At 42.3% G+C, this 71,772-nt stretch overlaps 3 protein-coding genes across 7 annotated transcripts; all 3 read left to right on the plus strand.

The window, feature by feature from the left end:
• The first annotated feature begins 3,334 nt into the window (after positions 1-3,334).
• Positions 3,335-5,466, plus strand: TCEAL4 (transcription elongation factor A like 4). Of its 2 annotated transcripts, none has more exons than XM_047765430.1 (3): positions 3,335-3,451; positions 4,028-4,100; positions 4,462-5,466. In XM_047765430.1, the coding sequence occupies exon 3, from the start codon at positions 4,488-4,490 to the stop codon at positions 5,166-5,168; it is 681 nt and encodes a 226-aa protein (XP_047621386.1). In that variant the 5' UTR covers positions 3,335-3,451; positions 4,028-4,100; positions 4,462-4,487; the 3' UTR covers positions 5,169-5,466. The 2 variants fall into 2 exon arrangements, with proteins under 2 accessions (XP_047621386.1, XP_047621387.1); XM_047765431.1 differs by having other exon boundaries at positions 4,467-5,466.
• A 10,622-nt stretch (positions 5,467-16,088) lies between these two features.
• TCEAL3 (transcription elongation factor A like 3) lies at positions 16,089-18,079 on the plus strand. 2 transcript variants are annotated; one of them, XM_047764664.1, is made up of 3 exons: positions 16,089-16,211; positions 16,753-16,822; positions 17,194-18,079. In XM_047764664.1, the coding sequence occupies exon 3, from the start codon at positions 17,221-17,223 to the stop codon at positions 17,821-17,823; it is 603 nt and encodes a 200-aa protein (XP_047620620.1). In that variant the 5' UTR covers positions 16,089-16,211; positions 16,753-16,822; positions 17,194-17,220; the 3' UTR covers positions 17,824-18,079. The 2 variants fall into 2 exon arrangements, with proteins under 2 accessions (XP_047620620.1, XP_047620621.1); XM_047764665.1 differs by lacking the exon at positions 16,089-16,211 and adding an exon at positions 16,418-16,643.
• Positions 18,080-47,684: 29,605 nt separating this feature from the next.
• Positions 47,685-49,724, plus strand: TCEAL1 (transcription elongation factor A like 1). Of its 3 annotated transcripts, none has more exons than XM_047765419.1 (3): positions 47,685-47,804; positions 48,238-48,325; positions 48,690-49,724. In XM_047765419.1, exon 3 carries the CDS (start codon positions 48,702-48,704, stop codon positions 49,179-49,181), a length of 480 nt encoding a protein of 159 aa, XP_047621375.1. In that variant the 5' UTR covers positions 47,685-47,804; positions 48,238-48,325; positions 48,690-48,701; the 3' UTR covers positions 49,182-49,724. The 3 variants fall into 3 exon arrangements, with proteins under 3 accessions (XP_047621375.1, XP_047621374.1, XP_047621373.1); XM_047765417.1 differs by having other exon boundaries at positions 47,749-47,804; positions 48,238-48,313; XM_047765418.1 differs by lacking the exon at positions 48,238-48,325 and having other exon boundaries at positions 47,747-47,804.
• The last annotated feature ends 22,048 nt before the right edge of the window (positions 49,725-71,772 follow it).

The following is a 71,772-nucleotide window of genomic DNA, read 5'->3' on the forward strand; positions in this document are numbered from 1 at the left end:
AGCTCTTCATTCCATTTTTATTGAAAAATAATATTCCATTATTATTCATATTTTATTTATACAGTCATCAGATGATGGGCATTTGGGATATTTCCATTTCTTAATTATTATGAACAGTGCTGCCAAGAACATTTGCACACAAGTTTTTATGTGAACATATTTTTTCATTTCTCTTGGATATTTAGCTAGAATTGAAATCGTCAAGTCATACAGCAACTTAATGTTTAACATTTTGAGAAACTGCCAGACTCTTTTCTACAGCGGCTGCACCATTTCACATTCTTACCATCACTATGTGATGGTTCCAGTCTCTGTACGTGTTTGCCAGCACTAGTTATCATCCTTTTTTATTATATCCATCCTTGTGTGTATGAAGTGGTAGCTCACTGCGGGTTTGATTTGCATTTCCCTGACAGCTAATGATGTTGAACATCATGCTTTTTGGCCTTTGTATATCTTGTTTGCTGTACTATCTATTCAAATCCTTTGCCCATTTTTAAATTGGGTTTTTTTTAAAAAATTGAGTTGTAAGTGCTCTTTGTGTATTCTAAATATAAGTCTCTTATCAGACATGTTACTTTCAATATGTTTCTTCTCTTCTGTGGGTTGCTTTTCACTTTTTAATCGTGTCCTTTAAATTAAATTTAATTAATTTTAAAAAGTTTGACATTTTGGTGAAATCCCATTTTCCCATATTTCTTTATTGCTTGAGCTTCTAATGTTATATCTAAGACACCATTGATCAGCCCAAGATCATGAAGAATTACACCTTAATTTTCTTCTGAAAGTTTAATAGTTTTAGCTTTTATATTTAGAACTTGACCTATTTTGAGTTAAATTTTGTATATGATGTGACATGAGGGTCCAAATTCATTTTTTGTTCACCATAATTTGTTTCTTTTCTTTTCTTTCTTTTCTTTTCTTTTTTTTCTTTTTTCTTTTTTTTTTTTTTTTTTGTCTTTTGTCCTTTTTAGGGCCACACCCAGGGCAAATGGAGGTTCCCAGGCTAGGGGTCTAATCGGAGCTACAGCTGCCAGCCTACGCCACAGCAACTTGGGATCTGAGCCACATCTGTGACCTACACCACAGCTCATGGCAATGACAGATCCTTAACCCGCTGAGCAAGGCCAGGGATCAAACCCACAACCTCATGGTTCCTAGTCGGATTCATTTCTGCCGCGACACGATGGGAACTCCTCTCCACCATAATTTGTTGAAAAGACTCTTCTTCCACTACTAAATTTTCTAGGCACTCTGGTTGAAAATCAATTGTCTGTAAATGTGAGGGTTCATTTCTGTACTCTCAATTCTATCCCTTTGGTCTATATGTCCTTATGCCAGTATCACATTGTCTTGATTCCTACAGCTTAATAGTAAGAATTGAAATCTGGAAGTGTAAGGCCTCAAATTTTATCCTTCCTTTTCAAGATTGTTTTGATTATTCTGTGTTCCTTGCATTTCCATATGAATTTTGGGATCAGCTTGTCAATTTCTGCAAGGAAACCATCTGAGATTTTGACAGAGATTCTGTTGAGCCTGCAGATCAGTTTAGGAACTATTGCCCATCTTAACAATATGAAGTCTTCCAATATGAACACAGGCTATTTTTCCATTTCTTTAGGTATTCTTTAATTTCATTCAACAATGTTTTATAGTCTTGGACTTTTAAAATAAATTCATTTGTGGAGTTCCCTGTTGTGGCTTAGTGGGTTAAGAACCCAACTAGTGTCTGTGAGGATGTGAGTTCGATCCCTAGCCTTGCTCAGTGGATTAAGGATCCAGCCTTGTTGCAAGCTGCAGCGTAGGTCACAGATCATAGCTGTGGCTTGGATCCAGTGTTGCTGTGTCTGTGGCATAGCCTTCAGCTGCAGCTCCAATTAGATCCCTAGCCTAGGAACTTCCATTTGCCAGAGGTGCGGCCATAAAAAGAAAAAGAAAAAAAAAGATCGTAGCTTTATAAATCATTCTGCTTCATTAAAGTATGAATTCTTCCTTCCAGTATAAATGAAAACCCTCACAGATCAGACAAGACAGCTAGCAGGGCACCTAGCACAAAGGTGGTATTTTCCAGAGGGCAATACTGCATCCTGAGGTTATCCTTTGTGTCCCACCATCCATATAACCTGGGATTATGGATAGCTAATAATTAGTTTTACCGCTATTGAGCACTCAACATAAAAGGATTATTTTTCTAACCAAACACCCAAAGATAACAATAAAATGTTTTAAAACATAAGATTATATTTTAGCACCTTATTATCTCCATGGGTAAATGTTAGATGTGGAATTGTTGGACCGAAATATCAAATATTTTTATTTTTAAGCAATTTACAAAGTTGCCCTTCAGATGATGTTCACCAACACAATCAACAAGAGCAGGGAAGAATGCATGTCCCCAATCCCTTAACAAATCTGGTACACGTTTTTATGTAATCAAATCCATCAACGCTATCCTTATCTGTTCTTCTCTCTGTTACTACATTTTTAAAGGCCTTCCATACAAAAAGCTTATGTAGAAGCAGAGACTGGTTATTCAAAGCTTGTTATAACAAGGGAGCTAGCCACCATAACTTGTGTTTGGCAGAGACTAAAAGCAAGCAGGGGAATGGGAAAGCTTTGGAGTGAAAAGGGGAAGACCAAGTTTTCACTGATTGGACGTCGTTGGCACGGAAAAACTGGAGGCATGTAGCTAGAAGCAGTCTCATTTAATGTGATTGATTTGGGAAGCATATTTAGATTTCTCTAGTTGGCAAAGCAAAAATAGGGAGTCTGGCAGTCATTGATCAAATCCTGAAGATTGCTGTAGAGACTGGGGTTTGGCTTCTGGGGCTGCTTGCTACAGAGGTTGTGGGTCATAATTCCATTGTCATATATGGTCTGCTCATTGTCCGTTATGTATTCAGTCTCTCCCTTGGGGGGAAGAAAAAGAATCGTTCTTTCATTCTGCTTCAAATATAATTTCATTTTTAGATTTAAATATTTAACTCAGAAAATTTGTGCATGTCAGGAAAAAGGGATAATTTCACTTTAACGGGAACGTTTTTCCTAGTTTTTTCTGAAGTGCAACATTCTACTGTTTGTACCGTCTTTCAATGTAATTTAAGAGGAACGTTTTCAAGACTCCACCCCCGAACCGCCCAACCCATTAAAAAAAAAAAAAAAAAAAGCTCCTGTGGTTTTTATTAAAATTCCTTCCTCGACCATCTTCTCGGGAAGAAGGAAAAGGACAAAAGGGCCAGGAAAGGTTCGGGGGGACCTGCCAGAGGGAGGCGGCGGGCAGCTGGCAGATGCCCGCTGGTGGGCGGGGTGCGGAGGCGGAGCTCAGGTGACGCGACGGTCACGTGACCGCCGGGCGCCGAAGTGGGCACCGGTCCGGGTGCCCGCCCTCCCTCCCTGCGGTCGGACCCGGAGCCGTCTGCGAGCCCCTAATTGTTGCTCCAGGTTTTTTCAGGTCAGTGTGAGAGCTCTCGTCGCTGCCTGCGGGACACCGGGAGAGGAGGAACGAGAAGGGAAAGGAAAAAGATTGGGAATGGGGTCCGGGTCGCGGGGAGCTGGCCCGAGTGTAGATAGAGATGGCGGTGGGAAAACGGCTAAGGGGGATCTAGCGGCCGTTGGGCGGAGGGTGGGGAAGGCAGACACCCCAAGTACTCATTCTCCCTTTTTCCGCACCTCCTCTTCTCTGTCCTCCGTCCATTTTGGAGCGTGAGATCGGGAGTTGGGGGTCGCCCCAGCAGTGAGACAGTGGAAATAACCCCCCTCTGCCACTCCGTCCGTAGAGTAAAAAGTTGACCTCAAGGGTGGAGAGGCGAGTTGCCTCTGGGGTAGAAGGGCGCAGAGATCCAAAATTAGTTTGGAAAACATCCTAGTCTGGCGCCCGAGGCGTGAAAAGAAATGGCGGCTGGGGTGCGGGGGGGCGGAGGAGATGGGGGAGGGAGACGTTGGGCGAGGAGGGCCGGGATTCAGGAAAGGGACCCAAGTCCCTGTGCATCCACCCGACGCCCAGCCGCGGTCTCCTGTCTGTCTGCAGGTCTGTGAGGCTGTTGTTCCCAGCACCGTGCTGGGCTCCATAAAGACAAGGAGCCTGTCCAGAATCCCCGCAGGTCAGTGAAGTAGGGGAGCACTGGACAGCGACCCAGAGGGGTGCAGAGTGCGGAGGGCGCGGCCTGGGCAGAATTGGGGACCCCGCTGTCCACTTTCCAACACATCTTCACACACTCTGCCATGCTGAGCAAACGTTGGGGGAAAATGGCAGGGCCTGCAACAGAAATAATTGGCTCCTGTGTGTGGGAGGAATGGTGGGGTAAAGGGTGGGCAGAAGGCACACTAGGAGGGCTGGGCCAGGTCTGGGGATCCCAGACAGGAGCGAGAAGCAACTCCTACCATCCCGACCTGCAGTCCACCCCCAGCCCTCAGTCTCCCTTGTCTCCTCTTTGTCTTCTCTTCCCCCTGCCCCACCCCCAGGACAGGAGAAGAGGGGACATCTCAACATGGAAAAACTCTGCAATGAAAATGAAGGAAAGCCTGAGAACCATGGAAAGATGGAAGAGGAAGAAGAGCCACTGGATGCGGGAAAGCCAGGAGTAGCTTGTGCCGTGGCAGACAAGGAAAAGTTAGAAAACAAGGGAAGGACAGATCACAGGGGAAAGCCAGAAGATGAGGAAGTTCTAAAGGATAAGGAAAAGCCAGAGAGTGAGGCAAAGCCCAAAGAAGGAAAGCCAGAGAGCCAGGGAAAGCCAGTGGGCGAGGGCAAACCAAAAGAAGGAAAAGCAGAGAGTGAGGCAAAGCCAGAGAGCCAGGGAAAGCCAGTGAGTGAGGGCAAGCCCAAAGAAGAAAAGCCAGCCAGCGAGCCAAGGGCTGCAGGAAAGCGCCCAGCTGGGGATGATATACCCAGGAAGGCCAAAAGAAAAACCAACAAGGGGCTGGCTCAGTGTCTCAAGGAATACAAGGAGGCCATACATGATATGCATTTGAGCAATGAGGAGATGATAAGAGAATTTGACGAGATGGCCAGAGTGGAGGATGAGGTGAAGAAAACCAGACAGAAACTGGGGGGGTTTATGTGGATGCAAAAAAGTTTACAGGACCCCTTCCACCCCAGGGGCCCAAGGGAACTCAGGGGTGGCTGCAGGGCCCCACAGAGGGGTTTTGAAGACATTCCATTTGTGTAGTGCCCCTGGCAGGCACTTGCAAAGCCTTGTGCTTTATTTAACCTTATCCTAATACTATGCTTTAGGTGTCATTATCATTATCCAATCACAGACCTCTGTTTCAGTAGCAGATTTTCATCCATTGCATGGAAAAATGTTTATGGTGCATTGTAAAATTAAAAAAAAAAAAAAACCTAGTTTGCAGAACCATATATATGCTATCAGTCCATTATTGTAAAACTACAAAGATAGTTACCTAGTGATCCATGTACAGAAACAACTCCTAAAGCTGTGTCTACTAAAAGATTAACAGTGGTTATCTGTGGGTGATTTTTTTCTGTTCTGTTTTTTATCTATCTGTCCTCTTAAAAAAACACAGATTACTTTCGTCATGAGAATAATGAAATTAAAAAATAGGAAAGCAATACCAAGCAATCAAAAGTACTGTTCAGTGAGCTCATGCAGGCAGTGGAGACACAACATTTCCGTTGTCAGGACATGAAATGATAAGTAAAACTCACATTAGTTCTGGGACTCAAAGCTGGAAGAATCAACATGGCAACTATTACAGAGCCATTGTCGTAAGGGACAGTCCTGTCATCAGTGAATTGGGGCTAGAACTTGGCTTCCAGGGCTGCGGTGAAGATCCGATGAGACCCTGAGTGTGTGAGCTGTGTTGGGCTGGCTCCTGCACGAGCAGGACCAGAACCCCATCAAATGGGAGAGGGATGTGGGAGGTCTCGCATGTGTCCATAAGTAAGTCCAGACAGCTGAGAGGTGGGGGCCACTCTCCCCTGGGAAATGCCAGGACTTGGGCACCATGCCTCTTCTCCTATGTCCTGTACCTAAGGCCCCCACTGCTGCACATGGGCTGGAGACCATGATAGACTAAAACAACACAGCGACACAACAGAAGGGTGCAGAATTCTCTACCCTGCAATAGAGTTACCCTAACTCAGGTGGGTAGCACCCAGGTGTCACTTGGGCCTTGATACTTACGAAGTTCTTATAAAACACACCCTTCCAAGTATTTTTTGTTGGTTTATGTGTTTGCATACAGCCATTGCCACTGGATTCAGATGCTGGAGATTGATTGAGCCAGGAGAAAAATCTGAGTGACCAGATGCTGTATTATTCTCACCTGTTAATCTCTTTTCTGCTGACACTTTTTTCTTAGGAGTTGTCTCCTAGGAAATTCCTGTTAAGCCCTGCCTTACCATTTACCCACCTGTGATTTTTTTTTTCCCTCTGGATCTTCATTAGCCTTTTATTAGCTTATAGTGTTTCTTTAAATAAACTTTTGTTTTAGGACAGTTGTAGAGTTACAGGATGGTTGCAAAGATAGACATTTTCTGTATACCCCATAGCCAATATCCCCTATCATCAACATCTTAATTTTGTATGAAGTGTTTGTCACAATGCACCAATACTAATACATTATTATCTACTAAAGTACATACTTTATTCAGATATATTCAGTTTTCCTAATGTCCTTTTTCTATCCCAGGATCCCAGCCAAGTTACCACCTTACATTTAGTCATCGTGTTTCCTTAGGCTCCTCTTGGCTCCTCACACTTTCCGTTTCTGATGCCTTGAAACTCTTAAGAAATACTGGTCAGGAGTTCCCTTCTTGGCTCGGTGGAAACGAATCTGACTAGCATCCACAAGGACGCAGGTTCGATCCTTGGCCTTGCTCAGTGGGTTAAGGATCCGGCGTTGCCATGAGCTGTGGTGTAGGTTGCAGACGAGGCTCGGATCCAGCATTGCTGTGGCTGTGGTGTAGGCCAGCGGCTACAGCTCCAATTGGACCCCTAGCCTGGGAACCTCCATATGCCACAGGCATGGCCCTAAAAAGACAAAAAAAAAAAAAGAAAGAAAAGGAAGAAGAAGAAGTAATGGTCAGGTACTTTGTATAGTGTACCACAATTTCAGTTTGCCTGATTTTTTTTCTTGTGGTTAGACAGATGTCAAGGACTTCTGGGGAAGAGGATCACACAGGTGAAGTAGCATCCTACACAGGGTACATAACTGTTGATTTTATCACTGTGGATGTTAACATTAGTCACCTGGCTGAAGCAGTGTTTGTCAGGCTTCTTCATGGTAAAGTTACTCTTTTATTTCTCCCTTTCCAGATGGTACTCTTTGGAAGAAAGTCACTCTGCACAGTCCACACTTAAAGAATGTTCCACCTCCTTGAGGATGGAGTATTTCCAAATTTTATTTGGATTTCTGCATGGGATATTTGTTTTCTCCTGCATATGTAGTCAATTTATGTATATCAGTATGGACTCAATTTTATACTTTGGACTATAATACTACTGTATGTATTTTCTTTTTTGCTTTTTAGGGCCACAGCTGTGGCATCTTTATGTATTTTCATTCCTCAAATTGTTCCAGTTTTGGCCATTGGAATCTCCTTCAGTTGGCTCTTGTATCTATTTGACATACCCCCATCGTTGTGTATGTGTGTGGTTTGTACAACTCTGGCACTGCAAGGTGCTCTAGTCCTGCACATATTGCTGCCCAAGACCTAGAATCAACCATTTCTCCAAGGAGCCCTGGTGCCTTTGGTTGGAGAATGGTATCAAAAACCAAGATTTGAGGAGAGTTCCCTGGTGGTTTTAGTGGTTAGGACTCAGTGCTTTCACCACTACAGCCCAGGTTCAATCCCTGGTCTGGGAACTGAGATCCCACATCAAGGTGCTACACACCTCGGCCAAAATAAACCTTTTGGGGTATTGCTTCTAGGCCCTCTCAGTTGACAGAAAAAGGAGATAAATGGGTATTTTCCCCCCCTTTTTGGCCATCCCTTGGCACATGGAGTTCCCAGGCCAGGGATCAGATCTGAGCAGCAATTTTGACCTAAGCTGCAGCTGCAGCAACAGTGGATCCTTTAACCCACTGTGCCAGGCCGGGGATTGAACCTGTGTTCCAGCACTTCCAAAATGCTGCCGATCCCATTGTGCCATAGTGAGAGCTCCTATGTGGGTATTTAATGGCCCATGCATATATGTGAGTCTCTCCCTCTTCACATATATACAATACATACAAAATACATATATGTATATATATGCATAATACACACAAAATATATGAATATATTATAGGGAAAATTTTGCTTTTAGTTTTACAGACTCCATTCATTTCCAGAGTTACCTATGTCAGTACCTATTCTTCCATCCCTTTCAGTGAAGTTGTTTCATGCATTTGTGATACACTTAGAGTCTTTCATCATGTTCTGTGTGGTGGGAATGCTGTTATAAATGGCATTTTAAAATATCAAACTCAAGGGAGTTCCCGTTGTGGCTCAAAGGGTTAAGAATCCAACTAGTGTCCATGAGGAGGCGGGTTTGATCCCTGGGTTCATGCAGTGGGTTGAGGATCCAGCATTGCCATGAACTGTGGTGTAAGTTGCAGACATGACTTGGATCCCCAGTTGGTGTGGCTGTGGCCAGCAGCTGCAGCTCCAATTCGACCCCTAGCCTGGGAACTTCCATGTGCCACGGGTGTGGCTGCAAAAAAGCAAAAGAAAAAAACTCAAATTCCAATTGTTTATTACTGCTGTATAGGAAAGGAATTTACTTTTTTTTTTTTTGTCTTTTTGCCATTTCTTCGGCTGCTCTCACAGCATATGGAGGTTCCCAGGCTAGGGGTCAAATCAGAGCCACAGCCTCCAGCCTATGCCAGAGCCACAGCAACGCCAGATCCTTAACCCACTGAGCAAGGCCAGGGATCAAACCCAAAACCTCATGGTTCCTAGTTCCCCACTGAGCCATGATGGGAACTCCCAGGAATTTACTTTTATATATTAACTTTACATCCTGTGATCTTGTGACCAGTAGTTCAACAATGCTTTGGCATTTTCTACCTAGGCAATCATGTCATATGCAAATAGTTTTATTTATTCCATTCCAATCTGTAGTTTTTATTTTATTTTATTTTATTTTATTTTATTTATTTTTTGTCTTATTGCAGTAACTAGGACTTCCAGTATGATGTTTATTAGGAGCAACGAGAGGGGACATCCTTTCCCTGTTCCTGACCTTAGGGTAAAGTGTCTACTTTCTCATCATTAACTAAGATGTTAGTTCCTTGTAGATATTTGTTATCAAATTGAGGAAGTTCCCCTCTAATTCTAGTTTCAGAGCTTTTATCATGAATGGGTATTAAATTATGTCAAATGCTTTCTCTGCATCAAATAATAAGATCTTAACGATTTTTCTTCTTTAGTCTGTTTACATGTGGTGGATTATACTTACTGATTTTCAAATGTTGAATCATCTTGGTATACCTAGAATAAATTTCACTTGTTTGATGTGTAACTTTTTATACATTATTGGATTCAAATTCCCAATATTTTGTTGAGGATTTTTTTGTCTGTGCTCATGAGAGATATTGGCCTATAGTTTTCCTTTCTTGTAATATCTTTTATCTGGTTTTGGAATTAGGGTAATAACTGGTTTCGCGGAATGAGTCAAGTATTCTCTGCATCTTGTGGAGAATTGGTATTGTTTCTTCCTTAAATGTTTGGTAGAATTCACTGGTGATTTCTGAAAGTGTACTGGTGATCCTCAAACGTTTGGTAGAATTTGGTCCTAGTGATTTCTGACTTTTAAAGGTTAGTGATTATTGATTCAAATGCTTTGATAGATACAGGGCTATTCAGGTTATCTTTTTTTCCCTTGTGTGAGTTTTAGTTTCTGTCTTTCAAGGAATTTGTCCATTTCATCTAAGTTATCAAATTTGTAGGCATGAAGTTGTTCATAGTATTCCTTCATTATCTTCTTTTTTTTTTTTTTTTTTGTCTTTTTGCCATTTCTTGGGCTGCTCCCGAGGCATATGGAGGTTCCCAGGCTAGGGGTTGAATCAGAGCTGTAGCTGCCGGCCTACGCCAGAGCCACAGCAACACGGGATCCGAGCCTCGTCTGCGACCTACACCACAGCTTGAGGCAACGCTGGATCCTCAACCCACTGAGCGAGGCCAGGGATTGAACCCACAACCTCATGGTTCCTAGTCGGATTTGTTAACCACTGAGCCACTACAGGAACTCCCCTTCGTTATCTTCTTAATGTCCATAGGATCAGGAGTGTTAACCCCACTTTCTGATATTAATTTGAATCTTTTTTCTTGGTTGCCCTTGTAAGAGATTTAACAATTTTATTTATCTTTTCAAAGAACTGGCTTTTGGTTTTGTTGATTTTCTCTATTTTCCTGTTTTCACTTTCCTTGATTTTGTCTCTATTTCTTTTCTCCTGCTTGCTTTAGGTTTAGATAACTCCTCTTTAATTTCCTAAGGAGAAAGCATAGGTTATTGATGTTAGAACTTTCTTCTTTTCTCATATATGCATTTAAAATAGAAATTTCCTTTTAAGCACTGTTTTTGCTTCATCCCAAAGATTTTGACATGTTGTTTTTCACTTAGTTCAAAGCATTTTTACATTTCTCTTGAGAATTCTTCGATTCATGTCATTTAGAAGTGTTTAATTTCCAGGAAGTTCCCATTGTCGTGGCTCAGTGGTTAACGAATCTGACTAGGAACCATAAGGTTGCGGGTTCAATCCCTGGCCTCACTCAGTGGGTTGAGGCTCCGGCGTTGCCTCGAGCTGTGGTGTAGGTTGCAGACGCAGCTTGGATCCCGTGTTGCTGTGGCTCTGGTGTAGGCCGGCAGCAACAGCTCCAATTAGACCCCTAGCCAGGGAACCTCCATGTGCTTCGGGTGCAGCCATAGAAAAGACAAAAGACCAAAAAAAAAAAAAAAGTGTTTAATTTCCAAGTATATGTTTTCCATCTATCTGTCTGTTATTGATTTCTAGTTTAACTCTGTTGAGAGCATACTGTTATGATTTCTATTCTTTTAAATTTGTTAAGGTGTATTTTATGACCCAGAATGTGGACTCTCTTGGTAAATATTCTATATGAGCTTGAAAAAATATATATGTTCCGGTGTTGGATGGAATGTCCTATAAATGTCAATTAAATCAAATTGATTGATAATGCTCTTCAAGTTGACTATATCCTTACTGATATTCTGCCTGATTAATCTGTCAATTACTGAATGGGAGATTTGAAGTCTGCACCTCTAATAATGGATTTCTCTGTTTCTCCTTTCTGTTCTATCAGTTTTTGCGTCATATATTTTGATACTTTAGGATTATTGTGTGTTTTTCTCAGAATTGACCCCTTTATCATTATGTAGTACCTCTGCCTTTTTTTCTACCCAGTTATGTGGAGGGTTTCTTGCCCTTTTTGGAGGTTTAAGGTCTTCTGACAGCATTCAGTAGATGTTCTGTGCAAATTGTTCTACATGTAGATGTTTATTTTTTTATGTTTGTGGGAGAAGGTGAGTGCTGTGTTTCACTCCTCTGCCATCTTGATCACAATATGTAGTACCTCTTTTGATCTCTGAAACAGTCCTTTGTTCCGCTTTGTCTGAAATTATATAACAACTCCAGCTTTCCTTTTCTGTCCAGGTTTCTTTTGATTAGTGCAATATGATAGCTCTTTCTCCATTGCTTTACTTTTAACCTCTCAGTCTTTATATTTTAAGTGGGCTTCTTATACACTCTAGTTGGATTTTTAAAAATTCACTCTGACAATTTCTTTCTTTCTTTCTTTCTTTTTTTTGGGGGGGGGGGGCTTTGTCTCTTTAGGGCTGCATCCGAGGCATATGGAGGTTCCCAGGCTAGGGGTCTAATCAGAAGCTACAGCTGCCAGCCTACACCACAGCCACAGGAACGTGGGATCCATGGGGTCTGTGCCACGTCTGTGACCTACACCACAGCTCACGGCAATGCAGGATCCTTAACCCACTGAGCGAGGCCAGGGATTGAACCCGAAACCTCATGGTTCCTAGTCGGATTTGTTTATGCTGTGCCACGACGGGAACTCCCTAAAATGATTCTTGATGTATTTGGATTCATAACAACCATGTTTACAGCTGTTTCCTATTTGCTGCCAGAGGCTTCTTTTTCTGCTTTCTCTAGTTTTATTGTACATGATTCCATTTGTCTCCTTAGTGTATCAATTATATTTCTTTAAAATTTTTTCAGTGATTTTCCTTGAGTTTACATTTTTAATTCAGATCACTTTTAAATAACACCTTCTTCACTTATACATAGTACAGTACTTTATTACAGAGTGCTCATCTTTCATTTTACTTATCTCTTTACTACAATCACTTAACACATTGTTACTTTATTACTTTAGACAAAAAGTTATCTTTAACATCAGTTAAGAATAATACAAATACAAGATTTCATTTTACTCTTATTTACTGCATTTCCAATGCTCTCCTTTTATGTTAACCTGAGTTTCTGGCCTGTATCGTTTTTCTTCTGCCTGGAGAAAATCTTTTAACATTTCTTGGAGGAAAGATTTGCTGATGCTGAATTCCATCAGTTTTTTTGTTTGTTTGTTTGAGAAAATATTTTATTTCTCCTTCACATTTGAAGGATTATTTCACTGTGATACAGAATTTTAAGTTAGTGTTTTTTCCTTTTAACACTTTAAACATTTACACAGTGGTAGAGATAGGAGTGTTAACACTGAAATGAAGGATTTGTTTATTTCTTATAGTTCTGTCAAATTTCATTTTATTTATTTTGAAGTCAATTTAATAAATGCATAAAAAATTTAAAATATCATGAGGTGACATGGCACTCCTTATGTCTTGTAATACTTTTTGCTTTAAAGTATCTTTTGGTATTAATTTAACCATAATGGCTTTCTTTTGGTTAGTGTTTTGATATATATTTTTTCTATACTTTTACTTTGTCTTTATATATGTTTACATTTCAGAAATTTCTTTTGCAAACAGTATATACAGTTGGTTTTTTCTTAGTCTGAAAATCCTTGTTTTGTAAATATTTCATGTAAGCTATTTACATTTAATGTACTTACTGATATTAACAGTAGATATAATTTATCCATTTACTAAGTTGTTCTTTATGTCTCATCTGATCTATGTTAGTATTCTCTTCTTTAGGATTTAGTATGTTCTTATTTTTGCCCCTCTATTAGCTTAGAAGTTTTCTTCCTTAATAGTTATCTGGCAATTATAGCATACACTCTTGACTTATTAAAAGCTAATATTAATTTATACTTTTACACATTCCCTGGATAATGTGTAACTTTAAATACTTTTACTTCAGCCCTCTTGACTCAAATGTTTTCAATATAAATTAACAAGATAATGTTTTTGTTTTATATAGTTTTTCCTTTGATTCATGTCTGCTGCTGGAAAACTCTCTCTGTTTTTGTTTATTTGTAAAGCTTTTATTTCACCTTCATTTTTGAAGGATATTTTTTGCAGGTTATCACTTTCTTGGTTGGCATTGATTTTTGTCACAAGACACCGAAGATGTCGTTCCACTATCTTCATGCTTTTATCATTGCTATTGTAAAGCCAGTAATTAGCCTAACTTTTGTTCATTTTGAGGCATACTCTTTTTTCTGGCTACTTTTATGATTTTTTTCTCTTTGTTTTTGATTCTCTCTAAGTCCAGTATTATGCATTCCATGTGTGAATTTCTTTTTATTTATCCCGTTTAGGATTTATTGGACTTCTTGGATCTATGGATCAATGTCTTTCATCAGTATTGAAAAATCCACAGCCATTAGCTCTTCAAAGATTGTTGGATTTCCTGCTGTGGCACCGTGGATTAAGGATCCGGTATTGCCACGGCCATGGCATAGGTCACAGTGGCAGCTCAGATTTGTTCCCTGGCCTGGAAACTTCCCTATGCTGTGGGTGCAGCTGAAAAAGAAAAAAAAAATCTTCAAAGTTTGCCGCTGAACAATTCCATTTCTCTTTTCCTTCTGGAACTTCAACTAAACATATATTAGAGGTGTTCCATGGTTGCCTAGCAGTTAAGACTTTGGCTTGGATTCAGTCTCTGGCCAGAGTATTTCTGCATGCTGTGGGCATGGCCAAATAATATTTTAAAAATATTAAAAAGCATATATTAGACACATACCCTGTATGTATTTTCCATATTTTCAACTATCTGTGCATCTTTATGAATAACTTAATCTTAATATAATTTCTAGTTCTTTAACTCTCTCTCTTGAGCTGCATCTAATCTGCTGTTAAGGCCATCCATTGAGTTTCTAATTTCAGCTAAGTTATTTTTTAGTTTTTGAATTTCCTTTTCCCACCTTTTCTGTTTTCTAATTTCCCGTTGAAATTTTCAAGATTGGATGTTATTTATCTGAATACACTAAGCATTGAAGTTTAGTGGTCTGTATCAGATAATTCAAATAGTTCAAAGCTAATGGATCTGTTTGTGTTGCCTATTGTATCTAGTGTGTCTTACCTTTGGTGTCTTTTTTCTTTTTGTTTCTGTTATCTTTGTGTATGGGCATTGTACTTAACAATTGTTTGTTGAAATATTTTGATGCCTAGGATGATGGAATCTTCCTCCAGAGAAGATTTCCTTTGCATTGGTCAGGTCCATAAGGATGCTTCCTGCTAGAACCACCATAATCTATGTTCAAAGCTTAAAGTTTACTAGTCCACCTAGATGTTGCAAAGCCAAGCTAAAAGACTTGTGAGGGCTGGTTTATCTCTAGTTTACACTTACTTTTAAAGTGAAATATTTGAAGTTCCTAGGAAATCCCTCACCTTTCAATAAGCCTTGAGCTTTTTTTTTTTTTTTTTTTTAATCTAGTGCTTTGAGTTTGCTGAAGATTCAACTCATTTTGGCACTGGTTTATTCCTTAACCTTTATTCCTTAACCACAGATGCCCTCAAGACAAATATAGTTAATGACATGAGTACTAAAAGAAAACATGGTAATTCCTCTTTGATCTCATGTAGGAAGAGTTCTTAACTATGAATCAAAATCTAGATGCAACAGAATAAAAGTCTGATAAATTTGACTACTTTTTAAATGCATGGCAGAAACACACCATAAAAAAGTCAAAAAGCAACTAATGAACTGGAAGTAAATATTTGCAACTTATATAACAAATATTTGAAGGCCTAATATAGTTAATGTATGAAGAACACTTGAAATGTGAGAAAGGGGAGTTTCCTGGTGGTCTAGTGGTTGGGACTCTGGTGCTTTCATCACTGCAGCCCAGGTTCTGAGACTTGAGAACCCACATCAAGCTGCAAGCTGTAGCCAAAAAACCAAAAAACAAAAAAGGAATGTGAGAAGCACCAATAACCCAATAGAAAAATGTGGAAAAGACATGAACAGACAATTCCCAATGATATTTAAATTGTGATTAAACAGAAGTGCAAAATAAAATGCCATTGATAAAACTGGTAATATACTACCCCTCACCTATCATATTAGTGAAAATTCAAAAGTATGCCACACATTATTTTGGAAAGGGTGTGAGGAAGAAAGCGCTCATATTGCTGGTGGGAAAGCAAAAATGGGTCTGAGGCTCAGGGGAGGAATAACCCGGATCTGTAGATCTGGGAATCATCTGCCTTTAGAGGGAAATGAACAAAGATCACCCAGGGAGAGAGAACAAACACGTGGGCTGAGAAGAGAGGAGGCCCAGGACACGCTACTCAAGGTGGCAGCGCAGCTTCCTGGTGGACACGACCATTAGGGCTCTTGAGTCAGGCAGAGCTCCTTTTGAAAGCGGACTGTGGGGCTCCGTGTGGAACGCTCTTGGAGAAGTCGGGTACCCTCCCTGCGATCAGCTGTCACAACTGGCGACGATCGGCATCTCGGAGGGATGCTAAGCAAGAACCTGAGATGCGCCAGGTTAAGCACCTGCGGTCAGGAAGCCTCCCCACTCCTGGTCTGTCGGTAACTTCTCCTTCTCCAACCGCCCGTCCCGCCACACCTCGGTCAGCAACTGTCTGGTCCCTTGGGAATGGGGGTGACGGGGCAGAGCGCGGGAGGGGGGGACTGAGCTCGGGTGACGCGGTGCTCACGTGACCGGCCGGGCGCCGATGTGGGCAGCAGCCCCCGCACCCGCCCGCCCTGCGGTCCGGTCCCGCACCGTCCGCTCGCGTCGCCCGCGCAGAACCAGCGGCGGGCGAGGGGCGAGCGGGCTTAGGCGAGCCCGAGGAGGCGCAGGCCTGGCCCGGGCCCCGCAGGTCAGTGTGAAGGTGGGCGCTGCTGGCGGCCTCGGGCGGGGTGGTGGAGGATGGGACTAGGATCCTGGAGAAGCGGTGAGGATGGGGAGAGGGGAAGGGGTCCAGAGATGGGGTGAGGAACGGAACGGTGCGCGGTGTGGGCAGGTGGGGCGGGAGGATCCCGCAATTGGCCCCGCCGCCTCCTCGACGCCGCTCCTCTGCGCCCTCCATCCATTTTCTAGCCTGAAATGGGGGGCGGGGGGGGGCCCGCAGTGCGACAGTGAAACGTAGACAAATTCGGAAAACAACTCCCTTCCACACTCAGCGCCCCGGAGGAAATACTGACCTCCTCGTAAAAAGGTCGCGGTTAGGCGGGTAGCCTGCAGGGGAGGGGAACCCAGAGATCCAAAGTAGTTTGGAAAGCATCCTGGTCTGGTGTCTGAGGCCTGAAAAGTAATGGCAGCTGGGATGGAGGGGAGGTTGGGGAGGAAACGTTGGATGAGGGGGCCTGGATTCAGGAATGAAACCTCAGCCCCTGTCACTGTCTCCTGTCTGTCTGCAGGACTGCGTGTCTGTTCCCAGCACTCTGCAAGACTAGAAAAGGAGAAGGAACCTGTCCAGAATCCCTGCAGGTCTGTTAAGGGGAGGAGGGGGCACTGGAAAGGGGCAGGGCGAGGGGTGTGTGTGTGTGGAGGGCACAGCTTGGGCAGAATTTGAGGGCCCCACTGCTCATCCTCCCACCACATATAATATATACACTCTCCACCATGCCGAAGGATGGTACAGAAGGTTGCAGGGCCTGCCAGCTACATGGTTGGCTCTCATGGGCAGGAGGAATGGTGGGGTAATGGGTGGGCAGAGGGCACACCAGGAGGGTCAGGCCAGGTCAAGGGGATCCTCCCAAGGATGAGATGCCCGTACTATCCAGACCTGCATTTCACCCCAAAGCCCTCAGTCTCCCTTGTCTCCTCTTTGCCTCCTCTCCCCCACCTCCATCCCCCAGGACAAGAAAAGGAGGGAAAATCTCAACATGGAAAAACTCTGCAAGGAAAATGAAGGAAAGCCGGAAAGTGAGGGAAAGCCAGAGGATGAAGTAGAGCCTGACAATGAAGGAAAGTCGGATGAGGAAGAAAAACCAGAAGTGGAGGGGAAGTCAGCACATGAGGGAAAGCTCCAGAACGAGGGGCAACCAGAAGATGAGGGGAAACCAGAAGACGAGGGGAAGCAAGAGAAGCAGGGCAAGTCCGCAGATGAGGGAAAACCACCGGGCGAGGGCACGATGGAGTCCCAGGCAAAGCCAGAGAGTGAGCCACGGGCTGCCGAAAAGCGCCCTGCTGAAGATTACGTACCCCGGAAAGCCAAAAGGAAAACAGACAGGGTGACAGAGGATTCCCCCAAGGACTATGAGGAGGACTTACAGGAAAGGCATTTGGGCAGTGAGGAGATGATGAGAGAAGGTGGAGACCTGTCCAGGGCTCAGGAAGAGCTAAGGAAAAGACAGAAAATGGGTGGTTTTCATTGGATGCAAAGAGATGTACAGGATCCATTCACCCCAAGGGGGCAACGGGGTGTCAGGGGAATGAGGGGCGGAGGTAGGAGCCAAAGGGGCTTACATGATATCCCCTATCTTTAATGCCTTTGGCCTTCAATTCTGATTCTCTGATGAGAATGTCACTGACCCTGCTTTCCCTGGCAGGCATTTGCCAGGCTGTGTGCTTTAACTGTAAGCTGATGCTTTGCTTTAGGTGTCACTTGTTACCAGCAGCCTTTCGGTCCAACTACAGTGCTGTCTGTGTTTCAGTAGGGGTTTTTCACCCGTGTGCATGAAAGAGATGTCCATGGTACACTGTAAGATAACAATAAAGAAAAAAATAGTTTTCAGAACCGAATATATAGTGTCAGCCCTTTTTTGTTAAAATATAAGTCTTTGCAGAGTTCTCTTGTGGCACAACAGGTTAAGGATCTGGCATTGTCACTGCTGTGGCTCAGGTAGCTGCTGTGGTGCAGGTTTGATCCCTGCCCACATGCTACAGGTACAAGCAAAGTGGGGGAATATATATATATATATATATATATATATTTTTGCATAATCCATTTGTGCACAGAGAAAACTCTGAAAATATGTGCACTAAAAAGAAGGAAGTGGTTTTTTTTTCCTGCGTAGTAGCCAGAAAATAGGTCTTGCCTGTACTCAGGAATGAGTCCAATCACCTGATGCTACTTCCGTGTCATTCCTCTGCAGGCGTGCCCATCCCCTCGTTTTAACCAAATTAGTGGGCACTGCAGCACCTTCTCCTGGTCCTCTACCATTCTATGGCTACCACCATGTGTGATTCTCTTTCTTTTCTTTGCTCATTCATCTCTACTTTTTCTTAAAAGATGTGGATTATGTTTGTTGTAATAAAACTGATCTAGGAATCAATACATGATAAACAGCTGAAATGTTCAGTGAGCTTATAAAGGCAATGAAGACACTTAAAATTCCTGTTGTCAGAATGTAAAATGATAAGTCAAACATTACCTCTGGGACTCAGAGCTAGAGGAATCAACCTGACAGTTCTAATAACAGATCCAGTGCTCTAAAGGTCAGTCTTGTCATCTGTGAAATGGGAATAAAACAGTCTGCTGAGCGGATCAGATGAGGTACTGAGTATGTGAGCTGTGTTTGGCTGGCTCCTTTGTAGTGATAGGACCCTGGACCTGGTCAGACACTCAGGGGAGGACAGATTGAAGGTAGGCCTCACCTGTGCCCAGGAACAAATCCAAGCACCTGAGAAGATGGTGCCACTGTTTTCTGGATATTACCATATCTGCTGGGCAGACCTGGTCTGCTGTGCCCTGGACCCAGTCCTGACAGCTATTTGATGTGATGAAGTTCCGATGCTGACAAAAGCCCTCTGATTCCCTATAGTTCCCACAGGGCCAAAGGCCCTATTTAATTCCTGTAGCAGTGTGGGTAAGCCCCCTCTTCCAACTTCAGAGTTGTACCCTCCCAGGTGGTACAATTGGGCTGTAACCCAAGGCCGTTTGGGCTCTACTGTTACATAGTTCTTTACTATGTAGTCATTAACATTTTTAGTTCATTTTATATTTGCTTACAGTAACTGTCTCTTATATCTTCATAGGACTCATATAATTTGGGTCGGGGGTTATCAACCAGAAAATGGATGATGATTTGAACTACACGCCATAGTACCTCATAAGCTGTATCTAAATTGACATAATTTTCTTAGTGTGAATTTTCTAAAAAGTCTCCTGTTCCCACCTTGGCACAATGGGTTAAGGATCTGGTGTTGCCACAGCTGTGGCACAGGACATGGCTATGGCTCAGATTCAATCCCCAGCCCAGGAACTTCCATATGCTGCAAATGTGGCCAATAAAATAAAGATAAAATTCTCCTGGTTAGCTTACTACACAAAATCAAAGGACTTGTTCACACATAATCAGAGAGTGTTACATAACTGAATTTCAAGCTAAAAATATCCCTTCCCACTCCAAACCAGTTCCAACTGAAAAGGGTAACAGTGCTCTTAAAAATATTAAAAACTCCTTTTAATGTGAGGCATTTTTATTTAATCTACTAGTATGTTCCTTTCTCCAAACAAAGGCTTTCTTACTCATCCTAATATCCCTTACACGGTACTTGAAATACATATTTAATAAATTATGTTTAAATCAGGAGCCCCGAGTTAAAAGAGATATACTGCTCATGGATTAGAAGACTCCATAGTGTTAATATGGGTATTTTTTTCCACAATTGACCCCAAAATTCAATGCCGTCCCAACAGAAATCTTAGTGAACAGTGATTCTAAAAGTTATATGGAGACCTGGAGATAATCATATTAAGTGAAGTAAGCCAGAAAAACAAATACCATATGATATTACTTGTATATGGAATCTAAAATATGACACAATTTATTTATAAAAGAGAAACAGGAGTTCCCTTGTAGCACAGCAGGTTAAGGACCTGGCATTGTTACTGAAGTGACTTAGGTCGCTGCTGTGGCATGGGTTTGATCCCTGGCCTGGGAACTTCTACATGCTGTGGGCATGGCCTAAATTAATTAATTAATTAATTAATTAAAGCAGAAGTAGAATCACAGACATAGAAAACAAACATGGTTACCAAAGGAGAAAAGTGGGGGGGGGAGCGGATAAACTAGAAGTTTGGGATTAACAGATACACACTACTATATGTAAAATAGAATTATCAGGAACCTACTATATAGCACAAGGAAGACTATCTTTAATAATCCATATGGAAAAAGAATCTGAAAACAAATGGATATGTGTATATATGTATACCTGAATCACTATGCTGTACACCTGAAACTAACACAACGTTTTAAATCAATTATATTCCAATAGAAAAAAAATTAAATTAAAAAAAAGAATAAAGTTCCCTGGTGGCTCAGCAGGTTAAGGATCTGGTGTTATTACTATGGTGGCTCAGGTTGCTACTATGGTGAAGTTTCCATCCCTGGCTCTGGAACTTCGCATGCTGTGGGTGTGGCCAAAAAAAAAAAAAAAAGAAAAAAGAAAAAAAAGGATACATTCACAGAAATCTCTGAACAAAATTTTATTTTATTTTTTTAGTTTTAATTTTATTTTGTCCTTTTTTTTTTTTGGTCCTTTTTAGGGTCACACCCACGGCATCTGGAGATCCTCAGGCCAGGAGTCCAGTTGAGCTGTTGCTGCCGGCCTACGCCACAGCCACAGCAATGCCAGATCTGAGCCGTGCCTGGGACCTACACTACAGCTCACAGCAAGGCCGGATCCTTAACCCACTGAGCGAGGCCAGGGGTTGAACCCACAACCTCATGGTTCCTAGTCAGATTCATTTCTGCTGCACCACGATGGGAACTCCTCTGAAGCAAAATTTTAAAATAAAAAATGAAAGTTATGTAGAAAAGCAATGGATATAATATAGCCAAAATATTTTGAAAATGAAGAACAAAGTTGGAGGTCTCACTGCTTGGTTTCAGGGCTAACTATAAAGCTACAGTAATCAAGACTGTGTAGTATTGGTATAAGGACAGACATATAGATCAATGAAATAAAACACAGTCCAAAAGCAGACCCACATATACATGGTCAATTTGTTTTTTTAAAAGGTCCCAAAGGAATTCAGTGGAGAAAGACGTTTCAACAAATGATGCTGGAACAACTGGTTGTTGTCTTGGTCAGTTTTGGCCGCTATAACAAAAATAAGCACAGCCTGGAATTTCTCACAGTTCTGGGGTCTGGGAAGTCCATGCTCAAGGTGCTGACAGATTTGCTGTCTGGTGAGGGTCTGATTCCTGGTTCATAAACAGATGTCTTCATGTGAGAAGAGGCAAGTGAGATCTCTGGGGTCTCTTTTATAATGGGACTAACCCCTTTCATGAGGCTCCACTTGCATGACCTAACTGCTTCCCAAAGGCCCCACTTCCAAATACCATCTAATTGGATGAATTTTGGGGTTACATATTCACTCTATAGAAGACATCCATATATAAAACAAGTACACTTACTTCATACCATATACAAAACATGAATTCAAAGTGGTTCTCAGATCAAAATGTAAAACCCCAAATTACAAAAACTTCACTTAAAAATAGAAAAAACAGGGAAGTTCCCATTGTGGCTCAGTGGTAACTAGCCCGACCAATATCCACGAGGATTCGAGTTTGATCCTTGGCCTCACTCAGTGGGTTAAGGATCCGGCATTGCTGTGAGCTGTGGTGTAGGTCGCAGATGTGGCTTGGATCTGGTGTTGCTGTGGCTGTGGTGTAGGTCTGCAGCTGCAGCTCCAATTTGACCCCTAGCCTGGGAACTTCCATATATACCACAAGTGCAGCCCTAAAGAGCAAAAAAATATATAAAATAAAATAAAAAATTTAAAAAGGAAAAATACGGAATAGTTTGTAGTTACAGAGTAAAATATTATTGCTTATTAATTTTGCAGTGGTTCAAAGATATTTAAAATTACTTTGCTGCCACTATCTACTTAATAAATTTCAGAGGCTTCTCCTACTAAGAAAAGGAAAAAGGCAAGTGCTAATCATAAAACATTTACGTGTAGACAATAAAGTTTAAAAAATCACTAGAAAAAGAGGGGGAAAAGGGTAATCTTGGATTAGCATATGCCATGAATCTGTGGCATACTACAATTAAAGATAATTGTACAATGGGGATATTGACAAATTTCTATGAACTTGAAACAATTCTAGAATACCTATATTAGTAATATATACTCATGCGTACATAGCATAAGAAGGCTTAATGCTTCTTATTTGAAAATAATTCTTCCTTCCTCTCTCTTTCTCTTTTCTTTTCCTTTCTTTCTTTCCTACACCCATAGCATACAGAAATTCCCAGGCCAGGGATCTAACTTGCACCTCAGCAGTGACCTGAGCCACAGCAGTGACCTGAGCCACAGCAGTGACAATGCTAGATCCTCAACCCACCAGGCCACCAAGGATCCCGCCCCTCCCCCCTTTTGGGGCCATACCTGTGGCATGAAGAAGTTCCCAGGCCAGGGATCAAACCTGAGCTACAGCAGTGACAGGAAGCTACAGGAGTGACAATGCTGAATCCTTAAGCACTAGGCCACCAGGAAACTCCCACATAATTTAACATACCAAATAAAACTAATTATTTTAACATCTCTCTTTCATAAGGTGAGAGTCAAATCTTTTGAGATTTTCCCAGGACCCTCTGGGAAATCTCAAAAATAGTTTGAGGTTAAAAAGACGACTTCATTTAGAATTTGATTTGGGGAAGTTGTCAAAAATGTCAAAAAGTTTGAATATTTGATAAATAGGATCACAGATCATTATGAAACAATATTTAATTATCAAACTAAAGTGACAATAAAAGATTTTAAGGCAAATCCAGAAGGTTACAAAATTGTGAATAAATGTAGCTCTTTTCATTTGAGAAGACTCAGTTCTCCCACATAATCAAATGCCTGAAAAGACAACATGAGGCATAAAAAATTATTTTGGTAAGACAAAATCTTTACTTTCCAAGCAGATTACCCAAAAGGTAAAGAAAAATATTTCACAATCTCTTATCAAGAGCAGACCAATAGTCCAAATGACTTTTTCTTTTTAACAGAGAGAAAGCCAAACTCTAATTTTGCAGCAGCATACTTCTGACATTAAGGCTCGTTCTTTAAAAACTTATAAATAAATCCATTCTAACCTTAGCCAGCTTGACCACACATAAAATCCTTTCCCAAGATTCTTTTTCCTCAAACTTTCTACCCATTTAGGTTTTTCCCCCCTATATTTTCCTCTTTCTCATTTTGGAATACCCAGTCATTCTACTTTAGGACAAAACTACTCTTTTTCCTTAACAAAAACATGTCTTTCATCTCTTTCTTTATCCAAAACACACATCCTACTTTCCTTACCTACTTTTCATTATACAGTTGTTTCCTTTACTCATTATTTCTAGTAGTTTTAATTACATATATTGATCAGCATTCTCAACCCTTGGAAACCTTAATTTCTACTGAAATTAAAAAGTAAGCAATAGTGGGAGTTCCTGTTGCAGCGCAGTGGAAACGAATCCAACTAGGAACCATGAGGTTGCAGGTTCGATCCCTGGTCTCGCTCAGTGGGGTAAAGTTCCAGTGTTGCCGAGAGCTGTGGTGTAGGTTGCAGATGCGATCGGATCCTCATTGCTGTGGTTCTGGCGTAGGCTGGCAGCTACAGCTCCGATTGAACCCCTAGCCTGGGAACCTCCATATGCCACAGGTTCAGCCCTAGCAAAGACAAAAAAAAAAAAAAAAAGAGTAAGCAATTGTGGACTATTACACAAACATTCTATGGATTGGCATATTTATAAATATATTTCACAATTTCTAACAGTATATTTTTCCTGATAGTAAATTTTTCAATAAGGCACAACATGTTTGCTGATTGATCCAAATATCTTCAGTTCCTTGAAAATAAGAAATCAAAAGTAGATAAACCTATGCTCAGTAGTTTAATGTTTCAGTATTTTGTCTTATTTGAAAATGATCTAGGAGTTCCCTTCGTGGTTCAGCAGTTAACAAACCCGACTAGTACCCATGAGGTTGCAGGTTCGAGTCCTGGCCTCTCTAAGTGGGTTAAGGCTCTGGCATTGAAGTGAACGGTGGTGTAGGTCACAGAAGCGGCTCGGATCCTGCATTGCTGTGGCTGTGGAGTAGGCCGGTGGCTACAGCTCCAATTCTACCCCTAGCCTGGGAACCTCCATATGCCGTGGGTGCGGCCCTAAAATAGCAAAAAAGCAAAAAAAGAAAGAAAGAAAGGAGTTCCTGTCCGTGGCGCAGTGGAAACGAAATGAATCTGACTAGGAACCATGAGGTTGCAGGTTTGATCCCTGGCCTCACTTAGTGAGTTAAGGATCTGGTGTTGCCGTGAACTGTGGTGTAGGTCGAAGATGCGGCCTGGATCCTGCATTGCTGTGGCTGTGGCATAGGCCGGCAGCTGTAGCTCTGATTTGACCCCTAGCCTGAGAACATCGGAGAACATCCGTATGCCTCGGCGTGGGCCTAAAAAGCAAAAAAAGAAAAAAAGAAAAAGAAAATGTGATCTAGATATTCAATGAATATGCATCATTAATTAGCATACCTTTAAAGTTTCAAGTTACCAAAAATATTTTTGGATTTTTTTTTTGCCTTTTGTAGGGCCACTCCCGCGGCATATGGAGGTTCCCAGGCTAGGGGTCTAATTGGAGCTGTAGTCACCGGCCCACACCAGAGCCACAGCAACGCGGGATCTGAACTGTGCCTGTGACCTACACCACAGCTCGAGGCAACACTGGATCCTTAACCCACTGAGCGAGGCCAGGGATCAAACCCGCAACCTCATGGTTCCTAGTTGGATTCGTTAACCACTGCGCCATGACGGGAAATCCATATTTTTGGAAATATTTTTAAGTAGACACGCCATAAAACATAATTACTGTTGAAAAGTCCAGGAGTTCCCTGGTGGCTCGGGGGTTAAGGATCTGGTCTTGTCACTGCTGAGGCATTGGTTACTGCTGTGGTGTGAGTTCAATCACTGGCCTAGGAATTTCTGCATGCTGCAGGTTTGGCCAAAAAAAGTTCACATATAAACTTTTATGTTACTTATATCTACATAATTCATTGTTCTGAAGAATTATGTTTAGATTACTCATGAAAATTTCATAAGACATTAAACAGCTAACCACCATCTTAAGTTATTTTTGTTGCTAATAAATCCTATAACAGAGATAACATGACTTTTAGTAAACCTGGGTAGAATAAAAGTAGTATGTTTACATTATAGTTAGTGTTGGTAACTCTGAAGACATGCTTGTTTTAATTAAACCAACAAAGTTAAACTAGCTTTTATTTACCAAAGATTATCCTAGATCACATGAACCTGAAAAACATTTGGGCTAGTTTTTATATTTCTGAGAGAATACTTAATTTGCATGAGTTTATTTTTCCATAAGGCAATTAAATAAAGCTCTTTACAAACTAATTTTGGCAATACCAGCTGGAGGTTGAAAAATCACACATCTATAACATATGCATAAGACATACATAAACATAGAGACAAAAGAAATAAATTATTTTACGGTTTTCATTTTTACTAATTAATTAATCAATTAATTTTTGGCCATGCCCAGCAGCCTTTGGAAGTTCCTGGACCAGGGATTAAACCTGTACCACAGCAGTAATCAGAGCCACAACAGTGACAATGCTGAATCTTTAACCCACTAAGCCACAAGGGATCTCTCCCACAGTTTTCATTTTTAAATTTAAAATTTTTAAGTTTTTGTTTTTATTTATTTATTTATTTTTTATTTTTTTGTCTTTTTGCTATTTCTTTGGGCCGCTCCCGTGGCATATGGAGGTTCCCAGGCTAGGAGTCGAATCGGAGCTGTAGCCACTGGCCTATGCCAGAGCCACAGCAACGCGGGATTCGAGCCGCGTCTGCAACCTACACCACAGCTCACGGCAACACCGGATCGTTAACCCACTGAGTAAGGGCAGGGACCGAACCCGCAACCTCATGGTTCCTAGTTGGATTCGTTAACCACTGCGCCACGATGGGAACTCCAAGTTTTTGTTTTTAAAATTTTAATTTTGTACCATGAGACAGGTACAGTAATGCAAAACTTACCAGTTTATAAAAGTATAGTTGGATCCAAATTCTTTTTCTGGCCAGTGGAATAAGTCAAGTTTACCTACTCGGATGGCTTAAGATTTTTAGTAATATTTGTGGAGAAACCTTATTTTAATTCAATGAATTTTATTATATTTATAGTAGTACAGCCATCATCACAATGTGGAGAAAACTTAACATTTTTAAATTCACTTAGTTTCCAAATAGCTTTTTAAAATCTCATCTAATAAGGATAGCTGACATTTAATTTTCAAAGAGATGGCTCTTCCTAGAGAAGACTTCAGTACAAAATTTACATCTCAAAAGCACAAGGATGTAAATTTTCTCCAAGAAAGGAGTTTTGTTTCCAATGTCCTGATCTTTTATAATATATGTAAGCATTTTTGAGATGAATAGGGGATGTTTAGGATTTGGTAAAAAAGGACAGGTGAACTTTGAATTACTTATAGAGGCACATTTCTATTCTTTGACACACTCAATTTGTAAGAGAGTACAACTGTTTTTTTTTGTTTTTGTTTTTGATTTTTAGGGAAGTTCCCAGGCTAGGGGTCCAATCAAAGCTGCAGCTGCAGGTCTATGCCATAGCCACAGCAACACTGGATCCTTAACCTACTGAGCAAAGCCAGGGATCAAACCTGCATCCTCATGGATACTAGTCAGGTTCGTAATCCACTGAGCCACAATGGGAACTCCTTGAGTACAATTGTTTTTAATTCCTCAAAGAACTGGGTCGAAACATGAACGACATCTAGGGGCTGACCCACCCATGCATCTCTGATTTTTTTTTGGGGGGGGGCTGCACTTGAGGCATGTGGAAGTTCCCAAGCAAAGGATTGAATCCCAGCTGCAGCTGTGATTTATGCAACAGGTGTAGCAAAGTTGGATTCTTAACCCATTGCACCGGGCTGGGGATGGAACCTGTGCCTCCAAGCCACAACAGTCGAATTCTTAACCCACTGAGCCACAGTGGGAACTCCTACAATGTCTTCAATTTGCTTCTTTATATCAGGGAGAAGATATCCAACTGAGACAGAAATCAAAATATTCCTATGTTCTAGATTTTGAGCTGTGTGTCTTTGGAATGTTTGAGTAAATCTTTTCACAAAGAGTTTAGAATGTTTCATTTTGTCCTCCCCGCCATCCCCCATGTACATAATTCCATTTTAGCTGAGGGGAGAAGGCCTAAAAATGTTCCTATCAGGCTCTGAATATCAGCTTCCAACTTGGCAAACTTCTAACCAGAGTTCCTTTTAAAGAAATTTTCTCTACAGCAGAAATTTTCACAACCTTGTAAATTAACTATACTTCAATAAAACTTAAAAAAATAAAGAAAAATCTTCTCAAATATCTTATAAAGTTTTTAAAAACAGTAAGTATCCCTGGTAGTATTGAACTCTTTTTAGTATTTTTTCCTTTTACTGTTAAGCCAAGATATATACCTATAAAATTACTTCAAACCAAAACCAATAAGCCCTTTATGGCTTAACTGTGGACACAAACAACATCTTCAAAGACAGTGAAAAAATGCAGTTCTCCCATAATCCAGGACCACTTGCAAAGATAACCAAAAGAAAGAAAGATTGGACAATTCTGCTGTGGTGCAGGTTTGATCCCTGGCCCTGGAATTTCCGCATGTCATGGGCACAGCCATTTCTAGAGGTTGTAATAGAGGTTCTAGCCAAGGCAATTAGGCATAAATAAATAGGCATCCAGTTAGGAAAGGAAGAAGTGAAAGGATCTCTATTTAAGATAGCATAATCTTGTATATAGCAAAGCCTAAGGAATCCATTAAAAAATTATGAAAGAAGTTCCCTGGTGGCTCAGCACGCTAAGGATACAGTGTGGTTACTGCTGTGGTTCAGATCACTGCTGAGGTGAGGTTTCCATCCTTGGCTCAACTTCTGCATGCTGCAGGCATGGCCAAAAAATCCCCCCAAAACAAAAAAACAAAAAACCATGAGAATACATGAGTGGAACATTGTGGCAGGATACAATATCAATACACAAAAATCTATTGTATTTCTTTACAATATAAATTAACAATCTGAAAATGAACTGAAGAAAATGATTCCATTTATGATGACATCAACAAGAAAAATATTTTTAGGGATATGTTTAACAAAAGAAATTCCAGGCTTATAAACTGAAAAAAAATTAGAGAAGACCTAAAAATGGAAATAAATCCCATGTTCATGGACTGAAAGATAATATTGTTCTAATGGTAGTATTCCCTAAGTGATCTACAGATCCAGTGTGATCCCTATCAAAATTTCACCTGGCTTTTATGTAGACAATGACAAGATAACTTCAAAATTAAAGGATCTAGAATAGACAATCTTAGAATAACATTAGATATCTCATACTTAGTTCCAAAACTGAATACAAAATAACAGTAATTAGGACAATGTGGGGAGTTCCTGCTGTGGTGCAGCGGGTTAAAGATCTGGTGTTGTCTCTGCAGCAGCTCAGGTCGCTGCTGTGGAGTAGGTTCAGTCTCTGGCCCAGCATCGTCCATATATCATGTGTGTGACCAAAAAAAAAAAAAAGGCAGTGTGTGGTACTTTCATAAGGATAGATATACAGACCAATGGAAAAGAACTAAGAGTCCAGAAGTAAATCTTCATATTTAGGGTGGATGGATTTTTGACAAATGTAACAAGATAATTCAAAGGGACAAAATCATTTTAAAACTAACAGTGATACAACAATTGGATATCCAGATGCCAAAGTCTGAATTTAGACCATATGGTAACACCATACAATAAAATTAGCTCAACATGGGTCGTGAGTTTTTTTCTTAATTTTTAAAAAATTTAAAATTTTTTGCCTTTTTGTCTTTTCTAGGGCTGCACCCACAGCATATGGAGGTTCCCAGACTAGGGGTCGAATAGGAGCCACAGCTGCCGGCCTATGCCACAGCCACAGCAACACAGGATCTGAGTCGCGTCTGCGACCTACACCACAGCTCGCAGCAACGCCGGATCCTTAACCCACTGAGTTAGGCCAGGGATCAAACCCACAACCTCATGGTTCCTAGTCAGATTTGTTAACCACTGAGCCACGACAGGAACTCCTGGGTCATGAATATTAATGCAAGAGCTAATTATAAAAACTCTTAGAAGAAAACATACAAGTAAATCTTCATGACCATGGGTTTCACAATGTTTTTTCTTCCTATGACAACAAAAGCATATGACAAAAGATAAGATGTATTAGAAGTCAGCAAAATAAAATTTTTTTGTGCATCAAACAATACCATTAAGAAAGTGAAAGGAGGAGTTTACGCCGTGGCACAGTAGAAACGAATCCAACTAGGAACCATGAGGTTGCTAGTACGATCCCTGGCCTCACTCAGTGGGTTAATGACCTGGTGTTGCTGTGAGTTGTGGTATAGGTCACAGACATGACTTGGATCTGACATTGCTGAGGCTGTGGTGTAGGCTGGCAACTGTAGCTCTGATTTGACCCCTAGCCTGGGAACCTGCATATGCTGCAGGTGCAGCCCTAAAAAAAAGCAAAAAAAAAAAGAAAGAAAGAAAAGAAAGTGAATGGATAGTTCCTTGGTGGCTCACTAAGTTAAAGATCCCGAGTTGTCATTGCTGTGGCTCTGCTTGTGGGTTTGATCCCTGGCCCAGGAACTTCTGCATGCTGTGGGCATGCCATAAGTAAATAAATTAGGAGTTCCCATGGTAGTGCAGTGGAAGTGAATTGACTAGGAACCATGAGGTTGTGGGTTTGATCCTTAGCTTTGCTCAGTGGGTTAGGGATCTGGCATTGCCGTGGGCTATGGTGTAGGTCACAGATGTGGCTCGGATCCTGGATTGCTGTGGCTGTGGTGTAGGCTGGCAGTTATAGCTCCTATTTAGCCCCTAGCCTGGGAACCTCCATTTGCTGTGGATGTGGCCCTAAAAAGCAAAAATAAATAAATAAATAAATAAATAAATAAATAAATAAAATAATGATAATTAATTAGTTAAATAAAAATTGTCAAATCTGAAAAAAAAGTGAAAAGACAACCCACAGAATGGGAATAATATTTGTAAATCATTTATTCAATAAGGAACTAATTTCCAGAATATATAAAGAACTCTGGAAATTCAACTATAAAAAGACAAATAACACAAAAAGATGGGCAAATGATGTGAACAGATATTTATCCAAAAATATATAGATAACCAATAGGCACATGAAAAGAAGCTCAATATCATTAGCTGTTGGGAAAATGCAAATCAGAACCAAGAGGAGAAAACACTTCATACACAATATGATGGCTAAAATGAAAAGGATGGAAATTAAAATGTTTTGGCAAGGATGATGAGAAACTTAGAGCCCTCAAACACTACTGGTGGGAATGTAAAATACTGCATCCAATTTGGAAAACAGATTGGAAATACTTCAAAATGTTAAACATAGACTTATCATATGACCCAGCAATTCCATTCTTTGGTATATACCCGAGGGAAAATGTTCATAGCAGCATTGTTTATAATAGCCAGTGAAAAAGTGAGAAAGAACCCTCATTGTCTATCAACTGAATAGATAAACAATATGTGGTATGTCATATAATAGAATAAATTTAATAAAAAGAAGTACTGATACATGCTGGAACATGAATGAACCTTGAAAGCAATACATGCTAAGTGAAAGAAGTAACAAAATGCTCCATATTTTATTATTTAATTTATAAGAAATTGCCATGTCAACAAATCTATAGGGACAAAGTGGATCAGTGGTAGCTTGGGGCTGGCAGCAGGGTGGGTATGACTGGTAATGAATACCAGGTTTCTTTTTGAGATGATGAAAATTTTCTAAAATTAGATTGAATGATGGCTGCCCAACCCTGTGAATGTACTAAACATCACTGATTTGTACACTATACATGGGTGAATTATATGGCATATAAATTATAACTCAATAATACTGTTGGAAGTTCCCATTGTGGCTCGGTGGTAACCAGCTCGACTAGTATCCATGAGGATGTGGTTCAAACTCTGGCCTTGCTCAGTGGGTTAAGGACCCGGTGTTGCCCTGAGCTGTGGTGTAGGTCACAGATGTGGCTCAGATCCTGCGTTGCTATGGCTGTGGCATAAGCCAGCAGCTATAGCTCCAATCCAACCTCTAGCCTGGGAACTTCCATATGCTGCATGTGTGGCCCTAAAAAGCAAAGAATAATAACAATAACAATAATACTGTTAAAGAGAAATCATTATATAATAAATATAATAATGCATTGTGGGTTTATAATATACATAGGAGTAAAATTAAAGACAACAATAAAAAAAGGATGAGAGGGAAATACACAGTTGTAAAGTTCTTCCATTATCCACAAAGTCATATGATATTATTTGAAGATATACTGTGATAATATAAAATAAATACTGCAAACTCCAGAGCCATGGCTCAGATATTTTATCTGCAGGGAGAAGCAGGCTGTAAAACAGAGCACTCTAAATCTCTTCAATGACTTCATTTGCAAAAGAGTATGAAGATCAATCCTAAAGGAGCTCTTGAAAACAGTGCAGGTTGTAGTGTGTGGTATAATAAAACATATATATATATATATATATATGCTTTGTCTCCAGTTCCTAGAACAGAGCTTCTAAAACCCTTAGGGTTTCCTAAGTTATGAGTGTCTTTTGTTATTCACAATGAGACCCTTTTGATTCTGAATTTTGTTTTTTGTTTTTTGGGTTTTTTTGCCTTTTTGTCTTTTTAGGGCCACACCTGTCCCGTATGGAGATTCCTGGGCTAGGGGTCCAATTGGAGCTATAGCCACCAGCCTATGTCACTGCCACAACAAACTCAGGATCTGAGCCGCATCTTCGACATACATCACAGCTCATGGCAATGCCGGATCCTTAACCCAGTGAGCGAGGCCATCCCATAGTTCTCGTGGATGCTAGTCGGGTTCGTTAACTGCTGAGTCACGGCGGGAACTCCTGATTCTGAGTTTAATATCTGGATTTATATTCGTAGTGAAGCCCCTAGATAGCTTCAGGATGGGGGCTGGTCACTACAAAAACCAAACAAATTATTGGAGGGATGTGTGAATCAAAAAAAAAAACACTGCCTGCCATTCCAGTAAACAAAAAATGTTGCCTGCCATTATGGTAAACAAGATATTGCCCACCATCAAGCCATTAGCCACTGCAATCACCCCCAGTGGTGTGCCCTGAGGGGAATTCAGGGAAAAAAACCAGGGTACTGGCCCTAATTAAGATGCATATGAAAAGGAATAAATTCAATGAACCCAGACTCTTACATCTTCCCATAAATAGAAAAACACTAAAATCATTAATTCGAGATGTCTGTTTTTGTGCTTAACAGTAACTTTTTTTTATGGCCACTTCTGTGGCATATGGAAGCTGTCAGGCTAGGGGTTGAATCACAGCTGCAGCTGAGGCCTACACCACAGCCACAGCAACCCTAGATCCAAGCAGCATCTGTGACCTTCACCACAGCTTGTGACAACATCAGATCCTTAACCCACTGAGCCAGGCCAGGGATTGAACCTGCATCCTCATGGAGAGTATGTTAGTTCTTAACCCACTGAGCCACAATGGGAACTCCAGAAGTAATTTTTTGATGTTCTAGTACATGAAAACTCCTATATATCCTGGCTCCTCCCTTACCTCTTTAAAACAATAACTCAGAGCTATCTGAGAGGCTGTATCCTGGGCTATAGTCCTCAGTAAGGCCACTGAATAAAACACAATTCTCAACTTTTAGGTTGTGTATTTTTTTGTTCAGTTGACAGCTGAAAATTTCAGTCCTTACAGCCTCTCTTCCCCAGCCTCTGGAGAGGAAAGAAGAGCTGGAGATTGAGTTCAATCACTAATGGCCATGGATTTAAGCAATAATTTCTATGTAACAAAACATCCATAAACCACCCTAAATAACAGGGTTTGGGAGCTTCTGGGTTGGAGAACTCACGAATACGCTGGGAAAGTGGTGTGCCTAGAGAGGGCAAACAAACCCTGCACTTCTCCTTCCCTTCAATACCTAGCCCTATGCCTGTCTTTGATTTAGCTCTTCCTGAGTTCTATCATTTAAAATAAACCAGTACTAGTTAAGTAAAGCATTTTCTTGAGTTCTTTGAGTTTTTCTAGTAAATTATTGAAAGTGAGGAGGTGGGGGAGGGGGGTCTTAGGAATCCCCAAGTTTGTGGTGGGCTGGGTAGCAACACAGGTAGCCAGGGCACCCAATTTGCAGCTAGTGTCTGAAGTAGGGATATTCTTCTAGGACTAAGCCTGTGATCAGTTAGTGTCAGAATTGAATTGAATTGAATTGAACTGCAGCACACCCACTTGGTGTTGAAGAATCAGACAAACTTGTTGGTGTTGAAAAACACACTGTCTGGTGTCAAAAGTGGTGTCAGATAACACCACGCATGGTGAGAAAAGCAATTGAGAGGCCACTGGTGGATTCATTGGAGATACAGACTAAACTGTAGGTCAGCTCATTTAACAGAGAGAAGCTGTGAAAGAGAGAGCTAGGAGAAGACCTAGGAGCAAAACTAACTTCAGTCTGCAGAACAATTTATGCCTTAAGGCACTGTTGAAAATAACAGAGCCACCCATCAGCAGTCCAGCTGGTATTGGAGAATCAGAAAATTGGCTGAAAAATACACTGCCTTTGGCATCAGAAGTGATGGCAGATAACACCACGAATGGTGCAAAGCAATGAGAGGGCACTGAAAGATTCACTGGCGCTACAGACTAAACTGTAGATCAGCTCATTTACCAGAGAAAATCTGGGAAAGAGGGTGCTAGGCAGCCTCGGAGCAGAACTAATCTCAGTCTGCAGAACAATTTATACCTCAGGGCATTGTTGAAAACAGTAGAGCAATCAGCAGGCAATTAGTGGCATTTTACAGCTGTGTATGGTCAGAGACAGAGACAGCCCTGCCAAAACCACTGTCATCCCAGGGTGACTGTGTGCATACCTAGAGCTGTGCCCGCTGAGGAGCAACATAAGAGGTTTCACACCTCTTATGTATGTGGACACAGACATTATTTGTTTTGTGACTAGCTAGATTATAAAAAATAATCTAAATTATCTGAAATTATCTAGGTAGTCACTAAACAAATAAACATGAAAATAACAATAACAAGCCCTAGATGGGGAGGGGGAGCTAATGCCCAGAGTTGTTACAATACATTATCTAAAATGTCCAGTTTCCAACAAAAAATTATGAGATGTGCAAAGAAAGAGGAAGGAAAGTATGACCTATACATTAGAAAAAAACAGGCAAGGAGTTCCTGTCGTGGCGCAGTGGAAACGAATCTGACTAGGAACCATGAGGTTGCGGGTTCAATCCCTGGCCTCGCTCAGTGAGTTAAAGATCCAGTATTGCCGTGAGCTGTGGTGTAGGTCGCAGACGCAGCTTGGATCTGGTGATGCTGTGGCTCTGGCGTAGGCTGGTGGCTACAGCTCTGATTAGACCCCTAGCCTGGGAACCTCCATATGCCGCTGGTGCAGCCCTAACAGGACAAAAATACAAAAATACAAAAAGAAAAAAAAAGAAAAAAACAGGCAACAGAAGCTGCCTGTGAAAATGAACAGATGTCAGATTTAACAGACTTCAAAGTAGCCACTATATATGAGATCACAGAACTAAAAGAAATCATGATTAAAGAAGTAAAGGAAGACAGAATGACAAAGTGAAATCAATCTTTTAAAAAAAAGAACAAACTGGGAGTTCCCTTAAGGTGCAGCAGGTTAAGAATCTGGTGTTGGCACTGCTGTGGTACAGGTTTGATCCCTAGCCTGGGAACCTCCATATGCCACAGGCATGGCCAAATAAAGAAACAAACAAAACAACAAATGGAATCTGGGAATTGAAAAATACAATAAACTCAAGTGAAAAATTCAACCATAGATTTAAACTGGCAAACTAATTAGTGAACTTGTAGATAAACTGATAGATATTAATCAATCTGAGCAACAGAGAGAAAGAAAGCTGAAGAAGAATGTACAGAGCCTCAGAGAAATGTGGGACACTATTAAGGGGTATATTGGCTAAGGAAATGATTCCCAATGGTAACTCAAATCCAGAGAAACCAAGTGAAGAGATCCAGAAATTATATATTAGAAGGTTACTAAAACAAAAGCTATGAACTTTCCTTTCCTTTCTTCTCTCCAAAGTTTCAAAAGTTATAATTGTAACAGTGTACTTTTGGGTTTGTAAGGTGTATAGGTGAGATATATACATATATAAAATCTCACAATACAACAAAATCACAAAAAGGGGGAAGGGAACAGAGTTATATAGGAGTATTTTTTCTGTATCTCACTAGAATTAAGTTAGTTATAAATCTGAAGCCAATTCTGTTAATATGTATATAGTAAGCACTAGAGCAAATACTAAAGAAATAACTAAAAAATATAGCAAAAATTAATGAAATTAGAATGCAACATTAGAAAATATTCACTTAATGTAAGAGGAATGGAGGAACAAAAAAGATATGAGATATATGTAAAACAAAAAGTGCAGATGTCAAGCCAATTATATCAGCATTAAAAGAAAGTGTGAGTGGATTAAATTATCTAATAAAAGGCATAGTTGTCAGACTGGAAATAAAGAAATAAAATCTAGTAATATAATATCTACAGATAAAAGACAAAAACGTTAGTAGAGATAGAAAAAAATGAAAACACACACAAAAAAATGTTAGTAGAGATAAAAGAGACATTTTACAATGATAAGAGTGTCAACCTATGGAGTTCTCACTGTGGTGTAATAGGATTGGTGGCATCTCTGGAGTGCTGGGATGCAGGTTTGATCCCCGGCCTGGCACAATAGGTTAAGGATCCATGGTTGCTGCAGTACAGGTCACACACAAGTGGGGCTCAGATCTGCTATCTGGCCTGGGAACTCCATATTCTGTGGGGTGGCCAAAAAAGAAAACAAATGAATAAAAATAAAAGGGTCAATCTATCAGGAAGATGTACTAGTTATAAACATATATGTACCTAATAAGATAGTATCAAAATACATGAAAAAAATTGACAGAAATAAAGGGAAAAGTAGAAAATTCAACAATGCTTGGAGACTTTCAATTTTTAATAATGGATATAACAATGAGGCAGAAGATCAAAAAGAACAACACTATAAACCAACTAGATCTAAGACACATCTATCAAACACTCCATCCAACAACAGGATTCTTCCCAAATGCACATGGAACATCCTTTAGAATAGACCATGTGCTAGAAAATAAAACAAACCATGATAAATTTGAAAGATTAGAAATAATACTAAGTATGTTTTTTGCTAACATGGAAAGAAAGTAGAAAATAAAAAGAAGAAATTTGGGAAAATCACAAATACATAGAAAACAAAAATACACAAAAACTTGTATATAAACATTTATACAGCATTATTCACAATAGCCAAGAGATAAAAACAATCCAAATGTTCATTAGCTGATAAATGGATTTTCAGATGATGGAATATTATTTGGCTATAAAAAACAATAAAGTGGAGTTCCCGTCATGGCTCAGTGGTTAACGAATCCAACTAGGAACCATGAAGTTGCGGGTTCGATCCCTTGCCTCGCTTAGTGGGTTAAGGATCCAGCGTTGCTGTGGGCTGTGGTGTAGGTCACAGACGCAGGTTAGATCCCGCGTTGCTGTAGCTGTGGTGTAGGCTGGTGGCTACAGCTCCGATTAGACCCCTAACCTGGGAACCTCCATACGCCAAGGGTGAGGCCCTAGAAAAGACAAAAAATAAATAAATAAATAAATAAATAAAATAAAGTTCTGATATACGCCACAAAATTTATGGACCTTGAAAACATTGTGTTAAGTGAAAGAAGTCAGTAACAAAAGACCACATATCACATGACTCCACTTTCATGAAAAGTCTAGAACAGGCAAATCCTTAGACAGGAAGTAGAAGAGTGGTTTCCTAGGGTTGAGAAGAATGAAGATGATGATGAGTAATAGCAAAAAGATATGGGCTTTTGTTCTGAGATGATGAAAGTGTTTTACTGACTGTGGTGATGGTTGCACCACATATCTGTGAGTATACTAAGAACTGCTGAATTGTACATCTCTTTTGTGTGTGTGTGTGCCCACAATATGCCGAAGTTTCCAGATCAAGGATAAAACCTGAGCCACAACAGTGACAATGTCGACACCTTAACCACTAGGCCACCAGGGAACTCCTCGAATTGTACATTTTCAATGGGTAAATTATGTGATATACCAATAATATCTCGATAAAACTGTTTTAAAAAAAGAATGAAGGAGTTTCCGCCATGGCACAGCAGGTTAAGAATCCAATTGCGGCAGCTCAGATACTGTGGAGGCACAGGTTCGATCCCTGGTCCAGTGCAGTAGGTTAAAGGATTCAGCATTGTTGCAGCTGTGGTGTAGGTTGCAGCTGTGACTTGGATTCAGTCCCTGGCCGGGAACTTCCATATGCCATGGGTGCAGTGAGAGAGAAAAGAAAGAAAAGAAAAAAGGGGGGAGGGAGGAAGAAAGAAAGGAAGGGGGAGGGAAGGAAAGGAAGGAAGAAAAGGGTCATCATATAGATACCCCAAACATTTAAAGGGCAGTAGAGAATATTATGAATAATATTCTGTCAATAAACTCAATAACATAGATAAAACTGTCAAATTCCCTGAAAGACACATATTACCAAACTCACTCAAAAGATAAACAGAAAGCCTTGAACAGAAGGGTGGTATTTCCACCAGGTCTCTAGAAGAAAATAAAGCCCCCAATACGTAAGCATATCTAATTTCCATGGTGTAAATCATGGCTAATTTCAAGCTATCGATGTGACATCACTGAATGAAGATTTGTTAAAGAGATGAAAACAATCAGTGGTCATTAGCTGGAACAAGCCAACTCAAGCATGCAAATGCTTATAGCTATAAAGGGAATTAATTTGTCATTAAAAACCTTTCAAGAAAACTCCAGGCCCAGATGTCTTCACTAGTGAATTGTGTCAAATATTCAGGGATGAAACAATAGCTATTTTGTTTATTTATTTTTTAGGGCTGCACTGGTGGCACACTGAAGTTCCCAGGCTACGGGTTGAATCTGAGTTGCAGCTGCCAGCCTACACCACAGCCACAGCCACAGCCATGTTAGATCCAAGCCATGTCTGTGACCTACACCACTGCTCAAGGGCAACGCTGGACTCTTAACCTACTGCTCGGGGCCAGGGATCAAACCCGAGGCTTTATGGACACTAGTTGGGTTCCTTACCTTACCGCTGAGCCACAATGGGAAATCCTTTTTTTTTTTTTTTTTGAAATAATATCAATTTTAAACAGACTCTTTCACAAAGTAGCAGAAGAGGTCTGCTCTCTGTATAATGAGGTCAGATTTACTCTGATACTAAACAAAAAACATTACTAGAAATCTAAGACCAATACAACTCATGAACGTAAATGTAAAAATTCTTTAAAAATTTTTTGAGAAATTGTTGTTCCCCACTTGCTTAGCGGGTTAAGGATCTGGCATTGTCACTGCTGTGGCTCTGGTTACACCTGTGGCACAGATGTGATCCCTGGCCCAGGAACTTCCAGATGCCCAGTGTTCAGCCAAAAAACAAAACAACAAACAAACAAAAAGAAGTATAATAAATACATCATGACCAAGTGAGGTTTATCCTAGGAATGCAAAGTTGGTTGAGACCATTTCAAGATACAGAGAAGGCATTTGATAAAAACTGATGCCCACTTATAACAAAATCTCTTAGGAAATTATGAAAAGAAAGGAAGTTCTACAGTCTGAAATAAGGCATCTATGAAAAAACTATAGCTGACATCATACTTAATAACGAAAGACTGAACACTTTCCTCCTATGATAGGAACAATGCAAGGAAGTTTGTTCTCAACACTGCTATCAACAACGTACTAGAAATCCTAGTTAGTGCAATAAGGAGAGGGGGTAGCATATAGAAGGGAAAAGAAGTAAGACTATCTTTTTTTGCAGGCATACTGCAAGCATGTACATAGAACACCCTAAGAATCTATACAAAGTTATTAGAGGAGTTCTCTGGTGGTTTAGCAGATTAAGGATCTGGCACTGTCACTGTTGTTCCCTAGCCTAGGAACTTCCACACACTGTGGGCGCAGCCGGAAAAAAGTCATTAGAACTAATAAGTGAATTTCACATGGTCTCAGGATAAAAAAAGTCTCTATAAAGAATCAAGTATATATCTTATATACTGAAAATAAGTAATTAGAAAAAGAAAAACTTTAAATACTACTTGCAATGACATCCAAAAGTGTGAGTGTGAAGTAAACAGGGATAAATTTTATGAAATATGTGAAGACCTGTACACTGAAAACTACAATACATTGCTAAGAGTAATCATCGAAGACCTAAAAAATGACAAAGTACACCATGTTCACGTATAAGATGACTCAATAGTATAAAAATGGCAATTCTCCCCAGATCTGTATATTCAGTATAATTCCAATTACGATCCCAGCTGGCATTGTGTGTGTGTGTGTGTGTAAAAATTGACAGGCTGATGCTAAGATTTGTAAGGAAATGCACAGGATCTGTGACAGTTAAACCAATCTTGAAAGGGAGTTCTAGCTGTGGCTCAGCAGTAATGGACCTGACTAGTGTCCATGAGGACGTGGATTCAATCCCTGGTCTCGCTCAGTGGGTTGAGGATCCGGCATTGCCGTGAGCTGCGGTGTGGGTCCCAGACGTGGCTCAGATCCTGAGTTGCTGTGGCTGTGTCACAGGCCGACTACTGTAGCTCGGATTCGACCCCTAGCCTGGGAACTTCCAAATGCCGCAGGAGCAGCCCTAAAAAATAAAATAAAATAAAAATAATAAAAAATTAAAAAATGAAAAAAAATAATAAATAATAAAAAATGAAAAAGAACCATATCAAGGACTGACAATACCTGACTTTAAGCCTCCCTATAAATCTATAGTAACCATGACGGCATGGTATTGGCAAAAGGAGAGGAGATACACAGGATGTGTGTCTACCATTCTTTTTTTTTTTTTTTTTGTCTTTTTTCTAGGGCCACAGCCGCAGCATATGGAGGTTCCCAGGCTAGGGGTCTAATAGGAGCTATAGCTGCTGGCCTAGCCAGAGCCACAGCAACTCGGGATCCGAGCTGCGTCTGTGACCTACACCACAGCTCATGGCAACACCAGATCCTTAACCCACTGACCGAGGCCAGGGATCAAACCCACAACCTTATAGTTCCTAGTTGGATTCGTTAACCACTGAGCCACGACGGGAACTCGTTTGTGTTTTTGTGTGTGTGTGTGTGTGTGTGTGTGTGTGTGTGTCTACCACTCTTGCTGTCGCATTTGCACACTACATTCCCCATGCCCCATGAGCACAAAATTCCAGTGGACCCTTGATGAATGGGAGCTTAGCAAGAAAATGCAAAAAAGCAAGAAAATGTAAGCTCATTATTTCTATGATTGTTGACAGCCTGGAGAGGCCGCCCTTTTGGTTCCACTCAGAACTTAACTCTCAATATGGAGTCACATTATAAGAAGTACAAATGACCAAGAAACCCAATCATACCCTTTCTGACATGTGTTACTTCCTTGTATTTGCCAACCACTTAACATTGAAAATGATGACAAAGGAGGAAAAAGAACAACCCACAGTTCTAGTTCCATTTGCCATGTGCAGAATGTGAGTGTGTGCATGTACCAAGAAGTAAAATAAAAACAGTTGAGTCAGTTTTGTGAACATTTCCACTGTTCTGATAAGAAGTAAATATATATGCTTTTATGAGGTACAAAATATGAATTATGCAATTTTGGTGATTCTTCATATGAGTCAAGTATTCTTATATTTGCATTTAAAACTGGCATTGTAGGGAGTTCCCACTGTGGCTCAGTGGGTTAAGAACCTGACATAGTGTCCCTAAGGATGTGGGTTTGATCCCTGGCCTGGCTTAGTGGGTTAAGGATCCAGCCTTGCTGTAAGTTGAGGTACTGGTTGCAGAGGTGGCTCGGGTCCAGCATTGTAGTGGCTATGGTGTAGACCAGCAGCTGAAGCTCTGATTTGACCCTTAGCCTGGGACCTTCTGAATGCCATGGGTACCACCATAAAAAGGAAAAGAAACTGGCATTGTATAATATAAATACAGACTATATAATTTATGCTAATAGTTAAAAATCTTAACTTCCCTTGGAGTTCCCTGGTGGCCTAGCAGTTAAGAATCCAGTGTTGTCACTGCTGTGGCATGGGTTCAAGCCCTGGCCTAGGAACTTCCACATGCCATGGGCATGGCCAAAATAAATAAATAAAAAAGGCCTCTTAATTTTTTTAAACTTTTTCTTATGTAGAATATTTAACGATAAATAAAAAGTACCACATCAAGGTCAACATCAATGGTCACAAATCATCCTGATAGCATGTAGCCTTGATATGATGTGATAAAATGGCATTTTATCCTGTTATCCTTCTCTCCCACACAACATAACCCTGGTTTAACCAAAAGAAAGATACTTGACAAATCCCAAAAGACAGGCATTCTACAAATACCTTACTAGTAGTCATAGTCATACAGGTCATCAAAATCAGCAAAAGTCTGAGAAACTGTCATAGCCAAGAGGAGCCTAGGGAGACATGACAACTAAACGTAGTGTGGTATTCTGGATGGGATCCAGGAGTAGAAAAAGGGCATTACCTAACAACAAAGGAAATTGGAATAAAATGTAGACTTTAGTTAATGACAGTGTATCAATATTGGCTCATTAATTATAATACATGTACCATACTAATGTAAGATGTTCCTGGGTATGGAGTATATGGGAATTCTCTACAGTCTCATCAATTTCTCTGTAAATCAAAAACTGTTCTAAAAAATGAAATCTACTAAAAAAAAAAGTCAAAAGAGAGATCATAGGAAAAGGAAAAGCTCTACATTTTAGTACATTTAACAGAATTTTTCCCCTTGCTTTTAGAACCAGGGGCCTTGCACTGTCATTTTACACCAGGTCCCACAAATTACGCAACCTACTCTGCCTCTGTCCAACCCCTGTCACCCAGATCTCAGACCAGGGTTGTTTGGGGCCCTTTTGAGTGTCCCTGAGGCCAAGTGTGAGTAAGGCTGTGGGTATGCTGGGGCCCAGTGGGGAAGAGCTCTGTGCTCTGAGCTCATCCAGATTCTGGGAAAGGCAGCGGCAGCCAGTCTGGACAGGGCCCCACTCAGGCTCACTAGCGTTCCTGAGAGAAGCCCCTTCTCCACTCACTGTGGTGGGCAGCGTGGAGGCATAGCATCTGAGAGTGGGAAGGGGCTTTGTTCACTATCCTACCACAGCTCCTGACCCCACTTTTCAGGGAGCAGGAGGAGGAAAAAAATAGAGGTATGGAGAGGGGCGCAAGGTTCCCAGCCTCCAGAGCCCTCCAGCCAGTGACAGCCCAAGTCCTGCCCAGCCCAGAGCCAGGTATTGCCTCCCTTCAGCCCAGGTCTGGACCTACCTTCCCTGGATCTCAGAGTCTCCCAGCAGTCAGAACTGCCATCCCACCTTTCCTCTGAGCCCCTTGCTTGTTTCTCTGGCCATATACTCTGTGTGTGTGTGTGTGTGTTCGGCTAGGTGTGTGTGTGTGTGTGTGTGTGTGTGTGTGTGTGTGTGTGTGTGTGTGTTCGGCTAGGATGAGACCAGGAGCAGAAAAGAGAGGCTCCTGTCATTGCATTTCCCACTTGGCTATTTCCCCTGAGCGGGAGAGGGGGAGGAGAGCCTGGGAGCCACAGGCTGGACAGGGCCTGCTGCAGTCCCACGCAGCAGGTCTTGAGACCAAAGCACTGCCATGGGTGTCATTAGGAAAGAATGCAGAGGCGGTAGCAGCAAGGGGAACCTCGGGGCTGGACAGGGCAGCACTCCTCACCTCCAACTCCAGGCATCACATGGGCCCTGCAAAGGGAAACCAGACCTTCATGGAGTCTGTACTGGAGAGGGGCTCAGAGGTGGGGTGGGGGCGGGGGGGGGGTGCTTATTTCTGCCACAGAGGTGCAGCCTCCCCAGGAAACAGGAATCCTTGAACCAGAAACCCACCCTGGGTTTCCTCAGATCCCCCAGAGAAAGGCCACGCCCCTGGAGACTGTTGTCATGGCAGCAGCTGCCAGGGGCTGCCTGCCTTCCCCCTTTGCCTGCTTGGCTGCCCAGCCTGCCTGCTGAGACTTTCAGCTCCTGCTCCCTGAAAAGGCCTGTGCTGCCCACCTTGGCTACATTCAAACACAGCTGGAGCCCACTTCTCTGTGAGCAGCTTTACCATGTGGTTAAAGGTTCTGTCTCTCACATTGACCTGGAAGGGTTTAAATCCCATCTTTGCCACTCACTATCATCTGTTTCTATGGCAACAGTTGGTAATCTCCCAGACCATAGGTATCTTACCTTTAAAATGGAGTTCCTTAGACTTAAACCCTAACAGGACCTTAAATCAACAGTATCACATCAAATCCATGGGAAATATTATTTCACCGTCACCCCCACACACACACCCCCACACCCACATGCAGGCAACTAGCAGATCACATTCCTTGGTGACACAGTTGTTACCACAGCAGAATGTCCTTCACCTTATTTTCTCTTGAAGCCCCTTCTCTCAAGGGAACCCCACATCAGCTACTGTCAGGCAGGATTATAGCCAATATAAAGTTACTGTCTTCATTCCTTCTTTCTGGTTTTAACTCCTCATACTTCCCTTGTCTGCCCCCTATGTTTACCAAGTTCTCATCAAGGGTTAATTTATACTGGTTTGGGAGCTTACAGGGGCAACCATATCCTCTATCAGCAGCACTGGAAGGTAATTCCACCCTGAGAAGTCACACTGAGAGAGGAAAGGAGGGGAACTGGCCTGGCAGGGCACACACCTGGCTGCCACACCCAACAGTGAAAAGGAATTTTTTCATTTGGAGTCAGAGCTCTTTGCTGAGCTCTCCCCTAGATCTTTCCTGAGCTTGCTGAATTTATCATCCTATTTAGTACTAATGTGTGTTTTAAATTAATATTTTGTAGCTAATGTGCTGAGTGATAGAATCCGGATTTAAAGAATGAGGGAGTGAATCTAACAAGACAACATTTAACCCAGAAAAATAGAAGCTTCTGTACTTGGGTTAAAACTAAACTGATTTATAGTAGTGCATTTACAGGGATTTGGGAGTTTCAGTGGACTGCATCTTAAAGTGGATTCAACTGTGTGATACAGCAAAATCTACTATGATCTTAGGTTGCATCCATAGATATATAGTGGCTATTCTAGAATGAAGGCTGTGGTAGACCACTCCATTCTATACCAGGAAGAATATTTAATATTTTTCAAAAACATCTACAAATTCAGGAGATGTAGGATGGTGAGTGACTGAACAAATATATCACATCAGAAAGAGCTGAAATAACCAGGGAGGTTAAACCTGAAAAAACAGTGTTGATAAGAACCTAATTGTTTAAGGATTAAATGAGATAGCATATTAAAAGTGCCTAGTACAGGGAGTTCCCGTCAGCAGAAACAAATCTGACTAGGAACCATGAGGTTGTGGGTTCCATCCCTGGCCTCGCTCAGTGGGTTAAGGATCTGGCGTTGCCGTGAGCTGTGGTATAGTTCGAAGATGCATCTCGGATCCTGCATTGCTGTGGCTGTGGCTGTGGCTGTGGCTGTGGCCAGCAGTTGTAGCTCCGATTTGACCCCTAGCCTGGGAACCGCCATATGCCATGGGTGTGGCCCTAAAAAAAGCAAAAAAAAAAAAAGAGTGCCTAGTACAGGGTTCCTCTGTAGCTCAGTGGGTTATGGACCAAGTGTTCTCACTGCTGCAGCTCAAGTTGCTGTTGTGGCGAAGGTCTGATCCCTGGCCTGGGAACTTCCACATGCTGTGGGTGTGGCCAAAAAGAGAAAAAAAAAAGTGCTTAGTGCAGTGTCTGGCATTAATGTTAATAATAAAAGAATGATAACAGTATTATTAGCACTATGTCATACTCTTATTATTGTTACTATTATTATAGTTAACATTTACAGAGTGCTTTCTTTCTCCTAGGCACTACTCCAGGTCCTTTACACATACTGACTCATTTATTCCTCTTACCAATCCTATGAAGTAGGTACTAGTATGTCTCTAATTTTGCAGATGAGGCAGTAGAGTTACAGAAAGGTCAAGTATATTGCCCAGTGTGTCTCACAGATGGGCAGGGGAAAGAAACAGGACATTCACTTTGGCAATGTCAGGCTGTCAAGGGTGAAAGGCACTTTTGTATTTTATACTTGCTTTGTAACACTCCAGAGGGCAGAACCAGGAGCAATGTGTGTAATCTACTGGGAGGCAGATTTCAACTCAAAGAAAAAAAATGATTAGAACTGTTTGAAATTTTAATGGGGTGTCTTTTAAGGTAGTGAATTCTCCATTGCAGGATGTAAGGAAAAAAAAGAAATGAATGAATGAATGAATGAATGAATGAGGCTCCTCTTGGAAAGAAACTATACAAATCATGAAGCCAACCCTTGGTGAAAAGAATAAAGAAGGTATAGTGAAACTTGATTTAAAAGACACACATCATTGAAAAACTGAAAACCAAAACAGTTATAGAAAAGATATAAAGGTGAGCTAATATTTATCTTGCTACTATCTCAAAGTAAATTAGATGTTGGAGAAAAACAACAAAAAGCTCTTTTTAATTTTTTTTAACGGCTGCACCCGAGGCATATGGAAGTTCCCCGGGCCAGGGATTGAATCCAAGTGGCAGCTGTGACCTGTGCTGCAGCTGTGGCAACGCTGGATCCTTTAACTCACTGTGCCTGGTCAGGGATGGAACCTGCACCTTTGCAGTGACCCCAGCTGCTGCAGTTGCTTTCTTAACCCACTATGCCACAGTGGGAACTCCAACAAAAAGCTCTTAAAATGGGAAAATCCACCTACGAATTTCTGTTTGGAAACTTACTAGACAGCCCAGGATCCTCACCAACCTAATGGTCACCTACCCTGAAAGTGTAAAATACAGAGAGGTGAGGTATAGTCTTCTCTTTGGAAGAAAGGGCATTTGCATGTGAAAATAGAATCCAAGCTGATATGAGATGCAGGCATGTTGTTGAAGATCATAAAACACCCTTAGATCCAAGAGTACATGCTGTAATAACAACTGTGTATGTTAGCATGATTTTAATCCTGCTGCTTTGTGTTTGGTCCACAGAATTGTTGCATAGTTTAATATAAATGTCGTTCGTCTATGCTGAATCTATCTTCCAAGTGTAGCAGTCCTAGGACCCACATATTCATTCATATGCAATGAATTAATATAAACTTCCTCAACCAGTAATATCAGCAGGTTGTTGGTTAAAGATTTAGGGTCCCATCAAAATGTCCTTCTTCTATTATAAATAATAATTACTGAATAGTATATATATAGCACATATAACATAATACATATGTAATATATATACATACATACATACATATATAGAAACTCCATGCTCTCCACCAAAAATGCTCCCATTTTAGATACGTTTTCAAACTATTTGTACTCAGATGCACACATGTGTATTTTGATTTATGATAATCAAAGTACTCGGGCAATTTTAGATTTATGTACCTCACAAACTTTACTCTTTCTAGAGTTCTAAAACTGAATGATTACCAATTTAGACTGGAACTTCTATTTGTGATTTAGATCTGGAGACTTAAGAAAATCCATGAAGTCAAGTGAAAGTGTATCTCCCATGAAAGTGACAAGAGATGAAAACCTTGGAGTTCCCGTCGTGGCACAGTGGTTAACGAATCCGACTAGGAACCATGAGGTTGCGGGTTCGGTCCCTGCCCTTGCTCAGTGGGTTAACGATCCGACGTTGCTGTGAGCTGTGGTGTAGGTTGCAGAAGCGGCTCGGATCCCGCGTTACTGTGGCTCTGGCGTAGGCCGGGGGCTACAGCTCCGATTCAACCCCTAGCCTGGGAACCTCCATATGCCGCGGGAGCGGCCCAAGAAATAGCAACAACAATAACAACAACAACAAAAAAAGACAAAAAAAAAAGAGATGAAAACCTTGTTGACAGAGCTACATGGACATGATGGAGTTATGGATGTGGTTTAAAACTGGAAGAGGTGGCATATGATGGTGACTCATTAAGAAGAAATAGTCAAAATTTCAGCGCAGGATCTGTAGTGGAAATAGTGGGCCTTGGTAGCTGATGACAGGAGAATGAGGGAGAGAGGCGTTATCAGGGGAAGAGGCAGAGAGGACGAGGCAATAACCCTCAAGACTGGATGCTGACCGGCTCCGGTAACTAGGAAAAGGCAAATAAAAACAAAGAAGGGTGAGTTTGTGGGTCTGGTGTGTTGGGGGTCAGGAAATATTGGCTGGTAGCTGCAGCTCGGCCGGCGATCAAAGTGGTAACTGGGGATCTGAGCTCGGCGGTGACGCGCCGCCCTCACGTGACCAGAGCCCGTGTCTGCCCAAGTCCCTCTCGCCCTGGTCCTTTTTGCCTGTCCAGACACCATCTGCCTATTGCCCTTTGCTCGAGGGGAAAAGCATAAGGAAGTAAGTCCCCTCCGCCCTCTTAAATCGGTGTGAGTGTCGGTGCTGCCCAATAACCCCAGGGATTGAGATGGCACAGCGTCCAGGCCTTTCCCCGTGCCCAGCCCCGCCCCCTGCGCCCACATTTCGGTGCAGAAATTGGTGGTTTAAGGGGTGGGGTGGGGAGGTGAGTGCCACCCACCCCCGGGGAAGGAAACACGGACACTTAGAAATAGCGTCTAAGCAAATCCTTCGCTTCCACTTACCGCCTGAAAAGAAATGACGAGCATGGGGGGGGGGGCAGGGAGGGCAAGGAGGACGAAGCTTTGAGATGGGGGGGAAGAAGACGGGGGCCGGCGTGGGGGCGGCGGCTGGTGCCCAGAAAAGGGGCGTGTGTGGCAGTCCTTCCCTCCTCCCCGCTCCCCGCCCCCTACCCTGTCTCGGCGTCTGTCTGCAGGTCTGCAGGTCTGCAGGTCACGGCGGGGCACCTCGAAGAGGGGACGCCTAGGAGCCAGCCGCCGGGAGAGGTCCAGGTCGGGGAAAGGGTGGGCAGCGGACGGGGCTGGAGTGTGAGCGAGGGCGCTGGAGGGAGCCGGGGCCGCGGCCCCAGTGGCCCGCCCCGCCCCTGCTGCGGCGGGAGAGGCCTGTGTGGCAAGGCCTGCCGGGAAAATGGTGGGCTTTCGGGGAGGAGGGGGCGACAAGGTGCGGAGGCGGGGGAGGTGCGGAACCCGACGCGGCCCAGTGCCCCGGGCCGGAGAGCCTCTCCGACAACCTAGGTTGGAGGACCTGGGCCCAGACTCGGGAAGAGGCAGGTTTTGGAACCCGTGGGCGGGGTTTGGGTCCAGACGCCCCAGATTCTGACTCGCCTCTGCCTTTCTTGTCTCCTGTGAATAACTGTGCTTTAAAAAGACCATCCCGATCATGGAAAAAGCCTGCCAAGAGCCTGAAGAGCAGCCACAGAGCTCGCCCAGGTCGGATGAGGAGCGGCCTCCTGGGGATCACTCTCCCGAAAAGTCGTCCCCGGAGGAGGCGTCTTCGGACGAGCAGTCCTCGGAGGAGGAGTTCTTTCCCGAGGAACTCCTTCCCGAGCTCCTTCCAGAGATGCTTGTGTCGGAGGAGCGCCCTCCGCAGGAGCGCCTGTCTAGGAAGGACCTTTTTGAGGAGCGCCCTCCCATGGAGCAGCCTCCTTGCGGGGTGGGCAAACATAAGCTAGAAGAGGGGAGCTTTAAAGAAAGGCTGGCTCGCTCCCGCCCGCAATTTAGAGGGGACATACACGGTAGAAATTTAAGCAACGAGGAGATGATAAAGGTAGCAGAGGAGATGGAAGAGATGAAGCGAGTCCGAAACAAGTTGATGATCATGCACTGGAAGGCAAGGCGGAACCGCCCTTATCCCATTTAACGTGTTCGGCCTTTAATTCTGTTTTGCCTGATCCAAGGATTATCACCCGAACTTTGCTTTTTCTCAACTATCCTAGCCCATCTTCATCATTTTTACTTTGCGCGTGGCTTTGAGGTGTTTCGCTTGTAACTGGCATAAAATTGCCCCCCCCACCTGCAAGTCCCCCTCTTTCAATGATGGGTTTCCTCCGTTTGCATGGAAAGATGTACATTATATATTGTGAAGCGAAAAAAGCGGTTTTCAAAAAGTATATGTAGCATCCCACTTTGTAAAAATGTATATTTATATATTAATATGCAAAGAAAAACTGAAAATATATACTTCGAAGGCTTAACAGTGGCTGTGTGGTAAGATAACAGGTTGACTTTACATTTTTGCTTCAATTGAATTTCTCATTTTTTTTCAAGAGGAACACATTTTACATGTGTTGCAAAAAAACCCCAATATAATGGGAAAAAATTGTAAAGCAATTTAAAAAACTGTCAGCTTATGAAGACTTAATGTGGCACTTAATAAATAATTGTCAGAATTTTAAAAAAGAAAGTAAATCCCGTTTTTTTCTGAATCTCTTAGGCAGAAATATAAACCGGTACTCAATATATTTAAGGGTCATTCTTTTCCCATTGAAATAGGTATAGGACTTGATTGATTTATAAGGCTGCTGCAGAACCAAATGAGGTAAAGGTCTTGGGAGCTCTTTTTTCACTTACTTGAACATGCTGGGGCCTATAGATTCCTTTCAAATCCACAAGATAGTACCCAAAAGAGGTCGCATTTGCACTCACAAATCCTGGGCAATTCCAAGTGAGTGTCGCATTCCATTCCTGTCCCATTCCTCTCTTCCTTTGGATGCCGCCATGTCTGCTGGGCAGAGCTGCCCCTTCTCCCAGGTCCTGCTCCTTCCATGTCCCCTTTCGCAGCTGAAATGCTGGAGTCCTCCAGGTGCCAAGCTTTCCCGATTGCTCTCCAGTCCTCACTGGGCCAAAGCTGAACTGTCTCCGACAGATAGAGGGAGGACGCCCCTCCTCTGGCTTTCATATTACACCCATCCAGGCGGATACTGTCCCACTGATGCTTAAACCTCTCTGTCCTAAAGAATTTATGAGTTCCCATCGTGGCTCAGTGGTAACAAACCCAGCTAGTATCCATGAGGACACAGGTTCGATCCCTGGCCTAGCTCACTGAGTTAAGGATCCAGTGTTGCCGTGAGCTGTGGTGTAGGTCGAAGCTGTAGCTCTGATCCTGCATTGCCCTTGCTGTGGCTGTGGTATAGGCCGGCAGCTGTAGCTCTGATTCGACCCCTAACCTGGAGAGTGAGGCCCTAAAAGGCCAAAAAAAAAAAAAGAGAGAGAGAGAATTCTTAGGGAAATAGACACCCCCCCAACCCGAAAGTCTCCCTTTTCTCCATTGAACACAAACATGAGTTCACTGGGACCTGGTCTTGGAGAAAACTTCGTGAGCCAGACACAATGCTGTGTGCTCACAATTGGAACTCCCCTCTCCCAAATAACCACCAAGGATAACTGTGGTAGGAGCTGCCAAACACTTGCCTTAGGGTGAGTTCTCTCCCAGGGGCTTCTGGTAGGCTTGCCTTACCAATTCAGCTGACTTGATCAATTTGTATAAATTAAAGAGGAAATTAAGACTTAATCTCAAGCAAGGACATTTCCTTTCTGCCCTACCCCACATCAAGAAACATGCAAAAGTACTATGTAAGTCATTAACGTAATCACTACATATACATATATATATATATATATATATATGGGTGTGTGTCAGATATTATGATTTCGCTGTTAAGCTTTTTGAAAATCAAAGATTTGAAGAAAAAAAAAACCACCTAAGATTTGTGGTTCTCTGCTGGTTCAGCGGCTTAAGGATTCAGGGTTGTCACTGCCGTGGCTCTGGTAATGGATGTGGTGCAGGTTCGATTTCTGGCCTGGGAACTTCCACATGCCTCAGGCTTGGCCAAAAAAAACCCTAAGGCTTTCTTTCATTGATCCTGTCAATTGTAGAAACACAGATAGTGGTTAATAATTTTTCAGAATTATGACCCGGCCATGAACCCAGTCTGTCTGATGGAGTGTGTAAGCTTCAGTGTGTTAACATTGCTAGAAAGCATGATTTGCACTTCCAAAAGGATTACAATAGGGGGATGGATTGTTTCCCCAAATTCAACATTACAATTTTTTAAATATTTTATTTATTTATTTTGTTGGCTGCAGCGTGCAGCTGCTTAATGTGAGAATCTCAGTTCCCAGACCAGGGACTGAACCTAGGCCTCAGCAATGACAATGCTGAGTCCTAACCACTAAGCTACCAGGAACTCCTGAAATTATTTAAATATTTTAGGTATCAGTGTTTCTCCTATAAAATAAGCAGAGACCGGGCTCTACCCCAGACCAACTAAATCTCTCTCTTTTTTTTTTTTTTTTTTTTTTTGCCTACACCAGCAGTATATTGGAAGTTTCCAGGCTAGGGGTCGAATCAGAGCTGCAGCTGCTGGCCTACACCACAGCCACAGCAATGCCAGATCCTCAACCCACTAAGTGAGGCCAGGGATCGAACCCAAATCCTCATGGGTACTAGTTGGGTTTGTTACCACTGAGCCACAACGGAAACTCCTAAATCTGCTTTCTATATGTTAGCACACACGATGAAGAGCCACTGCTATCTATATACCATATACTTCTGGTTTTAGTAAGAATAAACTATGACATAAATGGAAGTACAGATGATTATAACATAAAAGGTGAAAGGGTTGTCTAACAACACCAGATCCTTAACCCACTAAGCCACCAGGGAACTCCACAACATATTTTTAAATAAGGAATTAAAAACAACCTCATCAATTTTTTTTTTTTGTCTTTTGTCCTTCTAGGGCCACACCTGCTAGGGGTATAATCGGAGCTGTTGCTGCTGGCCCACGCCACAGCCACAGCAATGCCAGATCCGAGCCATGTCTTCAACCTACACCACAGCTCATGGCAACGCCGGATCCTTAACCCAGTGAGCGAGGCCAGGGATTGAACCCACAACCTCATGGTTCCTAGTAGGATTCGTTTCCACTGCACCACAACGGGAAATTCCAACCTCATCAATTTTACCACATAAAATTTAGATTTTTTTTTGCAACAAAACAAAACCATACACAGAATAAGAACTAAGATGACAAAACAGCAAGACATAGTTTCCATGATTGACATTATGTAATCCCTTGCATTATATCCTTACAATATGAGTAAAATATATCAGAGATAAATCCAAAGTTCTCCTTTGGTAATCAGATCACAAAATGCTAAGCCAGTCCTGTGTCCTTGATTTTGTTTTAATTTTTTCACTGTATGATGCCACTTGAGGGGATCTTCACATCTCTAGACCGTTCCTCAAGGTTATGGTAACCGATGGATGCCGATGAGGCTGCGTTCTGGCTGGAGTAAGAAGAGTAGCCAGGAACTCACTGTGCCAGTTTCACAGGACTGGATAAATCCAGCCACCTGGCACTGAAGGGTGGCGCTGGGGCAGAATGGAGAAGGGCTCCCCAAGCCACACTCCTCTCCAGGGTGGTCTGACTTTGGTTCCTCTGCTCCAGTCTACAGCAGGCACCAGACTCTTCCAGGCTGATGGCGAGGCTGTCCTGCACATACATACCTGGAGGACAGCCACTGTCCCCACTGCAGGTCTGAGCACTTGGCCTCTCCTTCCTTTCCCCTTTCTCTCTTGGGGAACCTTTTGTAGGGGAGGAGATAAAGCCCAAGGATTTCCAAGTGGAAACACTGGTTGGGACACGCTCGGAGCAAGCAGATGTCTGGCCTGGGCCTGACCAGGTGACTTGGGGCTGAAACAGAAGGGGCTGGCCCTTCTGTCAGAGTCCAGTGAAGTAGTCCCGCCCCCTCTCCCCCCCACATGGGGTTAGACCTCAGGCAAGCCCTCACCCATCCCTCTCCCACTCACCTTGCTCAGATTCCCAAAAGGGCCTTGTATGTGCCCTGGCCTGTTTGGGTGGTTCTGCAGTGACTTTAGGTCTGTGTGTGCCTGGTGTGGCGCTTCTCATGTCTGTGTCAGCCCAGACCCGGGGGCACAGGAGCCCCCGGGGTAAAGGGAGCTTCAAAGGCACATGGTCTTACAGCTCAGGAGAAAAGGGGTGTCACCTCCTGTGTCAACACCCCCGTGCCCTGCAGGCCTAGCCCACAACTTGAAGCGGGGGCGGGGGCAGGGAGGTCAAGTTGAGGACTGGGGTGTAGATGCTTCTGGTGGCCTTGATGGTAAAGGGTCAGCAGCATCCAGAACCTGGTTCTCTGGTCCCTCACAACTTCGCTGCCCACACAGAAGGCTGGGATCCCCATCACAGGTCCAAGAAGCTACTTGCCTGGCCAACTCCAGAGCGGAAAGCATTGAGGGTCCAGGCCCCTGGAGGGAGCCGTCTGCTAAGCAGGATGCCCAGGCTGTCAGGAGGTAGCGCGTGAGAGCGGGAGCCCCTCTGGTGAGGCAGCATAGAGAGATCAGGTTCAGGGTCTTTGCAAAATGCTCAGACTCCTCCCTCTCCCATTTAGAAATATACTAACTCCTTGTTTTTTGTTTTTTTTTTTTTTACAAATGAGGAAGATTATATAGATAAATAAGAGGTATACCCTGTGTTCTGACTCAGGTTTGTCTGAATCAAATCCTGTGTTCTCCCCACTCTGCCACGCTGCCTCCAATTTACAGAGACAACATGGAGTACTTAACCTGCTGAGCCACAGCAGGAACTGACTGCCTCCAATTTAGACTGTAACTTTGTTAGGGCTTAGGGAAAATTTGATTTAGATTTGCTAAGTATGGTGTCCTTGTTGGTTTGTGCATTTGAGTGAGTTTTCACATTATCTTTTTTCAGGTGGAAATGTCCAATAGGCAGTTAGATATGTGTCTAGAATTTGGAGAAGAGATTGGCATGGAAATCAGAATTGTGGCCAGTGGTTGGTACCTGGTGCACAGTAAGCAAGAATTCAATTGTATATATTTATATCCTTTCATATTTTTTTTCAGTGAGATTCTACTGAAATCACTGATTCATAACCTGTGTGTAAAAAATGAACTTTTTCTTTAGACCTCTTTTTTTAAAATAATGATTTTTATTTTTTTCCATTATAGCTGGTTTACAGTGTTCTGTCAGTTTTATACTGTACAGCGTGGTGACCCGGTTACACATACACGTATAGATTCATCACAAGTGATTAGACAGTTCCTAGAAGACCTTCTCTTAACCAAGAAAATACCTGTTTTTTTGAAGAGTATTAAGAAACTAGAGACAAGCGCGCCACCCGGTGGTCATATTTAGAACTGCGAGTTGGACACAACAAAAGAGGGACAGAGAGACTAGAGAGATTACTGAAGGGTAACGAAGACTTGATATTGGGGAGGGGAATGCCTCAATTCTGACTCACACTGGACTGACACAGTACCAGCCCCTTCCTGGGGTGGCACAAGAAGCAACCTGTATTTAGATGGTTTTTCCCTGACTCAAGTCAAGATAAGTGTGTTCATGTGTGTGTAAACTGAGTGATCTTATATTATTTTCATTTTTTCTGTGATTGTCGAAGTTATGTTTCTACTAGAAAATACTTGTAAATGTAGAAACATATAATAAAATATATAAATTACTTATAGTTCCTATACACAGAGAAAATAATTATAGAGATATTAACATGCATGTAAATACATTGTATATATATGTATCTCCTTTTATATACTCTATCAATTTACTTTTTATATAGTGTATATGTATATTACTTCATATATTTACATATTACACATTCAAAACCTTTATGTATTCACATATATATTTTTAGTTATATATTACATAGCATTTGTTTTTCTTTTTTCTTTCCTTTTATGGCCACCCCACGGTATATGGAGTTCTTAGGCTAGGGATCAGATCTGAGTCACAGTTGTGACCTAAGCTGCAACTGCAGCAATGATGGATCCTTTTAACCCACTGTGCCAGGTGAGGATGGAATCTACATCCTGATACTGCAGATATGCTGCTGATCCCATTGTGCCACAGTGGGAACTCCATAGCACACATATATTTGTATTTGCTTTTTAAAGGGCCGCACCTGCAGCATATGGAGGTTCCCAGGCTAGGGGTGGAATTGGAGCTGTAGCCGCTGGCCTACACCACAGCCACAGCAAGGACAGATCTGAGCTGCGTCTGTGACCTACATCACAGCTCATGGCAATGCTGGATCCTTATCCACTGAGCGAGGCCAGGGATCAAACTGGCAACCTCATGGTTACTAGTTGGATTCGTTTCCGCTGCACCACAACGGGAACTCTGGCATGTATTTTATTTATTTCATTATTTTTCCTTGTACATGTAACATGACATTCATATGGCTATTCATTCCATCAACCACACCACTTAACGAGGAAGATAATCTTACCTTGTGTAGTCAAGCTGGCTAAAACTGAATAAATTTATCATAAGGGTTAAAAAATAAGCTTTAGTTTCCGTCGTGGCTCAGGGGTTAATGAACCCGACTAGGAACCATGAGGTTTCGGGTGCTTTACCTTTTAAATAATCTGCCTAGAAAGCAATTATCAAAGTAATTTCCTATGCGTCACGTTGTCTTTATCATCAGGTCTTCAATTACTTAAAACCAAGTCTTCTGGGAGTTCCCACTGTGGTGCAGCTGGTTAAGGACCTAGCATTGTCACTGCAGCTGCTCAATCTCTGCTGTGGCTTGAATTGAATCCCCAGCCCAGGAACTTCCACATGCCACGAGTGTGGTCAAAATTTTTTTTTGAAAAAAGTCTTCTCAACAGAGAAAACCATGACTCTCAAAGACACATGTACTCCAATGTTCACTGCAGCACTATTTGCAATAGCAAGACATGGAAACAACCTAAATGTCCATTGACAGAGGAGTGGATCAAGAAGAGGTGGTACATATACACAACAGCATATTACTCAGTCATTAAAAGGAACAAAATAATGGCATTTTTTGGCAACATGGATGGACCTAGAAATTATCATGCTAAGTGAAGTCAGTCAGACAATGAAATACCAACATCAAATGCTATCACTGACATGTGGAATCTGAAAAAAGGACAGAAGGAATTTCTTTGCAGAACAGATACTGACTCACAGACTTTGAAAAAACTTATGGTTTCCAAAGGAGACAGTTTGGGGGGTGGGGGGATGTGCTGGGAGTGTGGGATGAAAATCCTATAAAATTCGATTGTGATGATCATTGTACAACTATAAATCTAATAAATTCATTGAGTAATAAAAAAAAGCCTTTTCAATATTTGCCTTTAGGAGTTCCCTGGTGCCTCAGTGGATTAAGGATCCAGCATTGTCACTGCTGTGGCATGGGTTCAACATCTGGCCTGGAAACTTCTGCATGCCACAGGCATGGCCAAAAAAAACTTGCCTTTAAAATTTTTTCTCACTTTGGTGAGATAATTAAGTAGCTTCATGATGATCTGTGATTATTTTTAGTCAAGCATTCATCTTTTTATTTCTGAATAACTTCCCCAAATCAAATTCTAAATGAAGTCTTTTTGATGTCAAACTAATTTTGGAATTTCCCAAAGGGGCCCTGAAAAATCTCAAAAGATTTATTCTCTCTCCTTATTAAAAAAAACTGAGATATCAAACCAATTATGCTTATTTGATATTTTAACCTAAGTGTTCCAGAAGTTATATGAACTTTATGAAATTTCTAAAATTCTGGTATGTCCTGGTATAATGGTATCAGTCATAATTCCAGTTATTGTCTTAAAATATTTCATGTCACAGAAATAACCAAATTTCCTTATTAATCGCATTATAATTTACTCTCATCAGAACTTTAAAGCCATTTTAGCTTTTTGTCATTTACAGATAGTTATTACTTTATTCTGATGATTTTGCAAAAGTGCTTCATCTTCAAGGAGATTCATGGAAATGATTCTGACAAGTACCGTTTCTGAAAACTTTCACATCATACCACTCAACTGGGTAAGAATTTACAGAACACCAGTGAAAAAACTGGATTCATAAAACTGCTAACAAAACATCAAGATCAGGAGTTCCTGTTGTGGGCTCATCAGATTAAGAACCCAACATAGTGGGTGTGAGTTCAATCCCCGGCCTCATTCAGTGGGTTAAAGATGCAGCATTGCCACAAGCTGAGGCATAGGCTGGCAGCTGCAGCTCTGATTCAACCCCTAGCCCGGGAACTTCCATCTGCTGCAGGTGTGGCTGTAAATAGAAAAAAAAAAAAAGATCAGGCTCAACAAGAGTTAATTTACGTGGGATTGAATCAACTAATGAGGATGATTATAAGTTTTTAGGACTTTTTGTTTGAAACATCTTGGTTCTTTAATATTTTGTTTTCCAGATATAAGGAAACCTTTCTTCTCTTTTCTCTTAAGCTATCTATGATTTATAGCTATTTGGTAAAGTATACCCTTATACACAAAGGTGAAACGATTACTTTTTCTTCCTATCTGATCCTTCCAGAATTCAGAAACTTACTGAGTAGTTTTCATGGCAGTGTAGTTATTCACATAGATTAGTAAGACTCTGTTCTTGTAACAGAACACAATAAAAAAACTGGTTATTTTAACAGTGTGGCTTTAACTGTGTAGGGGAAGAAAAAGAATTTTCCCTCTACCTTTCTAAGGTCTTGGCTGAGATCTGCTCTAATTAAAGACAGATTGACAGGAGAAAAACAAGCAGAAGTTTAATACCATGTATACATCTTGTATACATGGGAGAGGCCTGGGAAAACTGAGTAGCTTCCTACAGAAGTGGCCTAAACCATCACCTTAAAATACTATCTTCAGGGAGTTCCCATTGTGGCTCAGTGGTAATGAACCCGACTAGCAACCATGAGGACTGAGGTTCGCTCCCTGGCGCCAGCGGCTATAGCTGTTTCAACCCCTAGCATAGGAACGTCCATATGCTCCAGGTGCAGCCCTAAAAGGATTTTTTTTTAAAAAAATTATTATCTTCAGCTACAGACAAAAGATGTTGGCGGGGGTGGGGGCAGTCCTGGAAGGTTACTGTTACTAAACCAGTTTCCTTTGCCTGAAGTTCAGCAAGCCAGATGATGAGATGCTGAGGTTATAGTAGAGGACAAAGTTTATTCACAAGGCAGTCATTTGAGAAGATGGGAGAACGAGTCTCAGATCAGGCTCCCTGATGGCAAGGGGCAGCTTGAGATATTTATGGGATAAAAAAGCAGGGCGGGGAGTTCCCATTGTGGCTCAGTGGTAACGAACCTGACTAGTATTCATGAAGAGGCAGGTTCGATCCCTGGCACCAGCGGCTACAGCTCTGATTTGATCCCCAGCCTGGGAACTTCCATATGCCCTGGGTGTGGCCCTAAAATATGGGGAAAAAAAAAAGAAGAAGAAACAGGGTGGTCTTAGGAGTGGGGAAAGGTGACTGGAGGTGGGGAAAAGGTGAGGTAATCAGTGTTCTGCAGGTGTACCTGAGTGACATGCTTCTTTTTGCGATGGATGTTTTTAAAAAATGAAGGCACTTAGCACTATCTGCGGTTGGAGTTTTCAGCCCTCTGATGTCAAAAGGGCCTTCTTCAGACACCTCTGCAGACCCGGTTTTAGGACTGGTGGTCCTAACCAGTTTTAGCTGGCTTGAATTGGACAGGAGCCACCCCCAAGTTCACGGAAAACAACTTAAGCCCCGTTACTATAGTGACCCATACATCAGAGGCTTTATCTGTAGGGGTGGTTAAGAAGTCTTATGATATATTACCTAAGCTTGAAGGGTATGCAATTAAAGAAGGGAAAAAAAAAAGAGAGAGAGAAAAATAACCAAAGCAAGCTTAATCAGTAAAGGCAGATTATAAGCAGAGGATTTTTTAACAAGCTGTTCCCTTATCTGCTGTTCTGTAAGACACACTCAAGGATTTCTGTTAAGGCGCCAGCTTCTGTTAACCCTATAGGGCCTGGTTTCATTAGCAGGCAAAGCACAGTAAACAAGAGTGTGGTTGTTCTGTAGATTTAATTTTGCTCCTTCTCCATTGCTAGAAGTTGCCAGAGATTTTGTCATTCTCCTCTTCCTGGTACCGAGAGGGAGACCCCTTACAAGGGAGATTTCCCTTACTAGACTTATTTTGCAAACAAATTATTCTTGCTTTAATCTCTGATAGAAATGGGGGTGACTGTCGAGAGTAAAATTTTGTTTTCAGTAGAAACTAGTATACTGTGTGCCTTTCAGATTTAGTCCTGCTTATTTTTCTTTTTATGGCCGCACCTGCAGCATATGGAAGTTCCCAGGCCAGGGATTGAATCTGAGCCCCAGCTACCACCTAAGCCGCAGCTGTGGTACAGCAACAGCTGGATCCTTTAACCCACTGCTCTGGGCCAGGGGTGGAACCCCCACCTTCTCAACAACCTGAACTGCTGCATTTGGATTCTTAACTCACTGTGCCATGGCAGGAACTCTATCTAGTCATGTTAAAAATCTGGTCTTGTATTTTCTTTCTTTCTTTTTGCTTTTTAGGGCTGCACCCTCGGCATGTGAAATTCCCAAGCTAGGGGTTAAATTAGAGTTACAGCAGCCAGCCTATGCCACAGCCACAGCCACATGGGATCTGAGTTTGCAAGCTACACCAGAGCTCATGGCAATGCCAGATCCTTAACCCATTTACTGATGGAAGCCAGGGATCCAACCCGAATCCTCATGGATACTAGTTGGGTTTGTTATCGCTGAGCCACAATGTTCCTTGATAGTCTCCCATTGTTGCCCCTCCCCCCAAACATTTTTCTTTTGTCTTTAGCTGAATGAAGATAATATTAAAGGTAGTGGTTTGGGCCATTTCAGGGAGTTACTCCAGTTGACCAGGGTATTTCTTATGTACACAGGAGGTATACATGGTCAAACTTCTGTTTGTTTTTCTCCTGTTACTCTGTCTTTTATTATGGGGAGGAGGATCTCAGCCAAGATCCCAAAAGGGTAGAGGCAAGATTATTTTTTTTCCCCTACAATATGCATATGTGTGTACATATATCTCCTTTGATGTAGTTTGTCAATTTACTTTTTATATAGCATATACCTATATTACTTTACACATTTATGTAATTCAAATGCCTTTATGTATTCATATATACATTTGTTGTTATATCTTATATAGCATATATTTTATTTACTGTTATATTTTCCTTTGCACATGTGCCATGACATTCATCCACGTGGGCATTCCATCAACCACACCCCTTGACAGTAATGTCTACAGTGAAGATAAAATTGTTCTCTTTGATCTCACAGCCCTATGTCTGAAGGCCACATGGACAGGTGGTGAATGGACAGGTCTCCCAAAAAAGCATAAGATAGAGGCAAGAGCACTAGCTTTGTTTGGAGTTGAGGAAAAAATTCAAAATGAGCAAGAACCTACTGGGGCCATGCACTTTATATTTGGGATCTTCTTTAATCGTTACCACTCTTTGAGGAAGGTATTCATCCTTATTATAGATGAGGAAACTGAAACTCAGAAAGTTTGGGTGACTTATACAGGGTCACACTGTCAGTAGTAAGCAGAGGGACCTGGATTTGAACTTAAATTTGTCTGACTCTTCAATCGGACCTCTTAACCCATATGCCTTATTTGCTCCTAAAATTTTACAGCTTCTCTCTTACTGCTGAGTCTAGTGGAACTCACCTCTTGGAATTCAGAAAAGTTTTGAACACTACCGCACTTTCATGCCCCACTCTTGTTGAGTTTGAATTTCTTGGCTACGAAAATGCTTTCGCGATCAGAAAACTTAATAAAGAATTATCTCTCTCTCTTTTTTTTTTGTCTTTTGTCTTGTTGTTGTTGTTGTTGTTATTTCTTGGGCCGCTCCCGCGGCATATGTAGGTTCCCAGGCTAGGGGTTGAATCGGAGCTGTAGCCACCGGCCTACGCCAGAGCCACAGCAACGCGGGATCCGAGCCGCGTCTCCAACCTACACCACAGCTCACGGCAACGCCGGATTGTTAACCCACTGAGCAAGGGCAGGGACCGAACCCGCAACCTCATGGTTCCTAGTCAGATTCGTTAACCACTGCGCCACGACGGGAACTCCTGAATTATCTCTTTTAAAATCTTTAAAGTTAAAGAAATCTCAGAGAATATCAAGTGGCACATGAGTAACTAGGATGAAATACTTAAAACACATATTACAGGAGTTCCCGTTGTGGCTCAGTGGTTAACAAACCCGACTAGCATCCATGAGGATGCAGGTTTGATCCCTGGCCTCACTCAAATGGGTTAAGGATCCAATGTTGCCATGAACTGTGGTGCAGATCACAGATGTGGCTTGGATCCAGCATTGCTGTGGCTGTGGTGTAGTTCGTTGGTTACAGCTCCAGTTGTACCCCTAGCCTGGGAACCTCCATATGCTGTGGGTGCAGTCCTAAAACCACACATATTACAGATTTTGAGATCTTTGAAAAATATTAATCTCTACTCACCAATACAAAATAAGCAAAGTACATGGAGAAATAATTCACACACATACACACACTCATATTCACAGAATCTGAATGATATTACACACACATGGCATTATACTGTACATTTCATTTGACAAAATGTTCATTTTGTCACTCCAGCATGTCTTAGGCATCTATCCAAGTTGTCACCTATTGTGGTATAAGAAATATATTTGATCTCTGTCCCCAGTTCCTTGCATAAAACTCTTCAAAGCTTTGGAATTTCCTGAGTTATAGGAGTCATAGGAGTGTCTTTCATCATTCATAAGGAAACCCCGTTGAACTTATGCTTAAAGGGCGTAGGGGCCCCTACATAGCGTCAAATGGGGCTAGTCGCTTGAAATTAGAACTTTCAGCCCCAGAGACCTTTGGGAAGGGGAACAAGGTTTGATGAGCTTCCAGTCTGGTGAATGCATCCACATGATGGGAGAGTGACACACCCCCTTCCTCAGGAACAGGAGCTCATGATTTCAGGACCCTTGGGGACATTGCCCTTTATACCATCTCATCTGGCTGTTCATCTGATTTCTTTAAAATAAACCAGAAAACATAAATGAATGTTTCTCTAAGTTCTATGAGCCAATCTAATTAGTGCATTGAACCCAAGAAGGAAGGGGGTCACAGGAAGCTCTGATCTCTAACCAGTCAGTCAGAAGCACAGGTGACATCTGAAATATGGGGCAGGGCACAGTTTTGTGGGACTGAGCCTGTGAGATCTGACACTCCCTCAGTGTCAGAACTGAGTTAATTGCTTTGTATTTTGAGAATCTAATAAAAAATCACACAAAAGAACTTATAAACCAGACACAAAGATTTTGAAACCAAACTTATGGTTACTTTAGGAAACACGGAGGGAGGGATAAATTAGGTTGGGATTGACATATACACACTACTGTATATAAAATCGGTAAGTAACAAGGACCTACTGTATAACACAGGGAACTGTACTCAAGACTATGTAATAACCTACATGGGAAAAGAATCTGAAAAGGAATGGATATATGTATAACTGATTCACTTTGCTGTATGCCTGAAAGTTTGTAAGTCAACTATACTCCAATAAAATTTAAAGAAAAAAGCACACCGTTAGATTTATATCTAGTTCATATATAACTGCTCCATACATTGCAGAGTGAATATGCTATCTTTTATTTCTCAATGATAGAGATTTAGGTGGTTTCCAACATTTAGCTGTTACAAAAAGGCTGCAATGACTCTTGTTGTGCATGCTTCCTTGTGCATGTGTGTATTTCTCCAGGGCTGGTGACTACAAGTGGAATTGTGGTGTCATAGGGTACATTTAAGGTATGCTGTGAAACCGGCCTCTGTTATGGACATTCGTCATCTGAATTCTTGCTAGAATTTGACTGCTCTGGTCCATCCTCCATGCCTTTGCCTCAAGCTTTCTCCTGCTGCCTCTTCTGTCTCAACTGCCGCTCTCTTCTCTGTTAAGCAAAACCCTATCCAATCATTAAAACTCAACTAAGGTATCACTTGCTCCCAGAGGACTTTCCTAACAGTCATCAGAACAAGCTGTGTTAGGTGTCCTTTCCTGATGCCCCTGAATGACAAGGTGACTTGGACTTTATTATCACCATGTGTTATAACTGTGTTTAGACATCAGTCTCGCATATTAAGTCAATGATCTCCTTAGGGACATTCATGTCTTATTTGTCAGCTTGGTGAATCAAATATTAAGATTGTGACTCTGTCTCCTCTATTCCAATGCCTGTCACCCAGATCTCAGATCTGCGTTGTTTGGGGCCCTTTTGAGAGTCCCTGAGGACAAGCGTGAGTAAGACTGTGGGTATGCTGGGGCCCAGTGGGGAAGAGCTCTGTGCTCTGAGCTCATCCGGATTCTGGTAAAAGCAGCGGCAGCCAGTCGGGACAGGGCCCCACTCAGGCCCACTAGCGTTCCTGAGAGAAGCCCCTTCTCCCCTCCCTCACCATGGTGGGCAGCATGGAGGCATAGCATCTGAGAGTGGGAAGGGGCTTTGTTCACTATCCTACCACAGCCCCTGGCTCCCAGCCTCCAGAGCCCTCCAGCCAGTGACAGCCCAAGTCCTGCCCAGCCCAGAGCCAGGTATTGCCTCCCTTCAGCCCAGGTCTGGACCTACCTTCCCTGGATCTCAGAGTCTCCCAGCAGTCAGAACTGCCATCCCACCTTTCCTCTGAGCCCCTTGCTTGTTTCTCTGGCCATATACTCTGTGTGTGTGTGTGTGTGTGTGTGTGTGTGTGTGTTCGGCTAGGATGAGACCAGGAGCAGAAAAGAGAGGCTCCTGTCATTGCATTTCCCACTTGGCTATTTCCCCTGAGCGGGAGAGGGGGAGGAGAGCCTGGGAGCCACAGGCTGGACAGGGCCTGCTGCAGTCCCACGCAGCAGGTCTTGAGACCAAAGCACTGCCATGGGTGTCATTAGGAAAGAATGCAGAGGCGGTAGCAGCAAGGGGAACCTCGGGGCTGGACAGGGCAGCACTCCTCACCTCCAACTCCAGGCATCACATGGGCCCTGCAAAGGGAAACCAGACCTTCATGGAGTCTGTACTGGAGAGGGGCTCAGAGGTGGGGTGGGGGCGGGGGGGGGTGCTTATTTCTGCCACAGAGGTGCAGCCTCCCCAGGAAACAGGAATCCTTGAACCAGAAACCCACCCTGGGTTTCCTCAGATCCCCCAGAGAAAGGCCACGCCCCTGGAGACTGTTGTCATGGCAGCAGCTGCCAGGGGCTGCCTGCCTTCCCCCTTTGCCTGCTTGGCTGCCCAGCCTGCCTGCTGAGACCTTCAGCTCCTGCTCCCTGAAAAGGCCTGTGCTGCCCACCTTGGCTACATTCAAACACAGCTGGAGCCCACTTCTCTGTGAGCAGCTTTCACCAAGAGAAAGCCCTATACCATATTCTAAAAGCCTCTTAAAAAATAAAAAATAGGGAGTTCCGGGAGTTCCCGTTGTGGCGCAGTGGTTAACGAATCCGACTAGGAACCATGAGGTTGCAGGTTTGATCCCTGGCCTTGCTCAGTGGGTTAACGATCCGGCGTTGCCGTGACCTGTGGTGTAGGTCACAGACGCGGCTTGGATCCTGTGTTGATGTGGCTCTGGTGTAGGCCAGTGGCTACACCTCCGATTAGACCCCTAGCCTGGGAACCTCCCTTATGTCGCGGGAGCGGCTCAAGAAATGGCAAAAAGACAAAACAAAAACAAAAACAAAAAAACAAAAAAGGAGTTCCCGTCGTGGCTCAGCAGCAATGAATCCGACTAGTATCCATGAGGACTCCGGTTCGATCGCTGGCCTCGCTCAGTGGGTTAAGGACCCAGTGTTACCGTGAGCTGTGGTGCAGGTCACATAGGTGGCTCAGATCTGGTGTTGCTGTGGCTGTGGTATAGGATGGCAGCTGTAGCTCTGATTCGACCCCTAGCCTGGGAACTTCCATGTGCCACGGGTACGGCCCTGAAAAAAAAAAAAAGAACAAACAACAACTATAACAAAAACTGGATCAGTTAGGATAGGATTTCACATTTAAAAAAAATAATTTGAGGTTCACGGATATCTGTTCCAGGGCTCGTCTCTTTCCTGGCTTGCTAGATGAACTTAGCCCATGTCTAATATTTTTCTGTCTCTATTTTCTCATCTGTAAATGAGGTCAAAAGCAGACTTATAAAATTGTGTCCCTATAGCACTCACAAATATATATTCATAAATGTTCAGTCTGATCTGAATTCAGAGGTATGCAAGAATGAGAATTTGGACTTGGTTCAAAGTGTGTTTAGTTTGGTTACTATTAAAGTAGCAAATATGCAATGCAAAGGGTAGAAAAGAGATGACAGTGTAAGTGATTAAACATGGCAACCCCTTCTGTGTTTTTGTATGTCACTATGGTGTGGTCAAAGCTGAGTGGTCTTGGTAGCCCATGTAACATGAGATGCTCACCAGGTCAGAGGGATGCAGAACTGTGGGGTCACTGCTTTTTAAGTTCCCAGTCAGAGTTCCCGTTGTGGCTCAGAGGTAATGAACCTGACTAGTATCCGTGAGGATGTGAGTTCCATCCCTGGCCTTGCTCAGTGGGTTAAGGATCCAGCATTGCCGTGAGCTGTGGCGTAGGATGCAGACGTGGCTGTAGCTGTGGTGTAGGCCAGAAGTTCTAGCTCCTATTCAACCCCTAGCCTGGGAATTTCCATATGCCTCACATTCGCCCCCCACCCCTCTAAAATTTCCCAGTCCTGTCAGTTTGCAGAAAGAACTTTAGATTAACCTACAAGGCACTACTACATCTGCTACTCAAGGAGGCATCTCACCAAAGCATAATGTCCAGGCTCTAGACCTTGACATTCTTTCTGTGAAAGCACTGAGAAATGCCCTTCTTCTGTATTTGCTCTTTTTGTAAATTTTTTTTTCTTTTTAAATTTTTTAAAAGTATTTTTTCTGGGATTTCCTGTTGTGGCACAGCGGAAATAAATCCGACTAGTATCCGTGAGGATGCGGGTTTGATCGCTGGCCTGAAAAAGCAAAAAAAATTTTTTTTTACCTTTTTTTTTTTTTTTTTAGGGCCCCAGATGTGACCTATAGAAGATTCGAGCCGCATCTGCGACCTACACCACATCTCAGGGCAATGCCGGATCCTTAACCCACTGAGTGAGGCCAGGGATCAAACATGCAACCTCATGGTCACTAGTTGGATTCATTTCCGCTGTGCCACAACGGGAACTCTTTTTTTTTTTTTTTTTTTTTTTATGGCTGCAGCATGTGGAAGTTCCCAGGCCAGGGGTTGAATCAGAGCTGCAGCTGCAACCTATGCTGAAGACTGTAGCAACGCCAGATCCCTTAACCTACTGAGGGAGGCCAGGGATCAAACTCACATCCTCACGTTGGATGTGATCTTTTAACTTGTTGAGCCACAACAGCAACTCCTGTATTCACTCTTTAGGGAAGGAGTTTTCAGTACATGTCAACCTAGGGGCTTTTTTGTGGACCACGCTGGCCAAGATCTACTTCATTGGAAGGAGACTATTTCTACCTCTGCTCAATTTGGCAGAAGAACAGTCCTGGGATATTTATTTAAAGAATGCGTGGAAAGGATATGAGAAACATATAGCATAAGGCTAGGTGTGAGGAAGGATGGAAGAAGAGATCAAAAGTGTTCAACGTCAGAGTTCCCATCGTGGCGCAGTGGTTAGCGAATCCAACTAGGAACCATGAGGTTGCGGGTTCGATCCCTGGCCTTGCTCAGTGGGTTAAGGATTTCTGGCTTTGCTGTGAGCTGTGGTGTAGGTCACAGACGCGGCTTGGATCCTGCATTACTGTGGCTCTGGCGTAGGCCGGCAGCTACAGCTCTGATTAGACCCCTAGCCTGGGAACCTCCGTATGCCATGGGAGCAGCCCAAGAAAAGGGAAAAAGACAAAAAAAAAGTGTTCAATGTCAAGCAGAACTTCACTATGTGCCATAAGTGATGAAATCAGTTATTGACTACAAACCAAACAATGGGTCCACAGTGCTCTAAAAAAAATGTCTCCCCTCTGTGTTTGCTCTTTTTAAAATTTTTTTCTGTTCTTTTCATGGCCGTACCTGTAGCATATGGAAGATCTTGAGCCAGGGGTCAAACTGGGGCGGCAGTTGCGGTCTATGCCACAGGGCAACACTGGATCCAAGCTGTGTCTGCGACCTATGCTGTAGCTTGTGGCAGCACAGGACCCTTAACCCACTGATCGAGGCCAGGAGACCTTCATTATGTACCATGATAAGTGATGAAATCAGACACTGACTGCAAATGAAGTAATGGCTCCATAGTGCTCTGACAAGAATCCCTTTTTGGCTAGCCTGAGCTAAAGTTCTCTCCAAAAGCAGTGGTGGTATGAGGCTTTTGCTGTCACAGAGCTGGCTACTTATGGCTACTCAGCACTTGTAGTCTATTTTTATGCTCCTGAAACATCCCAAGGAGCAATTCCTTTATGAGATGTGCTTTCCTTTATATTGCCTATTCCTATTCCTTTACAGTACCAGGTCTGGGGAATTATTCATTCTAGGAGAATGGCACAGCAAGAGCACAGAGTGGGTAAGTATAAAGCATGTTGGGAGTCATGTTAATTAGGGGTCTCTTTTGGCTGGCGTAGAGGAAAGATGGTTAATGGTTAATAAAGCTTCAAATATGTGACTCAGACTAGATCCTGAACAGCTGTGAAGGTCAAGATAGGGTTCTAAGATTGTTCAATGGATTGTAAGCCAGAGCCTTTGAGCAGGAGAATGGCATGATGAAATCAGGAAATAAGGTAGATTAATTCACTCATTTGCTTGTTCTTCTTCTTCTTTTTTTTTTTTGCTTTTATTAGGGCCACACCCACGGCATATAGAGGTTCCTAGGCTAGGGGTTGAATCAGAGCTACAGCTTCCTGCCTACATCACAGCCACAGCAACTCCAGATCTAAGCCGAGTCTGCGACCTACACCACAGGTCACAACAATGCTGGATCCTTAACCCACTGAGTGAGGCCAGGGATCGAATCTGCATCCTCATGGATCCTAGTCAGGTTGGTTAACCGCTGAGCCACAATGGGAACTCATCATTTGCTTGTTCTTTGAATTTTTCTCTAATAACTCCGGTTCACACTGGACATTATCTTCTCCAAATTCCTATTGACCTGCTAACAATCCCCACCTTACAAACTTGTGAGGGGGCATGTGGAATGGCCCACTGGCCTGGACAAAGCAATTGTCCCCATGCACGATACATACCAGGCACAGTAATGCTGAAGTTCTCACAGATCTCCAGAAGATAATCATTTCCTTGCGGTTTGGCCTCTGTGGGTCCCCCAATGTATGCACCCTTGATCTAACATATCCTGGTGGTTATACAAAAAATCATGAGTTTCCCTGCACATCTAAGATGTAAGGCTCTAGCATCCCCAATTTAAGAAAACACTAAAATTCTCAGCAGCCAAAACAATGTTGGTCAATACAGCTTGTAAATTCTGTTAGAACTGTAAGCAGTAACTAATCCATGATTATGTATGGGTGATGTATGGGGGACCCTTTAGCAGAATATAGTTGTATAGGGGAAGTGGAAAATTCTGAATGAATAGAGGTAATACAGAGGTAAATCACCTTGAAGTGAATGCAGCGAATGAAGTTTGAGCTTCATGGTCCCTTGATTTATATGGGTACCATCTGAGATGGGTTATGGTAAGCAAAATTCTAAGATGGTCCCCAATGACCTTCACACTTGTCTAATTCCCTCTTCTTCACCGCAGATGGAACCTGTGAATATGAAGACCTATCGCTCCTATGTTACGTTATATGGCAAAAGGGATTTTGCAGATGCAATCCAGTTCCCAAGTAACTGAATTAATCAAAAGGGCCATAACTAAGGGCCTGACCTAACTGAATGAGCCCTTAAAGAGATGGCCTTTCCTTAAGTCAGAGAGATTTGAAGCATGAAAAGGATTCAATGTGAGGGAGACTTTCCACTTTTGGGTTTGAAGATAGAGGGGCCACATGGTAAGGAATGTGGTGATGTTTGAGCTGAAAGTAACCCTTGGCTGATGGCCAAAGGAAAGCAGGACCTCAGTCCTACAACCACAAGGAACTGAATTCTGCCACAACCATGTAAGCTTGGAAAAGGACTCTAAGCTCCAGATGACAGTGCAATCTGGTTGACACCTGGATTTCAGCCTTATGAGATCCTGATCAGAGAATTCAGTTACACATCTGGACTTTCAAATTGCTGAACTATGAGCCAAAGAAATGGGTGTTATTTTACTTTATTCTTTATTTTTTTTTCTTTTTATGGCTGCATCTGCAGCATATGGAAGTTCCCAGGCTAGGGGTCAAATTGGAGCTGAGCTGCTGGCCTATGCCACAGCCCCAGCAACACTGGATCCAAGCTGCGTCTGCAACCTACACTGCAGTTGTGGCAACACTGGATCCTTAACCCACCAAGCGAGGCCAGGGATCAAATCCACATCCTCAGGAACACTATGTTGGGTTCCTAACCAGCTGAGCCATAACAGAAACTCCAAGGGTGTTATTTATTTATTATTTTTTTTGTCTTTTGTCTTTTGTTGTTGTCGTTTCTATTTCTTGGGCCGCTCCCTCGGCATATGGAGGTTCCCAGGCTAGGGGTCGAATCGGAGCTGTAGCCACCGGCCTACGCCAGAGCCACAGCAACGCGGGATCCGAGCCGCGTCTGCAACCTACACCACAGCTCATGGCAACGCCGGATCGTTAACCCACTGAGCAAGGGCAGGGATCGAACCCGCAACCTCATGGTTCCTAGTCGGATTCGTTAACCACTGCACCACGACGGGAACTCCTAAGGGTGTTATTTTTAAGTGGCTAAATTTGGTATTTTGTTGCATGACAACAGAAAACTAATAGAGGGCCAATACTACGTCTCAAATATTTTTTAAAAAGTTAGCAAAAGCAAGAACATTGAGGAGAGTTCCCTGGTGGGCTAGTGTTTAGGATTCAACACTCTCACTATTGCAGCCCTGGTCAATTCCTGGTCTGGGAATAGAAAGCCCATTTCAAGCCACTGCATTCAGAGGAAAAAAACAAAACAAACAAACAAAAAAACCAAAAAAACAGTGACCCACAATTTAAGATTGCTATCTTTTTCCACTTTGACTTCCCCTCATGTTAGTAGAGGTAAGATGGAGGTAGGAATGTTTGGGATCAAGCTAAGGGGATGTTGATTTGAAACTACATTTAGCATGGGTTTAAGTGGCTAATGTATTCATGTGTTTCTCAGTCACTTCCATGTATAATTACTAAGTAAGATTACTAGTAATTACTAGTAAGATTTCACAGTGTAGTGAGTAGAAGCTCTAGGATTCAAACTAGGGTTGTCTGACTCTAATGCTAATGAGCTAATGTTATATACTCTATTGCTTTTCATGTTTAGTGAACCATGAACAAATCTTACAGCTCAAATTAAAACCAGCCACTTACCAGCATTTGATGATATTTCCTACTTTATTACCTAATTCCAAGATATTTTTTTAGTCTTGGCTCCCATTGCTGCCCTATAACCAGCACAATACAATTGATCAAAAATGGACTCCTGGTCTTTGCTATACCAGCCATGCATATTGTTTTGCCTAATCACATCCACAGAGGTTCCTATCAATTTCTTGGTAATAGGCATGAAATAGTGACATCAACTAAGATATCTTGAAAACTGAAAATCACTACTACAATGAGGACTGTGTGGAGAGGACAAATATTTTTGCCTGTGCCCTTCTATTTTTTTTTTTTTTTTGAGCCACACCTGCGGCATATGTAGGTTCCCAGGCTAGGGGTCAAATCGGAGCTGCACCTGTCGGCCTACATCACAGCCACAGTAACCACAGATCCAAGTCGTGTCTACAACCTATACCACAGCTCATGGCAACACCCGACCCTTAACCCACTGAGAGGGGCCAGGGATCGAACCCACATCCTCATGGACACTAGTTGGGTTCTTAACCTGCTGACCCACAACGGGAACTCCCCTTCTAGGTTCTTGGTGAGACCCTCCTGTAATAAAGAACAGATTAATAAGAGAAAAGCAGACACATTTAATAACATGTATATATCCTGTATGCAAAGGAGAAACCTAGGAAACTGAGTAACTTGCTGAAAGAGCCCAAAACACTTAAATATCATCTCCGGCTTAAGACAAAGGACGTTGATGGGGGGAGAGGCCAGTTATGAGAGGTGACCAGGAAATCATAAACAACAGTAAGGTTGTTAGGCAAATTTCAGTCCTAGCCTTCGCTTTGATAAAAGTCACTAGAGATTTAGTCATCCTTCTCTTCCTGGTACAGAGAGGGGGACGCCCTTACAAATGGAGATTTCTCTTGTAGATGTAAATGTCTCTTACAAAAGGGTAACTTCTTGGTTTTCTGAGGTTTTGCTAGGTCTGCCATTTCTTAAAAATAATCAGCCTTACCTAGAGATTATCACACTAAGTAAATCAGACAGAGAAAGACAAATATCATATGATGTCAATTATATGTGGAATTTTAAAAAATGACACAAATAGATGCAAACTAATGCCTTTGGAATGGATAAGCAATGAGAGTCTGCTGTATGGCACTGGGAACTAGATCTAGTCACTTATGATGGAGCATGATGGAGGATGAGAAAAAGAATGTATATGTG

Source organism: Phacochoerus africanus, chromosome X (genome assembly GCF_016906955.1).
Source record: "Phacochoerus africanus isolate WHEZ1 chromosome X, ROS_Pafr_v1, whole genome shotgun sequence".
NCBI lineage: Eukaryota > Metazoa > Chordata > Mammalia > Artiodactyla > Suidae > Phacochoerus > Phacochoerus africanus.

Coding starts and splice junctions, on each gene's coding strand:
- TCEAL4 (XM_047765430.1), top strand. CDS start 4,488: ATGGAAAAACTCTGCAATGAAAATGAAGGAAAGCCTGAGAACCATGGA.
- TCEAL3 (XM_047764664.1), top strand. CDS start 17,221: ATGGAAAAACTCTGCAAGGAAAATGAAGGAAAGCCGGAAAGTGAGGGA.
- TCEAL1 (XM_047765419.1), top strand. CDS start 48,702: ATGGAAAAAGCCTGCCAAGAGCCTGAAGAGCAGCCACAGAGCTCGCCC.